A 71,579-nucleotide genomic window follows, 5' to 3' on the forward strand; every position below is an offset into this window, starting at 1 on the left:
GTTGCATGTTCGAAATCCGAATGGAGAAATTTCTTATGAATATTAAATTGTTGGGTGGTTTGACCTCCAACTTTTACTCAAAAAAAAAATAGTCATATTTTGTTTCAAAAATTTACTTCACATAAAAGAAAATAAAATTGGAGAAACAAAATGCAATAGTAATATATATTTTTCCAAGTAAAAAGACTCAATATGTTAAGCTAAACTTGCCGACATTTAATTTATGAAAAGTTGTATCTATTTTTGAAAAAAAACAAAAACTTTAAGTTATTTAATAATTATAATTCAAAAAGAATTCTCAAAATAGATACAACTTTTTATAAATTAAATGTCCTAGAAGGATCACAATATTTTCTAGATTACATAGAAGTGACTTTTGAACCGGGATCAATAACTCATAATCTAAGCATTTTTATTTTTTTCCAATAACACATACAGAAATATATTAATTTTTCTTACAGCCGCGAAAAATCCGACTTGAAAAATATTGATCCGGGTTATTTGTTACAGTTTTTCTAATAAATCAAATTATATTGTATTCCATCTATTTTCAAAGAAATATATCTAACATTTCTAATATTTCAATACAAAAAATAAAAAATAAAAACAAATTTCTGTTTTTAAAAAAAAAAAAAAAATTAAAATTCCAGCCCGTGGAAAATTTCCACGAGTGAGGTATTTTTAAAACTTTTGCTAAACTTTGGTTATTATTATTAAAATAATTTTTTAATGGGGTAAAAATAAAAATGTCGGCTAAACTTGGGTGCATCAGGCATGATGGAGAAATACATAACGAATTTTATGTTGGGACATATAATAATAGATAAATTTAATTATTTCTATATATAAAGAAAATGATCGAAGTTAATATCACAAAAGTTGAGATGGCCGAGTTGGTCTAAGGCGCCAGATTAAGGTTCTGGTCCGAAAGGGCGTGGGTTCAAATCCCACTCTCAACAAAATTCACTTTTGTTTTATTTTTTATTTTTCTGTGGCTAAATCTACTTTGATTTGGTTCATTGCAATTGCTTTTATTTCGTTTGTTTTTCCCTTTTGCTTGAGCATGACAGCTTAATACATCAGATGAGGAGGTCAAAACCGTTCAACTCATTTTTATTTTTAGCTTTAAAATTTGAACATATAACTTCCTGTATAGAGCATAATCATTATGCATCATACATAAGAGTTCTCCATTATTTTTCTTCTCTTTAAACAAACACTTAAACTGAAATAGGTTGACACTGTCAAAAAAATGTATTACCAATAGCAAAATTTAAACAAAATGAAAATTAACTTTTAATCTAGTGACAAAAGTAATATTCTTATATCATAAATATTCAGATATAATCAACCTACAGGCGTTTTACTAAAAAAAAAAAAAGGTAAATATTCTGTGTGAGAGGTTGCAAGTTTGAAATCCGGAGAGAGTAATATTTTGTTGTTATTAAATAGTTGAGTGGGTCGCAAGTTCTAATCTTTACTCAAAAAAAGTTTAAACAAAGTGCATTATTGTAGGTGAGTTAAATTCATAATTATTGTGAGAGATAAATAAATACTTAATTATGAAAGATAAAAAATCATTCTTAATATTAATATCTAATTCAGACCTTTTTTATATAAAGAAAATTTGTACCGCAATTCCTTTAATTAGGGAATGGTGTTTGGTTCCTCAAAAAAAAACTCGTCGAGAGAAAATTGTCCAGCAATCGATTAGCATACTACACGAATTTTGATGATTAATATCTATAATTCACAAGCATGAGAACTGATACGTAAAAAAAAAAAAAATGAATCGTGTATAAATTTGAATCTGTTCATAGCTAATCAGTCAATTAGTACATGGTTCCCGATTAATCTTGATCATGAAAAATTGTTAAGAATCACCAGCACATGTTTTGCTGTCGATGCATGAATTTCGACACGTCATAATTAAAGAGTAAATTTTACATGTTTTGCTGTCGATGCATGATTCATGCAGCATGAATTTCGATACGTCATAATTAAAGAGTAAATTCTATACAAATTCCGATGCATTAAAATTTGTGCTAGCAAATTATACAGTGCGCTGATATATCTCAAATATTACCAAAATGAAAATGTTTTAACACTCTTAAGTTAAATTCAGCCATCATAAGCACAAGAAGATAGAATAACTTAAAATTAACTTGGATGCATCATGTAAAGCATCACATCTTGCATGTTAATAAACACTTCTATTTTGCATGTTAATAATCACATCTTACATATATATTACTATTAACCTCCCACGTAAAATGAAATTACATGAAATTTATTCATCTAGCCTCTTTAATCTCAATTAATTTTCTGATTCTGTCCATTCCATGCAGCCAAGACAGATTTAAAAAAGAATTAAGGAGCAATAGTATGGAGAACTCTTTTAGGTTGTCATGCATAATGATTGAATAAAGTGCATCCAACATCCATATACTTTCTTTATATTTGTGATCCAGGGGGCCAGGCAGTAGTGCATGTCATTAATTGCTAGTGTCCTTCAAACGCAATTGAGCAAATAAAGTTGCATATCACTATACATCGAAAAAGAGAAAGAATATAGTATGCACAATTAATGATGCAAAAGAATGGACCTACATTGAACTACTTTGTGATGAAATTAGAAGACGATCTTCTTCATTTCATTATTAAATACGTTGGGTGTCTGATTCGTTAACGGTCACGATTAAAAGTTGAAATTTCAGATTTAATCTCAGCCTTTCAATTATAACAAGTTTATATATAATATTCTGGTAACGAGTTTTCTATATTTTCTTTTTTCACGGACTCATCTCATAATAATTTAACCGGATCTATTCTTGATGTTCTGTCTCAATTACCATTAACGTTGTAAGTTTGTAAACTCAAGCGACCTTCTTGTATTTTTAGTTTCTTAAAATTTCATGGCATGATCCAAGTTGTTTCTCATTAATTAATTAGAGATTTAACGGACAAACAACTCAATGGGTCAGGTCAATCCATCTGATCTCATCAAAAAGTCACAAGATGATTCACTTACCTACCTTAAGGTTTGTTCTAAATTTTAAGACTCAATAACCAACTTTTATTCTACATCTTTTGTTTGAAATAATTTCATTCATGAACATAGTAGCAGATGATACAAAACTTTGTTCTAACGTGACCTCATGCAATCTGTCCAAAAAGAAGAGCAACAATTCTAAAATAGACATTGCCATTATAATTTCAATTGTTGTGGTGGTGATCTTAGTAGCACGCAGTAGGCATTTTCAACATTTACAGACTTAAAAAGATGATCAGATACAACTAAAACATAATCAATCTCATCCTTATGATATAAGGTTATAGATATAATTGATTTTCTTAAAAAAAACCATCTTTTGAGCTGGTTTGTGTAAATATAATTGTAACATATTAGGAATCAGAGAGCTCTACTTTTCATATTTTGTTTGTTTATTTTTTAAAATATTGGACTGCATCGAAGAGGATCAACATTTGATCTATTTGTTGTAGATCAAATGATTTTATTTTTATTTCTTAGTGTAAATAGCAGTGTTCTAAATAGCGCCGCTATAGCGTTTTTGGAGACTAAACGCTAAGCTATGGCATCAAAACACGCTATCTGAGCTACAGGCGCTATAGCGGTAATAGCGGTCTGCTATAGCGCATAGCGTGTAGCGCAAATAGCGTGCGCTATGCAACATGAGTTATTTTTTTTTTCTTTTCAATTTATATGGGATTTAAATAAAGGCTCAGATTGGATTTTAACTGTGATTTTGTTTTGCAATTGACGTAGTAAGCTTTATATTAAACTATTAATTATTAAATGAGATATCCATCAAACGAAATCAAATAAAGAAACTACAGCGCGCTATGCAACATGAGCTGTTTTTTCTTTTCTTTTCTTTTCAATTTATATGGGCTTTAAATAAAGACTCATATTGAATATATTAAGATATTTCTTGAAGTAACAAAATGATACTTACTATATAGTAGTTTGAATAGATTAAGATAGTTAATTATGCCATGATGTCTAGGTTATTTTGAAATTTAAATAGAAAAAAAGATAGATTATGTCATGATGCTAAATATATTTTGAATAGAAAAAGATCGATAGTTTATAATATTAGTATTACTGTGGATATTTTGAGTCGCAATTTGGACTTTGTATTGGTTTAATATGAATATTATATTTTATTAATCAATTTGATGTTATTTATTGTTTATGAGACTTAGATAATGTTAATATTTAGTACAAATATATGATATAATTTTTATAAAAAAAAACACTATGTAGCATAGCTTTCGCTATAGCTTTTTTTTAGGCTTCCCGCTATGACGCGATAAATGCTATTTAGAACCTTGGTAAATAGTAAGGAAAATTACATTTCTGTGATATATTCAATTGAAGAAATAATAATATTTTTTTCGCCATCTGTGTTGAATGAAGAAGTAAAACAATTATTAGTTCATATTCAGCTTCAAATTTAATATATATTTTTCATTTGTGTTGTAAATAATTATGGTAAAAAAGTGTGTATTGACATGCAAGGAAGGTTGTTGAATTATAGAAGTCATTTGTTGTTGTTGTTGTTTCTTTTATTGTTATTTATTATTTGTTTCTTTGTTCAATATTAACGTTAAATCTTACAATATGTTCTCGTTACAACGCACGGGCAAGATACTAATATCTATTTATGAATGATTTAAATATTGTATTCCAATGTTGTTAAAGCCGAAGCTCGATTAATCAATCAATTAGTCATTAACGATAATCAAATCGTTACGAATCGTCCGTTTATGTTTATACGGCTAATTAACTAGTCAGTTTTATTTATTTTTTTAATTTATCTGTTATATGTATTATATTTTGCCTTGTCTTATTTTAATTTCCCTTAATGATAATTTCATAATTTTTTTATTAATTACCAATGAATTTAAATTTAAATAAGTTCATTTGATAAGTTTGATGAATTAAATTAATTATTTTTAATAATTACAAGTATATATACTTGTACATAACTTTATTGAAAACATAAAATTATATGTAAAATTCTGATTAATTAGCTGTATATTAATTAATCACTTAATGATATTTTATCTGTCCAATAAACATATACCTTTATTTACTTGTTGTATTCCCTCAACATCTCTCAAATTTCTCTCAAATATTGTATCCCCTCAACAGCCAACCGATGCTATATTGCTATATGACCGAGTTTAGATTTTCTAATCCAGATTGTCTAGAATTATTTAAACCTATTGAAAGTCGTCACTGACGAAAGATTCCAAAAGTTTCTATATTTTACTCAAGATTTTTTTTTCTTTTTGCTTCAATATTTTACTCAAGATCACTTTTGAGTGCTGGTGGGACCCGTACTAGTATCTTGGAATAAAATTTATTCTAAAAAATATATAACAGGTGATTTTGATTGATCTACTTGACCAAACATTAGACTTGCATTTAATTTCCAATGACAATTTTTTAGACAATATACTAACCAGTCTATCAGGTACAGTATCTATTTATAAACACTTTATATTAAGTAATTCTACTTCTTAAAATTAAAATAGATTTTATTGGTTTCTAATTCTAACAGTTTGGAACCGCACTCCAACTGTCATGCCAAAACAATTTGAGGGATGATTCATGAATCTCAGGTTCTCAACATTTTTTTTCTTTTGAGATATAGGCAACTAAAGCATATAGATAAATATAATTGTGCTAGCTGGAGGCAGATATATTGACATCAATATTAATTGATTCAGTAAATTAACTAATATATATATATATATATGAAATGTCAAAACCTTTAGTTTATTCTCTGACATCCTTAGGACTACATGTTACATTGCACTTTCCAGTTGCATTGAACTATAGTGAGAACTACAAATATCCTCTACGGTATCTGACGCTAGGGGTGAAAACGGATCGGATACGGATCGGATAGTGGTAAAATGTATCTACTTTTTTTTTTCCGGACACGAATTGGATATTAGACGGATATTCATACTTGGTTATATCTATGATTCGGATACGAATTGGATATCAGATATTCGTAGATATATCATACATATTTTTATAATATATATTGTGTATATCTACGATTCGAATACGGATAATTAAATTTTAAAACCATATTCGTACCACTATATGTACGGATATCCGTATCTAATTTTTGAATACGGATCTGAATTCGGTCGGATAATATCCGATCCGTTTTCATCCCTATCTAACACGGTTAGGTTAGTTAAAATCAAATTATTATTTTTTAATATATTTGAAATATAGGATGTTTGTTTTTAGAGGAGGGTTCAAATGTCTCTATCATACCTCCATTTTTAAAAACTTTAATAACTAAAAATTTGAAACTTAAAAGTCAAAATAAAACCATTAGATATTATCTATACACATGTAAAATATTACGACATTTCAATTTTGTTTTGGTTGTCATCAAGAGATTATAAAAAATGTACTAATATGGATAATTTCTAAACGTTGATTTTTCAACTTATTAATTCACATAAAAACAAAATTGAAATGCAATAATATTTTATGAGCATATAAGAGAAAATAACATAGATCACATCTAACGGTTTTATTTTGACATTTATAATTTAAATTTTGAGTTATTTAAGTTTTTATCAATAGAGGCATGATGAAGACACAAAAAATAGAGACATTTGAACCCTCCTCTTGTTTTTAATTCCTGCAAACTTTAACTTAGACAATTCAGATTTAACCTAACCTTATCAGATAACTCACCTAATCTAAATTCAAGATTTTTGGACATGAAAAATACCTTGATATATATATCCTCTCCAGTAATCACTAAATTGTTTAAACAAAAACAAAAAATTGAGAAAACAAACAACTAAAGTCAGGAACACCAAATCATATTCACATATAAAAATGGCAATCACTATAAAATGGAGGTGCGTAATTTGTATAAGAAATGGAGATGAACTGAAATTATTTTGTTCAAATTTGCAAATTTAATAAGGGTAAAGACATTTGATTATTGCTTTAATAACAAACACACATTTGTCTTGGAAAGAGAAGTGATTGTGAACGATGAATATAATATTGTTTTATTTCACTTTCTTATAGGAAATATTTAATTACACCTTTGATACTTTGTATTAATAAAACAATGACCTTATTTACGGGTTGCGGTTGGAGGTTTTACAGAGGTAGGGAGGTGGTGTCAACGGGTACGGTACGTATCGAGTGGAGGTATTTTCATATCTGTGATAATGAAAAAAAAAAATTTATTTTTATATGTTTTTTAGAATATGATACGGATCGGATAAATGGATAAAAAAATATCATAGACATCTTATTTTGTGCTTTTTGATAAAATATTTTGCAAAACAAGGAAAAAAGAAGAACAAATACAACTAATTTGTATTAAGAAAATTTAGTAAAATACAAAACTTTATTATATCATGTATTATATTCATACAAGAGGTGGGCTACGGTGAGTTGCGAAGTAAAATGCGTTTCTACTTCACGCCGTATTTTTATTTTGAAAGCCCAAACGACCGATCCGAACCGTTAGATGTTTAATCCATATTGAAATGTGCTTGGAGACCAAATTTTACATTTTTTTGAATTTTTTTACTATTTGTTAAGCATTTTTGAAAATTGCTGTTTCGCTGTGAACAGTAAAAAACAGTAAATTTTTCTGGACCATCAGATCAGCGACTTTCAAAATTGCTTAATAAATAGTAAAAAAATTCCAAAAAATGTAAAATTTGGTCTCCAAGCACATTTCAATATGGAGAACAAGATGAACGGTTCGGATCGACATTTTGAACTTAAAAATCGCAAAATATGAGCGTGAAGTAAAATAGTCGCTTTACTTCGCAACTCACCGTAGCCCACCTCTTCATACAAATATATATCTAAAATTATTATTAAAAATTATCTTATAAGATAACTGTTAAGATAACGAAAAAAAACCGTTATCCTTATCTATACCGAAAAGTTAACGGAAAAATAATCTTATTCATATCCGTTTTTTTGGATACGATACGGGTCAGTTAAATGAATAAAAGATTATCATTGACACCCAGGTAGTAGAGGGGTTTTTATTTTTATTTGACTGTCGGTTAAGAATGTCAATGTAATCCGTTTATCAAATTCGTCCATCTGTGCTATTATAATTAAGCAGATATAGATAAATATCATATATAATTTTTTAATTTACGAAGGGAATTAATAAAAAAAGAAAATTAATTATTAGATGATAAGGATATATTTTGCCTGATTTTATATAATTTTTCTTAATTAATAATCTATTTCAGTTTAAAAATGATGTGATCAATAAGTATATATTTTTGTTTTATATTTTAATATTTCAAATATTTACTTGTTGGTTTTTTTTTTGTTAGATTGTATGAGTTATTTATTATTTACTATTTTACTAATAAGGTTATGTCTGACTGATAAGATTAGAATACATAGGGTTAATTTTGATTGAATACGGGTATGAAAATGCCTTCATCTATGTCGTATCCATACCGTATTATATTCGTTGACGCATTATTTATTTTCAAGGTTTCTAAAAGAAAAAGAAACAAAGATAGAGCGATAGAGGAGGTTTGCAATTTATTTTCCATGTTTTGATATAGTGATATTAAAACATCAACTATTTTTAGAATTAGTTTTTGGTTTAATGACAAAAATGTTAGAAATTATGGATTCAAAATTGGATAGAATAAATTTTTTGTTATAATAGCAGAGATATGAAATTTGAAGACTTGATTCCCATAAACTATTTTATAAATTATATATAATCAGAACTGAAGCTAATTTTAACATTACACTGTATATCTAATTTTGACATTCTCATTGGAAATGAAAAACTCAAAAAATTGGAATTGAGATCTGCTGAAATCCTAACTGGATTTCAGGAACCAGAAATCCCCCTCTCTCTGTCTATCTCTCTCCTCTCTCTTCTTTCTCTCTCTTAAAACTTTTAAGAGAGAGAAAGAAGAGAGAGGATAGGATTTCAGCAGGTTTGGACTCAAAAAATTGTTGAATGAAAATAAAGTTATTCTTAACATTCCTCTATATACCCAATTAATTACCTAATTTTGACATTCCCATTGAAACTAGAAACTTAAAAGAAACCGAAATAAGAGAGCAAATCTGATTGGTCATACTTCAATGCGTGTCACACAATTTAATTTGTTTTTCTAACTCACAAACTAAACTTCTATAAACAAAATTGGTTAACTTCATGAGCATCCTAGTCTCATCTAACTGAATAAATAAATATTGATAAAAAAAATAATCCATATAGATAAATTTGTATAGCAAGCCAAATTTTTTTAATGAAAGAAGTTGAAGATTAAATCACTTAATTATTTAATGTCTAAATGAAAATATTATATTTTATTACTAGATCAAAACTAATTCTAGCTCCTCTACTAAGTTATTTAATTATTATGATTTGTTTTCTTGAATTAAAACCTTTAACATCTATAAAAATTTTCTCATATAATATTTACCCTAAAACCAATTAAAAGTTGCAAGTTGCAAGTTACAATTTTTTTTACACACTGAAAACAAACACTGCCGACAGCCACCTTCCTCTACTCATGGCCATAAACCAAACTATTATATTTTCCATTTTTGAAGGGTGCATGTGCATATGTGACCAGTCAACATGAATCCATTTGGCTTGGAAGGCTTGACCTTTGCACCTTGAACAAAGATAGCAGCTGTCTTGTGCATGGAACGGGAACCTTTCCCACTGAGACCGTATTGGTTTCCATGTCTCCTCAATATTAAACATAAATTGAGAATCCAGTACTCAAGTTACAGAACAGTGTATAAGTTCATGAAATTTAATATAATTTACCTTACATTGTAGTATAAAACGAAATAAAAAAAGAAGAAGCATATTCACATAAACGGTTGTAAAGAGTTTGGTAAGACAATAAATGGAGATCTCCATTTCAAAAAGAATGGAGAAAATAGCGTCTTGAAATAGTATTGATATGTACTCCAAAACATATAGAATGGATGTTTGATACAGCTGTATAGCACCTTTTACATGATAAGTTTCTCTCTCCTGTGAAGCAGAAGTGCAGAACTGCAGAAGTTTGACGCACTAGAGAGAGAAAGAGGACAAAAATCTTCAAACCTTAAATTCGCAAAGCCCCGCCCCCCAAATAGTGGTTTGACAATACCCGAGAAGACAGCCCGTGCCCGGTTCGTCCGTGCCTGCTGCCCGGGGTACCCGTGTCCTAGCCCGGGTATAGCCGGGTAAACGGGTATGGCGGGTACAGGTATTAAACGAGCAGTGCACGACTTTTCAGGAAAAAAACCCGATCATACCCGGACTGAAATGTATCCGTGCCCTCCATACTCGTGTCCTTAGTGCCCGTGCCCGTGAGGTCGTGATACCTTTTTTTTTTTTTTTTTTTTTTAAAAATTCAAAATTTAAACCAAATTTCCCCCCAATTCTCCATATATAATTTTTTTTTTAATAAATATGTTCAATATGTAAACAAATAAACATATATTATATGTATATGTATATGTTTATACATATATTATATATTATACATGTATTATATTATATATACATATACAATTTTTTTCTTTTTATTGCATTCATTAGAAAAAAAAAGGCACGGGCTTATATGTATATATAATTCAAAATGCAATTATAATATCACGGGTGTGCATATATAATTCAAAATGCAATTTTTCTTGTGACTGCACATGTGTATATATATGTATATGAGTATATCCAAGGAAATCTTCATGTATGATTACAAATAAATATTTTCCTTCAAATCTTAAGCTAAACTTCAAGCTTTAAAGTAATTGATTTAAGTAATTGATTTAAGCAACATTGTTTTAAAATAATTAGTCATTTTTATTTATAAAATATATTATCAATTTAAAATGAACGTTTAGAAAATATATTATCAATTTAAAATGTAAACTAAAAATTTTGAGATATAAATAAATTATGAAACTATATAATTAGAATGAGAATTTGAAATTAAAATAAAATGACTCGTGTAAAGAAATAAATAAATACATTTGTACTTAGCCGAATAAACATACAAATTTTCGCAAGAATAATTTTTATATATAAGTTACAAATTTTATTTATTTAGGAATTATAAAGATGTGACTTGATAATTTTATGTATATATATACACTATTTGATATTGAACTATTCAGATTTTAAAAGTCGAATTATAAACACGTAATAATATTTATACGACAGTGTTTAAAAAAAACAGAAAAAAAAACCGGACCGGACTGCCCTGCCCCTCAAGGGTACAACGGGCACGGGTATAGGACGGACAGGGCACAATTTTTGAAAAAAAAAACCCGGAATGCCCAGCCCAAGATACCCGTCTACCCGTGATACCCGTGCCCGTGCCCGGATTTGCCCTGCCCGCCCGGCCCGTACCGGACAGCACAACTCTACCGCCCCCCAATCAATTTTCTTTTGTAATTAACTAGATGAACTGCCAAGCTGCATATCGTAATCAAACTTTCCTTTAAAAGAAGGAAAGGAATTATCTTAGGAATTTTGCATTTGAACCCTGAGAAATGAAAATTTTGACAGCCCCTGTCAAGAATTAAAAAAATAACTCTGAAGAAATAGCAATTAGCTATTGTATTGTTAAGTCAATAACTATTACGAACATTGTAGAGAAATAAGTTTATATAAATTGAACCTTATTATTGTATGATAGATTGATATCCATTAAACTAAAAAAAAAAAACTAAGTGTTTTGCTGTTCAATGCATAATTAATTTTCACCCACTGCTCATTTTTTTTTTCTTTTTATTATACCTTGTAAAAGACTTTTTACTATTTCCGAAGCAATGTGAATAGGTGATCTTTAGTATCACTTTTAAAAATATAACTTCTTTATAGAATATACAAAATCAATATAACTTAATGAAGTTTTGTATGGACCAACTAATCAAATTTCATAGTTCAAAATACACCTTGATTTCTTAGAGTTTCATTTATTTATCTGATATGAAAAATGAATATATTACGTGCAATAACAATAGCAAACTGCCATCATTTTTATATATACCGGCTAATATAGAGTAAAACTATCTATTAATTAGCTGGTATAGTTATCCGTATGACATTATTAAAATCATTTGAGAAAAAAAATATTAAAACTATAATAACAAAACATTACAAAATTAAATTGAATCAATAAAAATATATTACATGCACACTACAAATGTGTGTTACCTTATTATAGTTCTTTATTTATAAAGCAAAAATGTTATAGGATTTTAGAAGGTATTTATGTAAAAGTGAGTAAAAAATGATTAGCCAGCTGTTTTTGTTGGAAGAAGTACCCACCAAAAGAGAGAAAGGTAGCCGTTAATTCCATATATTTTAAAATTTTAGTATTTTACAGTCTTGTAGGAACAAGTCAACTTAGCTGTCTCTCCTCCGATAACAACTTTTCATCTCTCTACAAAACATTCTCTCTCTCTCAATCCCCCCCTTATCTGTCTCTCTCCTTTTTGTTCTCTCATACTTCAATTCTTCATCGAATCTCAGAACCAAGTTCAAACATGCTCGTGTAACGTCAGGTCGTCAGTCAACTTGTAGAGAGAGAAAGAGAGACCCACGACAGAGTATCCTATCGCCTTTACAACCTATCTCTCTCTCTCTCTCTCTACATTTGTTTAATTTTATTATTCCATCATGGCGCTTATTTACATTTCATTCTCTCTGTTTCCTCTCTTTCTCTCTCCATTCAAGATGGTTTCTTTTCCATTGATGCCTCTAATCAGTGAAGGTACTTTCTTTCCTCACTCAATTTTGAACTGAGTTTGCTCTAGTGTGTATTGGTGTGCTGTATGCAACACACTGTGCATAGGAGCCGTGTCGCTTTCCTTTTGGAGAAATTGTCGGCACTTCACCAATGATTGGCACAAATTGACCCGAATCATAAGTTTAGAGAGAGAGAGAGTCCCTCGAAAGTTGCTTTTCATCTCCATAATTGTTGACAGCCTCTGCCAATTTAAAGAGAGAGATAAGAGAAGGGAAAAGACACAATTATAGAATATAGTGTGTTAAGTCATATATATATATAGTGTGTGTGTGTTAAGTCATATATATATATATATATATATATTTATAGAGAGAGTAGTTCAAATTACATTTTATATGATGGTTACAGCTCAACAGGAAGAGCTTTAGGTGTAGTTCCTTCCCCCCACCTCCTCTGTTTCTCTCTCTAGCATTTAGCAAAGGAGCTCGATCAATTTGGGTTCGACAACTGCGTTTCCTTGAGGTTTATTTTGAGGATATTTGGCACAGAAAAATCGGAATTGAGAGAGAGGAGAATGAAGAACGAATGAAGAGTTGTCATAGTCTTAATTTGGAAAATTTCAAGGTATGAAAAATTAATTTTAATTTGTTTAAAGAGATTGGATTTGTAAAATTTTTAGTTTGCATTTAATAAGGTGCACTAAGCTTTTTTTTTTTTTTTCCCTCTTTTTGACAAATGGAGAATCCTTATATTAGTAAGGTACATTTAATTAGTCAACTTAAAATAGTCGTGCCTTCACTATTGAAAGAGATGTAGTGGATTGCATTTATTTCTTTCTTGTTTGGTGATACAAACCGTAGCTATTATAGGTTGTTCATTTTGTTTTTCTAATCTGTCAATGGAGCATTAATTAATTGCAACGCTTCAATTGCCTTAAAGAAAGAAATGTTACCGCGTTGTATGAGAATATAATTAGCATAAGAACAGCATTTTGTATACAATTTTTGTAATAACTGTTTGTTTTCAGTTTGTCTTAGCTCTTTTGATTTAGCTTTTCAAATGTAGCAACTGTATGTATTCGATACTTTAATTATCAACAATGATTTCATGCTCGAGATAGTAGTCTATATTAATCCATCTTTCAACTATAGTTCGCCTTTGCAAATCAGTACAGTTGGGTTTAATAACATCCTTGACATAGTTTTAATCTACTCCAGTTCAACTAGATTCTTCTTCTTTCTCAGGATAAATCCAGAAGAGAGAGGTGGGCCAGGCAATGGACCGTTGACGTGGCAGGGGGTGCGGGAGATAAATGTCAACAACTCTTGCGGCAGCTATTGCTGGTGCCGCAGGTGTTGTTCTTCTATTAATTGTTCTTTTTGTTGCCTTGTGGTTTTTCGCGTTGCGCCGCCGAGGGAGGCGAAGCAATTCTCCTAGCTCTGAGACAGTTTCTTCTGACCCCTCCGTACAAGGTGATTGTTAAACATACCCAAAACTGTACCAAGAGGCGGAAATTTGGTACCATATCAGTATCTGGTATAACAGTCATTGGTTGCAGTTCTATTTCAATCTTCTTTCTGTTTTATTAATTTTGTTAATTCTTTAGCTGGGAGAGGAGTAGAGTTGGTTCTGACAGGAGGCTCGTCAGAGTTGAGTGGGCCCCGAAGGGTTAGTATCGAAGAGTTAAATGCGGCCACAAAAAACTTCAGTAGTATAAATCTCATAGGACATGGTGCATTTGGAGAAGTGTATAAAGGTCTACTACATGATGGAACTGTTGTTGCCATAAAGAGACGGCCATCAGCCCCGAACGAAGCTTTTGTTCAAGAGGTATTTACTCATTTTTTTTTTTTTTCTGTACAGCAAGAGTGGCATGTCAATCACAACTATTAATTCTTTTTCTTTTGCTTACTTAATATCCAATATTTCTGTTTCATCATTTTTTATAGCTGGTTGTGGTATGTGCCTTGTTGGGGGCTCTAGTACGAATTACCAGACAACTACATGCCTCGCAGATACCAGTCATAGGTTGTTTGTTTTTACTGGGTTTTTAGGTCACTATTGGTGGTGTTTACATGCTTATAGAGTCCATACCAGACTGGTACATGGGTTGGTAACTTGCCTTGGTACAATACCAGGCATGATACTGAGAACTTAATTGAGATTACATCTTGATTAGGTGTATGGGGGCAGGGTATGCTGTCCCCACATTTCCAACATTTTTCAGTTGTTTGTCTTGAAACTGCTGGCATTTATTTGATTTATCTGTATTTGTTTTAATTTAGGTACATCATCTATCTTTGATTCGGCATCGGAACCTTGTGTCCTTATTGGGGTATTGCCAAGAAGACAACTTACAAATGCTTGTTTACGAGTATGTACCAAATGGAAGCGTCTCCACTCATTTATATGGTACCTTTGTATTTTGGTCCTCTATTGGTCTAAAATTTTCATAATAGAAAGAAGTTAAATGATTTTCTCTTGTTTCTTTTTTATTTAGTTTTTTGTTACTCTAATTTGTAGGTGCGGGTCAGGTTTCAAGTAGAAAATTGGAATTCAAGCACCGGCTTAGTATTGCATATGGAACTGCGAAAGGTTGGAATGAGATGCCATTATTTCAATAGTGTCCCTGGAAATTACCAAATAAAAAATCCTTATATTGTCAAAATCTGCAACGTTTACCTTCATTTCTCCATTGAGTTGACATAAAATTGCACCTATTCCTGCAAGAGAACTCATATATATTCTCTTTTCCAAGTTGAATGATGCAAAAATACATTTTTGGTACTTAAGCCAGTACATCTTCTAGTAGAATTTTAAATTAGTTTATATATATATATTTTTTTAAAGGTTTGAGTCACCTACATTCGTTAAACCCACCACTGGTTCATATGAATTTTAAGACATCAAATGTGCTAGTGGACGAAGATTTCATACCAAAAGTAGCAGATGCAGGTCTGAGAATCTTATTGGATCGGATTGGTGGATCTAGTGAGACCAGTAGTTCATACAAAGAAGCTGTATCCGACAACCCTTTCCTTGATCCAGAGTAAATTACCTCGGTCCACTTCCTTCTAAAGCTTCTAAAAAACTTTTGAGTTCCAAATTTTTTTGCACTAAATGAGATGGCTGCTGATATTCTTTTCTTAAATAGGGTTAAAGAGTCAGCGATATACACTATACAGAGTGATGTCTATTCATTTGGTGTATTTCTAATCGAATTGGCAAGTGGAAGAGAAGCAAGAGCAGATCAAAGCATTATTCAATTGGTAATACAATCTTTTTCAATACCTCCTTTGTATATATAATCAAAGAATCATTCAACAGGTGATTTATTTGTACAAGTACAAATGACATTCCTATTTCCAGATGCAAAGGCATCCTGAATCAGGTGATATAGCAACAATAGTTGATCCACGAATGAGTGGAAACTTCACTATGGAAGGAATGGGGGAATTTATGCGGCTCATTTCTTGGTGCGTGAATCAAAGCAGCGAGAGACGACCACCAATGCACTATGTAGAAATGGAGATAGAGAGGATTCGCGAAAAGGAGATGAGCCTCACGACCATAATGGGTGAAGGTGCAACTGTTACCCTTGGAAGCCAACTATTCACATCCTCAAAAGTAAAATGAAAGAAGAAGATACAAGCATGACCTTGCTAAACTACAATATATTATTCAAGCTATGTCCCTATGAAACATAAAAAGATTGCACTGAAACTACCCTTCTAAATGAGGAGAGGTTGAGTTGCTGTTGATTGTGGGAGTAATTTCTGGGATACATTTATTAAGCGGTAAAAAAATTTCAAACAAAATGACCAGTAAAAAATTGCTGGTTTTTTTTTTCCACTTACCAAATAGGCTTCAAATAAGCCCTCTGGTAATGGTACTTGGTGATAAAGGAGACATGATGAAGGACCTAGTAATTTTGTGCAAATTGTAAATGCCCTTCCTTTTTTTTTTCTTCTTCTTTTTCTTTTATAGTTTGCTATGCTTGTATGAAACATTAAATTTTAGAGTCAGCTTCAACTTAAAATGTACAAATGGAACGGCTGTAACTTAAGTGTACAAAAGGAACAGCTGTACCATTTTTTTTGGTTTTGTAGTTTTAAAATCTCAGGGCTTGTAGAGGCATGTGTAAAGAAAAATGGTTTTGATAATTTCTTTTAATTTTGTTTCAATATTGAGTTAGCGTGATTTTTGTCTGAAGTACTATTGTTTTGAATTCAGTTAATGCCTTCACAGTTCACACTCATCCTGGGGAAATCATAATCAGTTAATACCCAACTTGCTAGTTTAAATTAATATTGTTATTTTCAATAAATATTGACCAAAATGACACTAAATCTGTAAAAAAAAATTCTTTTTCATTTAGAGATCAATGGGATTTAAAAAAAAAAAAACTTTAAGCAGTGAATGAACAATTTCTTTATTATTTGCTTTTTCCAGTTTTATTCTATGTGATGTAGTTTTATTATTTGACAAGAAATACAATACTTCTAAAACAAACTAAATATTACATATGAGAAAAGAAAACCAAAAAACTTTGGCATAACTGATTTTATTTAAAAATACCGAGTAGAGATCAAAACATAAAAATATTTTACTTTTCTGAGATTAGAACATAAAAAGAGTGAGTCTATGGTACTATGCATATTACGATTTGTTACCGTGCTACGGCTCTATATTCGAGTTTTCAAATTCTAACGGTCGATCCGAACCGTTCATCTTGTTCTCCATATTAATATGTATTTAGAGACCAAATTTTACATTTTTTGAAATTTTTTTACTATTTTTTTAGATTTATTGAAAATCACTGTTTTTGGATGGTCCAGAATTTTCAGATCAAGTGATTTTCTAAATATCTAAAAAAATAGTAAAACATTTTCAAAAAATGTAAAATTTGGTCTCCAAACACATATTAATATGGAGAACAAGATGAACGGTTCGGATCGACCGTTAGGATTTGAAAACTAAAATATAGAGCCGTAGCACGGTAACAACCCGTGATATGCATAGTACCATAGACTCACTCACATAAAAATATATGAACTAACTTCATATGAAACACAAGACGTGAAAAATCAAGGATATTGTTGTGTGGATTAAAGTGGCAGGTTATTATTGTCCTGTGAAAAGTTTTCGTTTTGATTAGACTAATGCAAGGATATTACTGTGCTGTGACATTTGCCAAAATCTTAACAGGAATACTTTGAACTAATGCAATATAATATGTTTTACAACATGCAAGATGACCTAGTACTACTTTTTTGTTGGATTATAATATTCCAACAAATATGGAGGTATCTATCCCAGAAACCTCCAAAATTTTATTTTCTCAAATACTCGAAAATTAGAAATACTTATATTTGAGGGATCAACTGGCAAAAAATCACATAGATGAGAATTTTTGAAAGTATTTGAGAAAATGGAGATAATCAAGATCATTAACCGATTCGATTTCTTTAGGCATATCCTGGATCTCTTCCTCTATGATCTCGGCATTATTATTCTGCACGCTTTCAGTGAAGCAGTATTCCGGCGCTTGCCACTCCGAATCATCAAGTACAGCACCAACCTCAAATGTCATGACATGCATTGTCATCCCTGAAAGTTATCAATTAACCACGGATAAGAATGTTGATATCTCTACTTTTAACTTTTAGATTTACTTGACAAGTTTCAAGTTCAGAACTGGTAGAAGGATTGGGTAAGGTAGTATCTATGCCAAACTGATCACCTCATCCGATAGCCACTATCAGTATTTCAAAAAAAAATAAAAAAATAAAAAGAAAAGAAAAGAGATCACCTCTTATCAAAGTAAACATTAAATCCAAAGACTATATCAAAATTGCATAAATAATTTTAACCATATACTTAGCCACTTAAATACAGTCTACCAAGTACTGAGCTTATTACGCCTGTGTATTGCAAACATATTGTACGCACAAGTACCAAATTCACAGGCCTTAAAACCTGCAACAAGGCCTGATCTAATATTCTAATTTATATGAATTCTTACGAGTTAAATTGGAGTCATCTAATTGTTTTAATATTAAGAAAAAAAATTATGTGATTTTTCACATAATATTATCTTTGTCACTAGACTATAAACTAATTCTTAAAATTCTTACATTTTAATATCTACCCGCTATATTAATCTTAAATTTGGATATATTGTTTTCCAACATTCCCCAAACCTTACCTTTACCAAAATGCAGACTCATACATTTTTTTTAACTTCCAAAATTAACCAAATTTATTTTACTTCACCAAATCTTTTGCCTTTTCGCTCCTGCCTTGGCAAGTTTTATAATGCAAACGAATTGGATATGGTTCCAGTCTCACGTACCATTAAAGAAATCCCAGCGAACGGGTCGACCCGTCGCGACTTCCTCGTAGTACCAGACAAACTCGACCTTGGTCCAGAGATGGCACTCGAACCCGCCGGTCCAGGCGCGGCCCAGGTAGGTGGCCCCGTCGAGCCAGTCGGGTCGCAAAATCCCGACCGGGAATGTCAATACTCGACACGTGGCGTTCTCTCCTTTCGTGAAAAGGAACGAGGTCTTGTTGTTCCACTCCACATCGTACAGTCGATCGCCGAGTTGCGACTGAAGGAGGTTCAGATTCCTGCCACGTGGCCAGTCGTACCAGAGATCGTCTATCTGGAGCTTTCCTGTGTTTGTCAGGTTGACGTAGAGCTGCGAGTGGAATTGAAGCGGCCAGGGGGTTGGTGACGTGGGTTCATCTGAGCCGTCCGATGTCGTGGTCGGATTTGCGAAGTTGACGGCCAGGATTGAGAGGAGAACAGTAAGGATGGCACTTGAAATTGATGCCATTTCTATTAGCTCTCGGTTGAGAGAATGCTCAAATGGAGCAATGAATAGAGAGAGGTGTCTTATCTCCTGTCGTCTGTCACTTACAATTGGGCCCACCTGTCAGTATCAAAGATGGAACCGACGAATAGGAGCCACACTTTGAATGAGGCGGTGGATAGCGGTGCAAGTAAAAAACTTGGCTGGATCAGTACGCCTCAGAAAATTTACTGTCTGGAGTAATTCTCACAGTTATCCATCCAAAATTGGGACCACAATAAGGGTTCCTCTTTAATAAGTGTTTATGTTTGAAAATAGCAATGCTTAATTTCTTTTGTCAATTTCCTTTTTTTTTTCTTTTTTTTTAACTCTCAGTTTATTTAACATCAGATAATTTTTAGAATACTTAATATAATATTTCAACTCTCCAGCATGAAATTTGACAACTGTCACTAGGCGCTTCAATGAAGCAAAAATATTGTTTCCATGAAAGGGGAAAGGGGAAAAAGAGAAGGAAATATGTCAGATGAGAAATAGTACCAGTGAAGTACCAGCATACTGGCCGGCCAGTACCGACCTCTTCGTAATAGATAATAAAATCGACCTTGGTGTAAACATGGCACTCGAATCCATCAGCCCATGTGCGGCCCAGGTAGGTAGCACCATCCAGCCATTCCGGCCGCAGTACCCCGACTGGGAACAGACGTGTGGTGCACGTACCAGTGGGACCACTTGTGAAGTAGTACGACGTACCGTTGTTCCATTCAACATCATGCAAATAATCCCCGAGCTGGTACTGGATGCGGTTCATGGTACGGCGGTTCGGCCAGTCGTACCAGAGGTCGTTCATTTGGAGTTTCGGCTTTCCGGTTAGGGTATGGTTTGTGAATAACAATGCGTTGAATTGTTCGGGCCATGGGGTCGGGGTTGGGATTGATTTGGCTGAACTAGAGGGATTAGATCTAAATCCAATGGTTAGGATTGAGAACAGAAATGCAAATCGCCATGAATTAGCATAGAGAGATGTGCTCATAAGCATTTCTCCTCGGTTTAGTTTTTTTAGTTTTCTCTTCTGAGTTGTCTGCTCTTTAGATCTTGATAGCTTGGTTTTTGTACAGCGGAGTGATTTTTGTTGTTAATTTTTCCAAGATGAGCGGAATTAGGTTTCTGCTCACTGATTGACGGGCCCCATGTGTAGATAACACTTGTACAGTGGCAGTGACAATGACATTAGCGGCTCATATGCACGTTCAATATATTCATATTAGCGGTTCAGATTCTTACTATTTTTTGCAGGAGTGGGATACAGAGTCTTCAATTCTCATACCTCATTGTGTTTTCATCTTTAGAAATTTAATTTCGCGAGATTTATATGTCAAATATCAAATAATAATGATCAGACATGACCTACATATCTCTATCTTTATGTTCAAAATACAAAATTGACTTTTATTTTGATATGAATCGAGTATACCAATGAGCTGGGGTTAGGGGTGTAAACGGATACGGATAATCCGCTCCTTATTCGCTCCATATCCGGATTAAACGGATATGGATACGAATAATTTTTGCATATGGTGAAAAAATGGTGAATATGGATACGGATAATTTCATGAAGGTGAATATCCGTATCCGTAATTATTCGGATCCGAAATTACTCCCAACTAGCTTTAATTTTACTGCTCCGGATAGAAGTTGTTATATATTATCCCATATTTATTTCAGTCTTGGTTGTGGTATAAACAATCTTGGATGTAAACAAACTAAAGAGGAAGGTGTAGTGATAAAAATTGATTTAGAAAAGGCTTATGATAAGGTGAATTGGCAATTTATGAAAGAAGTCTTAGTTACAAGAGGATTTGACCCTCACTGGATCTCTTGGATTATTAGGTTACTGCATAGTAGCTCTACTTGCATTAATATTAATGGGGAATTATCTCCCTACTTCTCGTGTCAGCGAGGGGTCCATCAAGGGGACCCCTTGTCACCCTTTTTGTTCTTGTTAGTTGGAGATGTTTTGTGTAGAATGTTTAATAAAGGTAGATCAGCTAACCTTCTTCAAGGTCTTGGACCTAGTTTGAATAATGGTCAACGTATAACTAATTGTCACTATGTGGACGATACCATCTTATTTTTGAAGGCATTTCCTCATAATTTAGAATATGTCCGTTGGACCATGCTTGGTTTTGAAGCTTTATCAGGTATCAAACTTAATTTTTCAAAAACTGAACTCATTCCTTTAAATATTTCTCCTACTGATGGGCTTGTCCTTGCAGATCTTTTTGGGTGTAAAATTTCCAAGTTACCTTTGAAATATTTAGGATTTCCTTTAAGTGATAAGAAACTGACCACTGCTGAGTGGAGTTGCATTGTTGACAAAGTCACTAAAAAGTTGCAGGGATGGGTTGGTAATCTACTTTTTATCGGGGGTCGCCTCACATTGGTAAATTCTGTCTTGACTGCAGTTCCTTTATACATGTTATCTCTTTATAAAATGCCTGTTAAAATTAGAAAACATATTGATAGAGTTCGGCGACGATTTCTATGGCAAGGTAATGCGGGTCCACGTAAGAAGTATTCATTAATAAATTGGGACCTAGTTTGCTATCCCAAGGAGTACGGAGGATTAGGGGTTACAGATTTACACCTCATGAATGTATCTTTCTTAATGAAATGGTGGTGGAAGTGGTCCAATCCTCACTACTTAGGCCTCTGGAAGCAAATCTTGCTTGTAAAATACAATTCAAATACACCCCTTTATGCCATGTCTCATTTTTGGAGAGAAGTGACTGAGTTGCAATATATAGGGCAATTGAGTTGTACATTTCAGATTGGTTATGATCATACTATTCAATTCTGGAAAGATTCTTAGCACTTAGATTGTCCACTGTCAATTACCTACCCCCATCTCTATGATTTATGTTCTAATCCTTTAGTTTGTGAAAAGAGGTTATAGATTTTAGAGGATCCATCCTTCAATTTCGAAGGAACCTACATGGTATCCTTCTCTGTGAATGGCAAGAGATTGTTAGCATTATTCTTTTATGTTCTCTCTCTCCAGTTGCAGATTTCCCTCAATGGAGATGGGGCCCCCAATTACAATTTACTACGTCCTCCTTATATAATTTTCTCTGTTTTAGAGGTATTCATGTTCAATTTGCTAATCTGTGGTGGCAAGTACCGATGCCTTTGAAAATCAAAATTTTTATATGGTTGTTATTTCAAAACAAAATACTTACCAAAGATATGTTAACTAAAAAACGATGGCAAGGAGACTCACACTGCCACTTTTGCAACTGTGACATGGAAACAACATTGCATCTTTTTCTTAAATGTCCTTATATAGCTCAGATTTGGTTATGGATGGGAAAATTCAGAAATTTTTATGGCGATTGGACTTCTTTAGAAAATATACAGCAATTAGCTCAATCTATGTCTCTCAAAAAAAGGGAGGCCATGTTAATGGTTGGTGCTATTTGCTGGTGTATATGGAAAACAAGAAACTCTATTTGTTTTGAAAATGCCCCTGTTCCTGCCATACGAAATATGATTTTACTAATTTGTTCCTTGTTGGATTATTGCACAGGTACAAAAAAGAGGATGACCGTGCAGTTTACTAAGTACTGGACCCCCGAGGACTTGAACATGATCCCCATTCAATCACTCTCCCCTTTCCCTGCTATTGAGATGCCCCTTGGTACCACTTCCCAAGTGTTGGTACCGACACTCATGGTCACCTGATGAGTTCACATTTCATTTGCCTTGTTGGCTGTTATGTTTTCAAGGGCTGTTTTCCTAAACCCTTTACTGGCACACTATGTCAGGTACTATTGCCAACTCAACCATAAAAAAAATCCGTTATGTTCGAAAACTGAACTAGTTGATTGACAAGATATACTAGGTACTAGAAATTAAATGAATGCAAGTATATAATTTAAGTGAGGGTTCAAATGTTATTTTTTTTTAAAATACAATCATTTCTCATTTATTGTGTGCACATTCCAATCAATAAATAGAGAAGGATTAATTATTTTTCATTTTTATTCTAATCAACAAAGTTCAATTGAAAATCATCTCTATTTAATTCTATTGAATTGAAATCAATTGAACTCCATTAACTGTACTGTTCAGATCCAAGCAGCTCAATATATAACCTACTATTGGACCACAAAATAATTTCTACTGAACATCAACTTATGAAAATCAATTAAACAATAATTTCACAGTGCATTTCATGTACTAGCTCAACGATTCAATTTATGAAATTAAAAATTTAATTAAGTTCATAAATTGCTTCATGAAAAATGCATTCAAATGAATAAAAAATTAGATTCGTGAGTGTCTTAGCTGCACAAATTAAATTTGTCACATGCCAACACACACATGAATTAAGTCATGAAATTAAGTATGCACAAATTTCATGATCATATCATGCCAAATAAATTTAATTCCTAATATTCAAGTTGATCGGACTAGGTATGCATGAGAAAAAGATTAACAAGAAAAAGAGAAAATGAAAAGAAATAAAGAAATTCGGACTGGGAGACACCTTGGGGTGCATAGAAGTGGGAAAGTATAGCAGCACTGATAAATGGGGCCAAGAATCAGTCGAGAAGTGCGGGCCCTCCTTAGCTTCGCGATTTGACAAGCGGGCCCCCCTGCACAGTCAAAGATACTAAAAAAGGTATGGTGGGCCGACAAAACAAAGGAAGCAACTCGGACCGGGATAAAAAAGATGAACCGAGGTTCAAAGCGACTCGAACCAGGATAAACAAAGGAAACAATAGGGCCAGATTGAAAGCAAGGGAGAAACGGAAAATGAACCGAGGCCGTCAGAAGGAAAAGAATTCGGGTCGGACTGGGCCAAAATCATTTGGGCCGAAAGAAAAAAGAAAAGAGGAAGGTGTTGAAATTAAAATGTGGAACTGGACATCTCCGATTGAAACAAAAATGAAGAAAGGAAAAGAAGAGGTAAAGATCAACAAGACCACATGATGACATGAACCGGTCCTTCATTTAACCTAAAATGTGGGATCTCCTTTCAGCTTCTACTGCTGACATGTGGGATCCCCTTTCTAGCACGACACTGCGGGAACATCTACCACGTGCATCTCACGTGACTATATTTTGGGACTTAAATTACCGAATTTTTAAAAAATACCCATTTTATAAAGAGGAGGGTTCAAATGCCTCAATTTTTTGTGCCTCCACCATGCCTTCATTTTTTAAAACTTTAATAACTCAAAATTTAAAACTTAAATGTCAAAATAAAACCGTTGGATGTGATCTATGTTATTTTCTCTATGTGCTCATAAAAAATTATCACATTTCAATTTTGTTTTTATGTGAATCAATAAGTTCAAAAATCAACGTCTAGAAATCATCCACATTAGTATGTTTTTTATAAGCTCTTGATGACAATCAAAATAAAATTGAAATGTCATAATTTTTTACACGTGCATAAATAAAATGATGTAGATCATATCCAACGGTTTTATTTTGACATTTAAGTTTTAAATTTTAAATTATTAAAGTTTTTAAAAATGGAGGCATGATGGAGGCACAAAAAATAGAGGCATTTGAACCCTCATCTTTTATAAAATAATTTAATAAAAATAACCAGGTTTCAGGTGAAATTTTAAAAATACCTAAACCGCTCAAAAAATTTGCGGCTCGGAATTTTAATTACCACCCGTGGAAAATATTTGCAGCCCGGATCTAAAAATAGGCATGGGTAGTGGTTTCTCTCTCTCTCTCCTCCCATCCGAATTTTCTCCTCTCTTCTTCCAATTTGTAATTAGTGATAATTAAGGTACCAAAGTTAGTTTTAATTTTATTTTGAATTTTGTAGTCCAAAATTTTACGTAATTAGCGTATTTTAGCCAATTTGCAACGCCTCGTAAACTAAGAAATAAATATAGGTACGACTCAATCTGAATTTCAGTTTGTCAATAAATATAACATCACATAATTTAAATACTAAATTATGGTACGAGATTGTAACATTTTGTCACGTCAATTTTTTTTAACATTATTGACATAAAATAATCTAAGAAATTAAGAAGATAATGCAACGCTATATAAAATTTATATAAGTATGACTTATTTTTCAGTAGTTTAATTGATTAGTAACCACGACACAGTTAATTAATTTGAAATCCAAATTAATCGGTAATGTTAGAAATTATTTATTTCTCTTATTATATTTGGTGATCAAAAGAGGAAGTATCTTTTATCATGATTAATAAAATTAATTAATTTCTTTACATGATTGATAGAATAAAGTCTAATTATGTGTATACCTTAATTATAAAGTTTTCCTAAATTAAATTGCATCACCCCTGTGAAATCGTCTCCTTCTAAATTAAAAACCCACCTCCATTTTCAAATCTTTTTGTATGTAACCCCTCCTGATGACGCCTCCCTAATCAAATTTGAGTTTAAACATCTTCTCAAAACCTACCACATCTTTTTACCTATTCCTTATAGTTTTAGTTTAGTTTAGCTATATTATGTTTTATTATGTTTGAGTTTAGTTTTATAGTTTTTGTTTTAATGCAGTTTAGTTTCATTATGTTTTATTATGCTTTGGATTGAGCTATGTTATATATTTTTATTATTTTATAGTAGTATTTATACAACTAAATTATACAACTAAATTATATAACAAAATTATACAACAAAAAAAAAACACTTGTTAAGTTCGCAAAGTTAAACAACAGAATAAAATTAAGAATAACAATACGACATGCTTTAAAAATAACAAAAATAAAAATTAAATCGAATAAAAAAAACTAAATGCATTGCAATTAATATGGTTCAAAAATAACAAAAATAAATGCTTCATCCCTATGTTTCGGCCCCTATTTTGCCCTGGAACAAGATGTTTCAGCTCTGGCCAAACCATACTGTCACACCCCGCGGCCACGGGTCGTAACAGTCTCCCGCCGTAAGCATACGACGCCGTGTATACTTACAAGGCTATTCAAATCTTACTCAACAATTCAACAGATAATAATATAAACTAAGTTTATAGATACACAAATCAGAGTACACAGTCTGGTCAGAATATAATACAACATAAGTATCTCATCCGGATACCAACCATAAGGCCTACCCTAAATCTATACAACAAAACATATCTAGGGTTATCAAGTGGTAAGCTACTAAGGCCTACTACTCTCGTGCCTCTCCGGAATCAGTCGCACCAGTACCTGTAAAATAACCGGGAGGGTGGGGGTGAGAATAAATTCTCAGTGCGAATTTTGCCACAGTTTAGACTATTGGACTTGCAATCAAACTCTATATTCAACAATGAAACCCAAACAATAACAGTTCAAACAGATATATATAATCATAAATAACAGAATGCCAATGCTCGACAACAGTTTAATCAACCTGAAACACAATTTACGGAATTTCCAAGATGAATTTCAAACACAACATATATTTTGGCTTAACTCAATTCAATAACTCAATTCAATAGGGCTTGTAGCAATTACAGATGTTCTTTCGAGCTGAACCATTATCAAACCCACATCTGTAGGGTTACTGACACCTACAGATGGCCAACCGCTGGACCCTTTATCTGATACCCATCTGCAATCGCTTGGCTTAAAAGTTTATTACGGTCTGGTTTCAAATCACATAAAGAAAATCCTCTTTGGAATCATTCCAATAGTCGTAATATTCAATTGACCTTCCAAATGCATTAACACGTAAGAGAATGCCACCGAGCCACAGACGTTACACAAGTCACCCACGATTTGCAATCACATCTCATAACATAATCACCCTCCCTCGTCCCAACCGGTACTGGGAATATCGAGGGCCGTTCACCTAAGGCCATTAGGATCCTGGGAATCCAAGTCAGCATACAGCCCGACTTGGCAAATTCATTGGATCCAAGTGCTTAACTTCGTAAATCCATTCACATACATATCAAATCAAATCAAATCGTGGTGACTTTCAATCAAATCAGATCATAATAGATCGACACAACCTACAACCATACCAGCATGCAAATCACTCAAGTCACATCAATTCGAGTTTAATTTGATTGGGCTATGCAAATGCTCTACACAATTCAATGATGCAATCAATGATATTCAACATGACAAAACAAATACACAGTTTAATTCCTGAAAATAAAGTATCAAACAAGTCCAAGAATCCCGCACCTTAGTATGACGAGCGTACCGCTTAATTTAAGGATCGGGCGTCTCGAATTGTCTCGCGATATCTTGCTTGACCGAGCCTATACCTATATTATACGTTTACTTGGTTTAATTCGGGTTCAGTGGTCTATACGTTTACTTAGGGTTTGTACAGTCCCAAATCAATTCTTTTCGGTTCCTTCTTTCTTATTAAAAATCTCATATAGCGGTGCACAAATGCATCTAGGCCCTCTAGCCATATACCATTTCACTTTGGTAACAATCAATCACCGTTTCACTACTTTGGTTCTCGGATCAATTCAATTTACCGATTGGTTAAACCCTAATTTGGTCAAAACCTCAAATTAACCGTTAAACGTTCTAAAAATTCAAGATCAAAAGGTAACCTTACCGATTATAAGTCTAATCAGTTGGATTAAACTAGTCAATTCACGATTATACTCAATTTGGGTTTTGGCACGAAACCTTAGAAATCAGAATTCACAAATCGGAGGAAATCGGGAAAAAAATTGACAAATAAACAAGCAAGGAGTGTAGAGGAACTAGTCCTCGAGCAATTCGAACACAAATCTCGAGTTTAAAACGAAAACCAGAGAAATCGAGAAATCATAGATTTTAGAGAGAAACAAAAAGAGAAAAGAATACCGAATAGGAGAGTTAGAAGAGATCCACGGGCGTTTACTCGGTTCCGGTTTCGATTTCTCGCAACAATCGGGGGTTTGAGAGGAACAGGAAACTCTCTCGCTCTTTTTCTTCTCTCTTGGCAGAAATTTCACTTAAAATGGTAAATGAATGAAGTGGGAGAGAGAGAGAGCAGGAATTATGCAAATAAGCCATTGGAATCACCCAGTGCGGATCACTCACCCGCACTGGATCTGAGTGCGGACGCACTCGGCAGTTTGTAGGTCCTTCCAGCACTTTCCAGTGCAAAAATCGGTGTCGGTGCGGGTCCTCCACCCGCAGTGCGGGTCACTTCACCCGCACTCAGCACTTAGTCAGTTTTCAGCATGAATTTTAACACAGAAATCACCCGCAGTGTGGGTGGCTTCACCCGCAGTCAGAACTTAGTAGATTTTTGGAATGAATTTTAACACAGAAATCACCCGCAGTGCGGGTGGCTTCACCCGCAGTCAGGACTTAGTAGATTTTTGGAATGAATTTTAACACAGAAATCACCCGCAGTGCGGGTGGCTTCACCCGCACTCAGAACTTAGTAGATTTTTGGCAGAATTTCAGAAAAAGTCCGAGCGTAATGCGGACGCACTGACCCGCAGTGCGGGTGGCCTCACCCGCACTCAGTACTTAGCCAATTTCAGTTCAACACAGAAAATCATGAGTGCGGCCGCACCCACCCGCACTCACAGAAATTTCAAAGGCAATTTAAGGAAAACAGAAGTCAGTGCGGGTCAGTCACCCGCAGTCACCTACCAGTGCGGACGCAGTGAGCCTGTAAAGTCTCAAATTCTCGAAATTTCGACGCGGTTTCGATTCACACTTAACTTACTTAATTAGTGGAACCTAAATTAAGGTTTTAACTTCCATTTTGTTAGCACAATTAACTTGATTCTTGCTTTTAATTTATTTGAATTTAATTGTAAAAATTTCGTAACGTAACACATACCATTTTCTGCACTATCCAGGAACAGAACCTCCATTAGCAGTTCGGGCAATTTTTGAGAACCGATATCTCACGATCTATTTGAAGATTTTGTATAAAACTCCACAGTCTTGTTATACAATGTCAAGACTGAATGTCGGTCAATTTTCATAATTTTTGGAGATGTTTTACTATGTTAACCAGAAGTGCAAAGTTGGGCCCAGAGAACCTCCTTTAGTAGTTCAGACAAATTTTGAGAGCTGATATCTCACAATCTGTTTGGAGATTTTTTATGAAACTTTACAGTCTTGTTATACAATGTCAATACTGAATGTCGGTCAATTTTCATGATTTTTGGAGATGGTTTTCTATGTTAACCAGAGGTGCAAAGTTGTGCTCAGAGAACCTCATTTAGCAGTTCGGGTAATTTTTGAGAGCTGATATCTCATGATCCGTTTGGAGATTTTTTATGAAACTTCACAGTCTTGTTATATGTTGTCAAGACTGTATGTTGGTCAATTTTCATGATTTTTGGAGATGTTTTGCTATGTTAACCAGAGGTGCAAATTTGGATTCAGAGTGCACTCCTTTAGCAGTTCGGACAATTTTTGAGAGCTGATATCTCACGATCTGTTCAGAGATTTTTTATGAAATTTCACAGTCTTGTTATACGATGTCATGACTACATGTCGGTCAATTTTACGATTTTTGAAGATGCTTTGTTATGTTAACCAGAGGTGCAAAGTTAGACTTAGAGTGCAAATTTTTAGATTCGGGCCGCAAATTTTTTCCGCGGGTGGGAATTAAAAGTCTGGGCAACAAATTTTTTCCACGGATGGGAATTAAAATTCCGGGCCGCAAATTTTTTCAGCAGTTTGAGTATTTTTAAAATTTCACCTAGAACCTTATTATTTTTATTAAATTATTTTATAAAATGGGTATTTTTAAAAAACTCGGCTTCAATTACTTTTCTATAGAAGATTATAGATTGGCACGCATAACTGGATACATGTTCATTTAATTTTTCTATTAAGATTAAAGTTATGACTAAGTAACAAATGACAAGCACAAGCGACAAGATCTAGCTCGGATTCTTACTTTGCCGCCACTTAAATTCAAACACCCAAATCAGACTCAATTGATCTGAATCTGATATACACCAGAGACCCAGAGAGCGTACATCTCAAATCAACGGACTAGATTAGCAGAATCTATGTTTACAAACTTGTCGGAGAATTCAACCCAAACCAGGTCGCCAAGCGAGTTCGGAAACCCTGAAGTAACTCAAATGTTCAATTGAGGAACGACTGTCCGATCCCAGATGGAATATACAATTTCTCTTTAATGTTCTTGCCAAAGAAGATCGGACGGTGTAAACTGAATCATAAAATTTGAGTTACTTTAGGTCATAAGAATTCGAGTAGCTCTCAGGTCGCACCTGTGGGTCCAGTTCGTGACGCACCATTTCTCCATCCAAGTAACCAGTACATACGCCCGTTCCATCAATTCCGGACCCATCGAAGCCCTTGTGGGACCCAAAGTCAGTGACTTCCAAACTGTCTTTCCTCTTTCTCTCTGATGCTCGTAGACGCGGTTCAACGTGCGTCTTCTGTTTATGGGTAAATATGTTAACAGACCATGTTTAGCTTCATGCAGCGCACGAACCATAGAATGGGAACAGCGTAACATACGAACTGGTGCGCTGAATGAAGCCAAAATAGCTCTGTTAATATATTTACTCCTGTTTATCTCTCCCTCCTCTCGTCGTTTGCCTTGCCTCTTTTATAGATCTATCCATCTCCTGTTAGACCTCTCTCTCTCTCTCTTTTGCGATTGCGATTGCGACGCATCTCCCTTTTTCGTGGGATCTAGATCCGATCGAAGGAGAGATTGCTGTGATTAGATCTACGAAATGGAGGCGATCGAGGAGCTGTCGCAACTGGCAGATTCCATGCTCCAGGCTTCGGCGTTGCTAGCCGATGAAGATACCGATAGGCCCAATCCCAAGAGGAAATCTACTTTTCTCAATGTCGTCGCACTTGGCAATGTGGTATGTTGATTATATCTATGTAACAGTTCTGATTAGATCCATAGATAGTAATTATAGAAAAGTCAATCTTTTCAACATTTTAATTATACTGTTTTACGGAATCCTTATATCTGATTTTACCAGTATATCCTGAACATTACAGCTTATCTCTATCAGTTACTGAAAAGCTGACAGTAATTATGGTTTGTTGTTCTGATTCTACCAGTATGTAGTCCTGATTAGATCCATAGATAGTAATTATAGATAAGTCAATGCCTGATATCTGATGTCGAAGTATATCCCGAACATTACAGCTTATCTTCATCAGTTAGTGAAAAGCTGCTGGTTAAAGATTAATGTTACCAGATTGTATGTACTCTTATGTTTCTTTAATGAAACAGGCCTAAAGCCTTTTCCAAAAAATAAAATAAAATTAATGTTACCAGGCCAATTGTTACTATTAGCATAGTTACCATTGTATATTATGTGATTGAATTTAAAATTTTGTTGGTTGGTTTATGATCATTTGTTTGTTTTTAATTAATATGGGTTTTAGATCTTAATTGGGCCTCAGCAAAATCATACCAATTTGTTCTGGTCTTGATCAAAATCATACCAATTTGTTGCTTTACAGGGTGCAGGGAAATCAGCGGTATTGAACAGCCTGATTGGGCATCCAGTATTGGTATGCTCTCTTTTGTTGATATTAAATTTTTTCTAGTTTATTTATATATTTGGAAAGGTTTGATTTTTTATGAAGAATTTTGGTATGTTTGAAACAGCCTACCGGAGAAAATGGTGCGACCCGGGCTCCGATTTGTGTAGATCTACAATTGGATACCTCCCTCACTACAAAATCAATTGTACTGCAAGTTGATAGCAAGTCTCAACAAGTGACAGCAAGTGAGTTCCTCCCTTCATTTTTTTTATTCCCTTAGTTCTTGTTTGGAATTATGCTGGAATAGTTCAATTGGATGTAGTAGTGCCAAATATGGAATGTATGTGTTCATATTGGAAGGAAAATATAGATTTGAGAAAGAAAAGTATACATGATATCATACTCTTCCTTGTTGGTTTAGTACCGGTAGGGTTACTTAATTTCAGAATACTTCCCTTGATGACTTTACAAGATAAGAGGATCCAAACAAACATAATTTCTGATTTGACAATACATATCATTTAAATTCATTTCTTGGGTAGGTTTAGTATTTTTTTTTTTTCCAGACATGTATAGTTACAACTCTCTCTCTCTCTTGTTCGTAGGTGCCCTCAGGCATTCATTACAAGACAGACTAAGCAAGGGGTCTGGTTCAGGAAGGAGCCGTGCTGATGAAATTTATCTGAAATTACGTACCAGTACTGGTATGCCTGCCCTCCCCCTCTCTCTTTCTTACAATTTTGTTAAGGGAACTCACGACTTAAGTAGATACCAGTACATGGGATGTACAAATGTTGTATTATAATTTGCATAATTTGGATGGGTTTTTTTGTCTCTTACTTGTGTAGTTGTATATGTATATTTGATAGCCAAGCTAATTCAGAATTGTATTTCTATTTTCAGCGCCTCCGCTGAAATTAATTGATTTACCTGGACTCGATCAGCGTGTCATGGATGAAGCATCAGTATGTATACTGTACTTTATCTTCTCCTTGAAATTGACAAATGTTATTTGCATTGATAGGGAGAAAAAGAGATACCACATTCAAGAAGTCTTTTACATTTGTTCTGTCAGTTATCTTATCTTCATTCATGATTGTTTCAGTTAGGTCAATATGGGGCAAATAATGATGCGATATTACTAGTTGTCATACCAGCTTCTCAAGCCCCTGAGATTTCTTCCTCCCGTGCCTTGAGGCTTGCTAAACAATTTGACTCTGAAGGTACGTGTTTTAATTATTGGTATATAGTATTTTTGTATAGTTTAACTACCAGGAACTCGCTATTGCTTATGCAATTGTCCAGTTTGACTTCCAGTATCTCAGTTTTTTTTTTTGTTCTTATTGACTTTTCCATGCTTAGTTGCACATAAATTATTTCAAGAAAAGGTAGACTGAAGCTTTAACCTAGAACTATTACTTAATTGCAAATTTGGTGAAGATTGCACTCAATAATAAGCCATACTGCATTTAATTTCTGATACTGTGTCTGCTGGATTAAGCACTTGAGATTCTAGTTTTAAATAGTTGAAAAATCAAATAAATGAGGAGAGAACAGAGATCATGGTGGTTGCATATGTTTTCTCTAGAATTATAACACTACACGTACATTCTGTCAACCAATTATCCTGGAGTTACCCAAACAAATTCATGAATTATAAACAGTTTCCTCTTAATTAACCGATTAATTGTACAGGGACCAGAACAGTAGGTGTTATAAGCAAGATCGACCAGGTGGCAGGAGAGCCGAAGTCTCTGGCTGCAGTGCAGGCCTTGCTTGCGGGCCAGGGCCCACACAGCACAGCTGACATCCCTTGGGTTGCACTCATCGGGCAGTCTGTTTCGATCGCTTCAGCACAATCAGGCGGCTCAGTTGGGGCTGAAAATTCTCTAGAAACTGCCTGGCGGGCTGAGAGCGAGAGTCTGAAATCAATTTTGAGCGGGGCCCCACCAAGCAAGCTAGGGAGAGTGGCATTGGTAGATGTGTTGGGGAAGCAGATAAGGAACCGGATGAAAGTCAGGCTTCCAAATGTGCTCACTGGGTATGTTTCTTTATTAGTAAATGCAAGTTGAAAATAATAAGAAATTTGCTTGACACTAGTTAGTTTGTCTGATTTCCCTTCTTGTTAGGAATAGGTATGTTCATTGGGTCAGTTCTGCTAAAACTGAACTAAAATATTCAAACCAAAATTTTATTCGGTTTTAGAAAAAAATTTAACCGAACCAACCAAATTAAAATTGTCAACCAAATAACAACCAAACCAAAGACCCAAGTAAATTTTGGTTTGTTTGGTTGAAGCAAAATAAGAGAGATTAAATTTCAAAAGGTCAAAACTCAAGACATACATAGAGAAAAAGAGCAAAGGTTATATGTTTATTTTGGGTTGGTGTAGGCTCCAGGGAAGGTCTCAGATGGTGCAAGAAGAATTGGTGAAGTTAGGTGAGCAAATGGTGACAAGTTCTGAGGGAACTCGAGCTGTTGCTTTGGAGCTCTGCCGTGAATTTGAGGAACGATTTCTAATGCATATTGCTGGTGGTGAGGTTAGTTCCATCTCTTTCTCTCTCATTCCACAAGTGAAAAGCACAAGTGAAATATGCAATTGGAACAGAAGGAATTTAGAGGCATTCAAGGACATAAAATAAATTTGGTAAATCTATACTGCAGCTAATGGTAAATTATGCAAGTTGGTCTTATACTTACTTCCATAATTGTAATCTAATTAGCGATAAATTTTTTATTATGCAGGGTGCTGGTTATAAAATTGTTGCGAGCTTTGAGGGGAATTTCCCGAGCAGAATCAAGCAGCTTCCTCTGGACCGCCACTTTGAGCTCAACAATGTCAAAAGGGTACAAATGTTTTCTTTATATTTTTAAGATAGCTTTAAATTTAGCTTTTTAAATCTTCTATTTAATCCATGTGCCTTCTGATTTTTTTTGTGGACCTTACAGATTGTGTTGGAGGCAGATGGGTACCAACCTTATCTTATATCTCCTGAGAAAGGTTTGAGATCTTTAATTAAACAAGTACTTGAAATGGCCAAGGAACCATCTCGCCTTTGTGTGGATGAGGTAAGATTTTGTGTGCATCTCCTTTTAGAACATAACCTTTATATTTATGCCCTCAAATAGTTGAAGGAAAGCGAAATTTCAAGACAATATATTCAGAAAATTATTTCCAGTTATGTTTGCTATCTTTATTCATTGTAACTTATTGTTTGTTATGATGTATGTATGACATTAGGTGCACCGTGTATTAATTGATATAGTAAATGCTGCTGCCAATGCTACTGCTGGACTTGGAAGATATCCCCCATTCAAGCGTCAGGTGCTATATTGTATTCTTAAGTTGATTTAATTTCTCTTTATTAACAATTGAATGTAACTGTTATTGTTATTGGTAAAAGGTTATTGAAATCGCGACAACAGCTTTGGAATCATTCAAAACTGAGTCAAAAAATATGGTGGTTGCACTTGTTGATATGGAGCGTGCCTTTGTGCCCCCTCAGCATTTTATTCGCCTTGTCCAGCGAAGGTTTCTCCCTCTCTGAATTCACTTTATTGTTGTTATTATTATTATTATTATTATCATGTTATTATTATCATTATTATTAACATCTTTTGTTGTCATTATAGAATGGAGAGACAGAGGAGAGAAGATGAGGTAAAATACCGTTCATCGAAGAAGGGTCAAGAAGCTGAGCAGTCCCTCTTAAACAGGGTTGGTTTTGTGTTTAATTTATTTCTTCAGGCACAATTTAGTTTCACTCAGCGCACAGTCATCTATCACACAAGGGAAATAAAAAAGACGTCTATTTCATTATTTTTAATGATGTATATACTATCAAATAGCAAATTGGAGGCACCAACAGGCTAAGTTTTAGTCTATAATTTACACTTAAGTTTTGTTCCCATGGAATACAAACAAAAAGTGACAGTATTTATAACATATCCAAATGATCAAAGGTAAAAGGAAAAAAAATAATGCACCCGTTAAATACATGTTATTCTTTTCTACCCTTTAAAGGATAACAACTTCTTGAGTCGTTTACAAAAAATGTTGTAAAAGACATTTGTATTAATATCTGGTAGGCATCAAGCCCGCAAGATCAATCAAGTGGAAAATCGATGAAGGATGACAAGTCTAGCAAACAAGACAAAGACAAAGACAAGGACAAAAAAGAAGGTAGCTCTAGCCTACAAGTTGCTGGTGCTGAAGGAGAGATTACTGCTGGTAAGAAATAATATTGACCTCTATTATTTCATAACTCCTCATTTATGCACCAAAAGTTCCACTGTTCATTTTTGTTCACACCTCTATTGCTCAATGCTCATAAATAGGGGTTAAAATGCCCCATTGTTTTCGTGCCTCAATCATGCCTCAATTCCTTATCTCTGTTTTCAATGTCCAAACAATTGATCCGAACCACTGAACATGATCTCCATACTAAAATGTTCTTGGAGACCAAATTATATTTTTTTTGGAAGTTTTTTACAATTTTGTTAGATAGGGTACAAAAGCAATGTCTTTCAGAAGATTCTTGACAAACAGTGATTTTTTACTCATTGCTCATTTATGGTTAAATACCCAATTTCCCATTGCAAAAGGAGTCTCTTCTCTGAATCCTTTTATGTTTTCCTCTTTGCAAGGTTATCTCTTAAAGAAGAGTGCAAAAGCAAATGACTGGAGCAGGCGGTGGTTTGTGTTTAATGAAAAAACCGGAAAGGTATTATTGTGCTATTTTTTTTTTCCTGTGTGTTATTTTACTCTTAGGATGCAGCTAGAGAGTCCTGTTAATGAGTAATTCCAGTTATTTATGTTTGTAAAGTTGTTTTTATTCCTTCATTTCTGTTCCAGCTTGGATACACCAAGAAACAAGAGGAAAGGCAATTTAGAGGCATTGTCAATTTGGAGGTAATCTTAATTTCATCACAACATGTACTGCTATTTTACTTGTTTAAGTTAAATTAAAAAGTTATTTACATGTCATTATTTTAGGATTGCATTCTAGAGGAAATTGATGAGGAAGATTTGGGCAAGAGCTTAAAGGATTCAAAGAAGTCTAATGGAGTTGAAAAAGGAGGACCTAGTCTCATGTTTAAGCTAACCCACAAGGTTGCCTATAAAACTGTGCTTAAAGGTAAACTATCTATTTAAAATGTACTTTTTGATAAGGTTATGGGATTCTATCTTATTTAGATCTGTTAACTTCTTGTCCAAACAACATCTACTGTTTCACTGTACTTGTAAATAAGATCATATGATTCTCTTGTTTGGAATTATGCTGGTAACATGTTTGGATCAAGCTGAACTGATGCAAATTTGGTTCACTGTACTTATATACAAGTTATTTTCCTTGCATGTAAAACTTAAACAAATTACATTATATAAATCTTATATTTGAATTTTTAATATGGCTGTTTGACTGTATGGCTGTATGGCTGTCTCCAAATTGTATCTTAGTATCTGTGCAGCATAGCCCCCACTGTTGTTAACAGCTTGTTAGAAAAGAAAATTCTGTTCAAATGTAGAAATTGTTGGTTACCATAATTAGCAAATAATTTTGAAACATCTGGGTTTAATTTGGAAGTAATCTTTATCCTTAGGTTATCATAATGTTGTTTTTGTAAAAAATATTGTAGCTCATAGTGCACTGGTGCTGAAAGCTGAGAGCATGGCAGACAAAGTTGAGTGGATTAGAAAACTTCAGGCCATTATTAATCCAAAGGGTGTGGGTCCCGCTACTTTCGATGGACCCTCTGGACCTATTCGACAAAGCCGTTCTGAAGGTTCTTTGGTAAGTTAAAAAAAATGGCAATAATACTAAATAAAACTCAGTAAGATGAATTTCAATCAACGTTTCATCCCAAGTATATTTTCACTTTTTTTCTCAAATATTTGTTTAATATGAAAATATTAAAAAAAGGAACACATGAGAAAGCCGGCAGATCCAGAAGAGGAGCTCCGATGGATGTCCCAAGAAGTCCGTGGTTACGTCGAGGCTGTTTTGAACAGTCTAGCTGCTAATGTCCCAAAGGTTACATTTTTTTTAATTTTTTTGTACTACTATTTTTAACTCGTATATATTTATATATATGTCTTTGTTTATTTTTCTTTTCATTTCAGGCTGTGGTTCTCTGCCAAGTTGAAAAGGCTAAAGAAGACATGCTTAATCAGCTATACACCTCTGTCAGGTTCACTTATCTTTTTTTCTTTTTTTGTTTTCCTAGAACCTGATTCTATGATTGACAATGTTACAAATTAAAAGTATTTGCAAAAACTTGGAAAGCATTCTTTAATATTGTATAAATGTGGGTGAGAAGAGGCTTTATTTTCTTCATGTTATTTATGATTTTAGAAGCAGAATACATGTGAAAGGATTCCTTTTATGTGAAACTACTATTTACCTTTTTTCTTTGGTTTATATTTTTAATTTTTTTTATGATACAGTTCAACAAGCACAGCCAGGATAGAAGAGTTAATACAGGAGGACCAAAATGTGAAAGGAAGAAGAGAGAGAATCCAGAAGCAATCTGCCCTCCTCTCAAAGCTCACTCGCCAACTCAGCGTCCATGACAACCGTGCCGCTGCTGCAAGCTGGTCTGATGGCACTTCAGAATCAGGTAAATTTTATTTAACAAAAGGCTATATATGCAAAAATCCAATCTGCTCACATGCTGTTTTCTTAATCAGAGAGTAGTGCAGCTGAGAGCAAAGCAGAGGGAGATGAGTGGAGATCTGCATTTGGAAACGGGTATAGCGAATCTAGATCCAATAGTAGTTCTCAGAGAGGTCGTCGGGTCAGTGACTCATCAGAGAATGGGGATGCAGGTACCAGATCCGGATCCGCGAGCCGTCGTACTCCCAACAGGCTTCCTCCGGCCCCACCCAAGTAGTAGAGCGAAAAATTGATAATTTTTTTGTGGTACTTCTATTTTGGTGCTCTCCATTTGTATCTTTTTTATGTACTTAGAAGCAATTAATTCATTGAAGTTAGTTTTGGGGTTTCAATTTGGCAGAGGGAAGCAAATTAAATACTACAAAAGAGGGTTGTTAATAGAAGAAGTATATATATATAAATAGTGGGTGAGAGATACCATGTGTTGATTCTTTCTTTGTCGAATGATGCATGTCATTCTATTTTAGTACGGCTATGTCTGATACTCATCAGGCTGCTCCTTAGGGTTTTATTTAGTTGTTTGTTTCTTCTCATTGACTGGTTTTGTTAAATTTTATTTTCCTTTTTATTAATTGGATACGCATTCAATTTTTTCTTTTACTGTTATTGTGCACTCTAAATAGGTGAATGTATCGCCTTAGAAATTTATCTGTGCCCTGAATTATTAAAATCAAATAAATTTATTCAATATTAGATCACATGGCATGTAATTTTGACTGCTTGGTTCGTGTTTGGACTGAATTAAATATTTATTTAATAATGGAGCATTATTGAACTGAAATATATATTGGTTGCCTTTGTGTGGAGTCGACCTAAATGAAGAATGAGTGGTGATGCAAGGTGTGGGTTTTTAGTATTGACTCTTGTGTAATAGTTCAACCATAATCTGGAATGCTTATTTAGATTGGTTGTGAACTTTCAAGTAGTGTTAATGGGAGGCTAATGATGTAGGTATATTTTCTGTAAAATTCTAGTAGTATGTAAGGTGTTATGTACTAAGAGGGACAGGTACAAGTGGTTTGGTACCTGTTTCCGAAAGCAGTGTTTGGTTTTGTTTAATGAAATCGGTGGGGGTGTACTTATTATAAAAAATATATAAAAAGAATAATAGTTCAAAATGAATTGTATTGATTTCTTTGTTCTCTTGGGTCTATATTGGCGTTACATTTTTTATTCGGGTTCCTAAACTATTCTATAATTCCTATCTTACCAAAAAAATCCTATAGTTCGATATAATGTATAAACATACATAAATCTCAACACTTCCCCTTAAGATGGTCAAAAGATATCCATCAAACTCATTTTGTCACATAACTTAATTATATCTATTGAGCTAAGTTCTTTGGTGAGGCAGCTACTTGATCTCCAGTAGCTACATGACTCAGCTCTAATAGCCCACTTTTCAGCTTTTCCTTTATGAAGAACCTATCGATTTCCATATGCTTGGTTCTGTCATGCTGCACAGGATTGTTGGCAATGCTGATCGCTGACTTGTTATTGCACCACAACTTCATTTTAGCTTAGTGATTCACCTTGAGATCTTCCAGTAACATCTTCAGCCACAGCATCTCGGCAACTCCTAATGCCATAGTCCTGTACTCAGCTTTAGCCGTCAATCTCGCAACAACCGGCTGCTTCTTGCTCTTCCAGGAGACTAAGTTGCCCCCCCTACAAACATGCAGTAGCCAGATGTGGACCTCCTATCATCTTAGCAACTAGCCTAGTCAGAGTCACAATAGCCCTCAATGTTCATGTGCCCATTCTTCCTGAAAATCAGGCCCTTCCCTAGTGCACTCTTCAGGTACCTCAGAATGTGATACACTGTGTCCATATGACCCTTCCTAAGGTCATGCATGTAGCGGCTCACCACGCTCACTGCAAATGAGATATTAGGACGAGTGTGACCCAAATAGATCAATCTGCCTACCAGTCTCTGGTACCTCTCACGATCAACCTGTTCTCCTGCCTCTGCACTCATCTTGGCCTTCACATCAATTGGAGAAACTGCAGGCTTGCACCCCAACATGCCTGTCTCAGTGAGCAAGTCTAGGACATACTTCCTTTGGGATAGAACAATCCCCTCTGCTCCACGAGCCACCTAAATCTCAAGAAAGTACCTAAGCTGCCACAGATCCTTCACCTCGAATTCCTTCCCCAATCTTTCTTGCCTTCAACTGTGCAATCTCCCACTTATCATTCCGAGTAATGATCATATCATCGACATACATAGCCAGCATGGTAATGTGACCACCATGTTGTCAAGAAAATACTGTGTGGTCAGCATTGATTTGCTGATAGCCCATGCCTACCATAGTCTTCCTGAATCTATCAAACCAGGCCCAAGGGGACTGCTTTAACCCATAGAGCGACTTCTTGAGCCTACACACCTTACCCACTGTCTGGTTTGTGCCAAACTCTGATGGAACCTCCATGTACACCTCCAACAAATCACTATGAAGAAAGACATTATTCACATCAAGTTGGTGTAACTGTCATCCACCATTCACTACCATGGAAACCAGTGTCCTTACTGTGCTAATCTTCGCCACGGGTGCAAATGTCTCATCATAGTCAATGCCATAGGTCTGACTGTACCCCTTAGCTACCAACCGAGCCTTGTAGTGCTCAACCAGACCCTCTGGATTTTGCTTTAATGTGAAGACTCACTTGCATACAACAGCCTTCTTGCCTGGTGGTAGTGACACAAGTTCCCAAGTTTTGTTCTTGCGGATGGCACTAAGCTCTTTCTAGCATGGCTGCTTTCCACTTCGGATCTCCTCTAGCAACCTGCCAACACTTAGGGATAGAGACAGGGTCTAATGATGCAATGAATGCTCCATGCACATGTGATATGTGTGAGTAAGAGACAAATTTGCAATGTCATGTGGGAAACCATATCGGTCAGGAGGAATGCCTGCATTCTAGCGAGGAGTCATCCTTACTGATAGGGGAGTGGGAGGAGTAGGGAGAGAAATCATATCACCTGTGTATTCCTCATTTGAGGTGGATGGTGTAGGTGTCTCGAGAGTCAGAGTAGGCAGGGACAAGAGACTTGGCACATGTGGCACGATAGGCATGGCTCCCTCATTCTGCTTTTTCCTCCTTACATACACTTCACCATATCTCGACTCCCCCCTGAGCCTGAGTTCTACCACCTTCGGGCTCAATATCTTGACTTCCCCCTGAGCCTGAGTTCTACCACCTTCGGGCTCAATCCTCTCAACTTTTGGCTTCCCCCGAGCTTGAGTTCTACCACCTTCGGGCTCAATCCACTCAACTTCTGGCTCAACCCTAGCAAAATCTAGCTCAAGTAGGCGAGAACTACCACCCACACTCATCGTCACTGTCCTCCTCTCACCATCACTACTATTCTCCCCCTCTTGCCTCATACCTCCTGTATCGAGCGAGTCTTCAAATGGTGATGTTGCTTCTGAGGAGTAGTATGGTTCGAGCTCGTAAAAAGTAACATCCATATTCACAAACCTTCTCCTCTCAACCGGGCTCCAGTACACATATCCCTTTTGAGTAGCCGAGTACCCCACAAAGATACACCTCACAGCCCTTGGATCAAGTTTTCCCACATTGGCCGTTGTCATGTACAAAGCACACACATCCAAAGGTTTTGAGAAGAAGAATATCTCCATTCTTACCTGTCAGCATCTCAATTGGAGACCTCCAATCCAATACCTGTTAGGGCATCATGTTGATTAAATAGGCTTTTGTCAAAACTGCTTGCCCCCACAAGTACTTTGGGACTTTCATCGAAATCATCATACTCCGAGTTACCTCAAGGAGATGCCTATTCTTCCGTTCTGCTACCCCATCCTGCTCTGGTGTGTACGAATATGTGGTTTGATGCTGTATCCCCTGAGATGACAAATATTCGCTAAACGCCTTACTTGTGTACTCTGTCCCATTGTCAGACCTCAATACATTTACAACTGCACCGTATTGAGTCTGAACCATTTTGTGGAAATCTTTAAAGCAAGCAAGCACATCACTCTTGTTTTTCATCAGGTAAAACCAAGTCAAACGAGAAAAACAATCAATAAAAGACACAAAATATCTAAATCCATTCAAAGCAGTTGTAGGACAAGGTTCGCATACATCCGAGTGAATCAAATAAAAACTACAAGCCCTCCTATTACCAGAGCTAACATAAGAGCTGCTGGTATGCTCTCCTAACTCACACGCATCACACACCAACTTTTCCTTATTAGCTCTTTCAAACAAAGGCTGATACAACTTACTCAAAACAGGAAATGAAGAGTGACCCAAGCGCTTATGATGGAGCAGCAGTAAGTCCTCCACACTTCTCTTAGCTCCTCCAGCTTTCTCTACGATGGATGAGAGGGCCGAGCCCATACCCTCCTTATCCATGTACCACAGGACTCTATGTAGTGTGTCAGTCCCAAGTACCTGGCCCGTCCCCTTCTCTCGGAAGATCACCTTGAGATTATCAAACAAAACAACACAATTTAGTTGTGAGATAATGACACATATAGATAAGAGATTCATGGAAAAAGAAGGAGCATGCAAAACATTAGACAGAGTCAGAGTATTGGTACATTTCACGGTACCCTTACCAACCACCGACTGGGTCGTACCATCAGCTGTCCAGATGCTCTCTGGAACCCTTACCAACTGCGTCAGTTGTAACACCTGCAAGTCTCCCCCTTGGCACCTGTCATACCTGAGCTCGAGGCGGCCAAAACTGATTGTGCACCTAGAGGTCCACTCGGCTCAACATGTATCATCGTGCGACTCTCCTCCTGCATCATCGCAGTAATGGCCTCATCCAATAAAGGAATCTTCAGATGGGCTAGGAGAACTGATCTCCTCTGATCAAAGGCTTCAGATGAGACAAAAATTGCATAGTCCTCATCTGTGCATTTAGCTCTCGACTTGCAGCTTGGATCACTACAGCTCGACACCTGTGAGAAGTGATCGAGCTCTGCCCACAACTTTTCCAGATCTAAGGAGTAGTCCTGAATCGATTTATCTCCCTGCACCATAGCCTCTATCTCTTGCTGAATCTAGAACACCCTTATGTGGTTCTCAGTCCCACCATAAGTCCTCTTCAGCTTTGCCCAGATGTCCTTCACAAGTTGAATGCCATATACTGAAGAGGCGATCGATTGTTTCATCGAGTTGAGCAATCAGGTGTAAATCAAGGCATGTGTGATCCTCCAATCATCGGCCTGAGTAGTACCACTCACTGGCTCATCCTCTGTCAGATACCCCTTGAGCTTCCTCCCTTCTAGGGCAGTCTCGATCCGACGCGACCAACTCAGATATGAGGCCGGTCCATCAAGCTTAAGCTCCATAGCTTGAAGATCTAACTTCACCTGCGGTGGATCATGTGCCAAGGTATTGGTTGAGGCACTGGCTCCCTGTATGAGCCCAACCAACACCTTTAGAACCTCTGGATCAACACCCATCAGTAGTTCTAGAGCCCCTTTACCTTCCGAACTCCCACTTGACATCTTTTTTCAAAAGATCCAAGTCTCGATCACACAGATCACACTCGACTTCCTTCCCTTTCTTGATTCGATCTTTTGTAAAGACCCGATCTTACACCTCAAGACGGATCTAAACAATCTCCCTCTTTCTTCTTCTCTTTGTTGACCCGATCTTGATTTATTGCATCAAGAGTCGAGCCCAAACCCAATCGAAAACCCGATCTAAACCTGCTTCTCGAGTATCATGGGGTAAAGGCCCCCCCCGTCGGCCAAACAACAACAAAAAACTACCTTTTAGAGGTTGGCCGGCCTAGAAAAGAAGAAAACCGGCCAAAGAGAAGAGAAAGAAGAGAGAGAAGTTGGTTGTTGGCCAAGAGGAGAAGAAAAAAAACCAGCCAATGGCGGAGCTACAGTGCTCGGCCAAGAGAGGGAAAGGCAGGGCGGAGAGAGGGAAGGCGGACCGGAACAGCTAGGTTGTGGAGTGGGCCGGCTAGGATGTCGACTGCCGGATCTGAACGGATCTAGGTCAGATCAGACCTAAGGCATTCCAGCGGCGGCCGGTCCGATCAGATTTGATCAGAGGCGGCGGCTGCACTGCCTAGGTAGAGGCGATGGGAGGCGGCGGTGATGTGATCTGCCTTGGTGCTACTGTAGCGATACAATATTGTTTTAGAAAAAAATAGCGAAAATAGAAAGAAAAAAAAAGTGGCTAGGTTTTTTTTTTTTGAGCTTTGATACCAAAAAGAATAATAGTTCAAGATAAATTGTATTGATTCATTTGTTCTCTTGGGTCTATATAGGCGTTACATTTTTCATTCGGGTCCCTAAACTATTCTATAATTCCTATCTTACCAAAAAGACCCTATAATTCGATATAATGCATAAACATACATAAATCTCAATAATATTTATCGGTTGCCTTCTAGGCCGAAAAGGTATTTCTTTTTATTTTCTCTTGCCACCAACACCATGTTTGGATGGAGAGTAGAGGAAGGAATAGGAGGTTAAGAATAGAAGGGAATGGAATGGAATAGAAAGGAAGATTAACATATTTAACATCTTCGTGTTTGGATGATTAATGAGAGAAAATAAATGTAACTTTCCTTTCCGTCTTATTTTTTGTTTGGTTGACTAAAATTTAGGAGGTTAATGAGAAATTCAATGACTGTTGTAGGTTTGAGGAAAAAAATCTTGTATGAGAATTATATATGTAAAATATAGGGTTAGACATTTGTGTTATTTTTTCTAAAAATATTTGTAACAAAATTTCTTTCCATCCGTTACACCCCAATTTGGAAGGGAAACCGATTCTATTAATTATAATGATACAAGGTTAAACCTTTCACCTCCTATACCCTTCACTTCCGACATAATTTTAACAACCAAACACGATTCAACGGAAAGTTTTTGTTTCTTTCCATTCCCTCCCTTCCTCCACTCTCCATCCAAACAAGGTGCAAGCAGCATTTCTATTTTGGGAGTAGCTGTTAAAGGGAGGTTTGACTTAGTCAATGGCGCGACTGAGTCAGGAAAACAAGAAGAGAGATTAGGCGTTGGGCCTCAAGGCCCAGTATTGAAAAAAAAAAAGAGAGCTGTGCTAATTGGGCCGGAGATGAAGATAAGGCAGCAAGAAGTGAAGGAAAGGATGCCTAATGCCAAATGCAGGGAATATTATAATCAGTATCAACCAATGACGAATATTTCTTTTAATTTCTTATTAGGAATATTTCATGTCAGCTAGGCTCGACATTTTTAAAAATACCCAAAAGAAAAACAAATTATTAATAATAATCAGATTTTTGGAAAAATTTTAAAAATGCCCAAACCGCCTCAAAATTCGGCGGTCCGGAATTTTTATTCCAAACCGCCTATTTTCTGGGCGGTCCGAGATTTTTTTTTTTGTTGCTCAGAACCGCCTAATTTTGAGGCGGTCCGAGAATTTTTTTTTTTTTTTTTTTTGCTTTTTTTGCTTTTTTTGCTTTTTTTGCTAATCAAATTTGTATATTTGGTTAACATAGCAAAACACCTTCAAAAATTGTGAAAATTGACCGACATGTAGTCTTGACATCGTAGAACAGGACTGTGAAGTTTCATAGAAAATCTACGAATAGATCATGAGATATCAGCTCTCAAAAATTGCCCGAACTGCTGAATATTTTATTCTGAGCCCAACTTTGCACATCTGCCTAACATAGCAAAACACCTTCAAATATCGTGAAAATTGACCGACATGTAGTCTTGACATCGTAGAACAGGACTGTAAAGTTTCATACAAAATCTCCTAATAGATCGTGAGATATCGGCTCTCAAAAATAAATTGTATTGATTCTTTTGTTCTCTTAGGTCTATATAGGCGTTACATTTTTCATTCGGGTCCCTAAACTATTCTATAATTCCTATCTTACCAAAAAAGACCCTATAATTCGATATAATGCATAAACATACATAAATCTCAATAATATATATCGGTTGCCTTCTAGGCCGAAAAGGTATTTCTTTTTATTTTCTCTTGCCACCAAGTAGCATTTCTATTTTGGGAGTAGCTGTTAAAGGGAGGTTTGACTTAGTCAATGGCGCGACTGAGTCAGGAAAACAAGAAGAGAGATTAGGTGTTGGGCCTCAAGGCCCAGTATTGAAAAAAAAAGAGAGCTGTGCTAATTGGGCCGGAGATGAAGATAAGGCATCAAGAAGTGAAGGAAAGGATGCCTAATGTCAAATGCAGGGAATATTATAATCAGTATCAACCAATGAGGAATATTTCTTTTAATTTCTTATTAGGAATATTTCATGTCAGCTAGGCTAAGTAATATAAGTATCTTACTTTCCCTTTTTTTATTTTAAAATTTCAATTATCACCGTAATTTTTGTCCATGTATATATTCTGATTCATCCAGAAATGGAATGAAAAACGACTATGCCAGAGATATATGAAACAAAGAGTTCCTACTAAGCTGTATAGATCAAAGAGTTGTTACATCACCTATGTAACTACAAGTTCAAATATATGAAACAATAATTCCACATACAAATTGTCTACAAAACAAACACAAAATTTCCTAAATGAGAAATATTAATAAATCAATTAATGCTCTGATGAGATCTTGTTAATATTCTAATTTGACACCTTGAAAAAGCAGAAATATCAAATTTGCGAGAAACAAGCGAAAAACAAGATTTGTTTGTGCCAGCACCATCATCTCAATCTAGAAACCTTATGTTTCATATTCAGGCAAAAATAGAGGAGTCAAGTGATCTCCATATAAATAATTCATTAGTCATTATCATTACTACAATAACAAACCTAAAATTCTGCCTTAAAATAGATTATAAAGTTGTGATAAAAGAAGAACACATAATTATTTTTGTGACTACCAATTCAAACCCTAACACTGTGATAATAATAGAGAAAAGTTAAATCACATGATGACTTGATTACAAATCTCTTACTATACTTGAAATAATATTCAACAACAAAAATATTATAAAGAGTTTTTTTTAAAAAGAAGAAGAAGAAGAACTAAGCATTCTTTTTTTACACTAATATATCTTAGCACTAGTACTCATTTTAAAATCTAGATGCATCTATATAATATTGTACATAATCTGATAGCCAAATCAGGAACAAAAAATATACAAGGATTAAGTATAAAGATCAACACCTGCACGTATAGAAAACAAAAAAAAACAAATTATGATGGAAATTAGCTAGGTATAAAGATCAACACCAGCAGTATTAAACTCAAAAAGCAAATTATAATGGAACATGCACGTACTTGTGGTTTACTTTCTATGTGTACAAAAACAAAAAAGAACAATATACATGCACGCTGCACCATATATATTAATTACTAATAATACACATTTTTCCCAAGAAAAAAGGGTAATGAATAAGGAAGTGGTCACTAACTCACTGTGGTAGATACCACTTGACCAAATCAAGAGATCTTTCAGCTGTCAAGTGTTGTAGCTCAGGAGGCAGGTGCACCTCAACTATATGTCATCTGCATCGAAGTACATAAGCTTTGGCATGACCCCCCGAAATTTTTATTAATAGGAAATATAATAAAAAAATATCCAGATTAGAGAACACTTTTGATTTTTTTTGAGATATAGGGAAAACGTTTTGATTTATCACGGCCTCTGGCCGTTATGACTTATCACGGCCAAAATTAGCACTAATTACCGCACTTAAAAAAAAAAAAAATAAAAAAAAATATATATATATATATATATATATATATATATATATATTTCATGCTCGTGATTGATAATCACGGCCAGCATATATGCCATATTAAAATGGACAAACTCAGATCTCATTCTACACGGACAAACTCAGATCTCATTCTACACGGTAAGATATTGCACTGGATTTGAATTCTAGCCGTGATTATCAATCACGGCCAGGAACTCTTTTTTTTTTTTTTTTTTAATAAGTGCGGTAATTAGTGTTAATCCTGACCGTGATAAGCCATAACGGCCAGAGGCCGTGATAAATCAAAACGTTTTCCCTATATCTCGAAAAAAATCAAAAGTGTTCTCTAATCTGGATATTTTTTTATTATATTTCCTATTAATAAAAATTTCGGGCATGACCCCGGCCCTGTGCCACTGTCAATTCCATCATGATGTTTTTTTTTTCACATCCAAGTATTGTAGCACAGGAAATCCTTCTGGTTCAATAATCCAAATTTGTACCTGTTAATTTGTTCATCCGGTCAAAGCAGATCTCTCAGGTGAATGTGTCATTACTAACATTTTTTTTTGAAGTTTTACTAATTTGAAATATCTATATTAACTTATTTTTGAGGAAATAATATTATTTTTTGATTTAGAAAAATATTTTACTCTCATTTTCAAAACATTAAATAAAATATAATGATAATATTCTAACCAAAATATGTCACTTTTTGACAAATTTAAGATACGGATTCACACAGTTTGATTAAAAATCATTAATAATTCATCTCATCAATGAACCAGGTGCAAATGATAATTATTTATAGCAAATGAGAGACAACAAGTAACACTTTAAAGTGATAAATAACACAGCTACTAGCTGTGGAGAAAAAAAATAGATAGAAAATGGTAAATGAAAAAGGAGACTCTAAGGGATGAGGGGTTTTGACTTAAGAATTTAATCTAATTAGGAGCTTTAATTTCATATAAAAAAATTACATTTGGCTAGATAAAGAATGACTTAGACCTAAATTAAGATGCGCCTAAAAAATAGCACGAAACATTTACATGGAGTTTGGCCTAGGAAGAAATTTGGGGCCAAACAAGTAGAGGGAGATTTTGTTGGAAGCTATGTTGGTCAATAACGGTGGTTTCAACAAATGAGAAACAAAAAAAAAGACTGAGGCTTTGTTGGAACAAGATAATTAGGAACTTGATTTCTTATTATTTCCTTAATATTATCTATTAAATCACAAAAGAACACATCTATTTGATATCCTTAAAGCATGAGATAAAACTCTAGAAATTTGTAATTAAAGAAAACAAATAAAAAAGTGAAAAACAACAATAGATTACCTACACTTGCTTCACTTAAACAACCATAACATTATGTTAAAAACTCTAATGGACATGAAACTTTCACCATCTTAAAATAGACTTCATGGGAACTTTAAATCCATACTTTATTTGCACCAATTGGGCCATGTTTGGCATTTCAAATCCTATCATCAATCTGCTTCAGTTTTTTGCTACAGAATTTTACGAGTCAAATTTAATTCCATCATTATTTTCAACACTTCGTGTAAACTTGACTTCTTCCCAAGTTCAATAGCCTCTCTAATATGCTGAAACCTTTCAGTTTTGTGGGGTTCTTGTTGGACCGTTAATTCTTGAAATTTGGTGAAGAAGCATCTAGGATAATAAGTTTCTTGAAAATGTTGAAAAAAAATTGTTATTTTCATGAAATAAATTTTATAACAAATTAAATTATATATATCAATCCATGAAAATTGGTGAAAGGAACAAGTCGAAATAAAAAGGCAGCTCTAGGAACAAAATTTAAAGATGAATGGAGACAACACTGGGGGATCTACAACAAAGAGAGTCGGCTTAATTTTTTTTTGAAAACAAGAGAGTCGGCTTAATTAAAAGGGAAAATTTCCTGTGTGCCCATTCAAAATTTGGAAATAGCCAATATCTCCATGAATACATCATAATACCCAATATCCCCATACAAAATTGACTTTCTTTCTCCTATCCCCTTTCAACCATTTTATCTTTTATTTAATTAATTTAAAAATTGTATTGACTAATATATCCTTTTATTACAATGGAGTCGTCCATTAAATTTCTCACCATGATTAAATAAGAACTAAAACAGGAAATGCTTGTCTTCCTTCTTTCCTATGCCACAGACTCTTTAGCTACTCTGCCGATCGTGTCTATTTTGATTTTTAACAATAAAGGATCAATAATTCATTTCTTAATCTTTCAAATTCAAAATTAAATATTAGTGCATACGGCTCAAAGCTACAGCACAAATATGTAACAGAAAGGCAAATTGAAGGCATCAGCCTCGAAAAGTACTGCTCAACTTTCTGATCAATTGTTAACTGTCTCGAACCTGCTCTACCATTTGCAAAGATTGACAAATTGCTTAGTATGATTTGAGGTTGGCCGAATTCTATCATGGGAATAAACGATGGAGGACTATTGAAGTTAGGGGCTGCCTTGCATGATTTCGCTCAAAGTGGATATGGTTACCAACTCATCTAATCCGTTGGAATACAACACAAAATCCAAATTGTCTGTATCTGTATCTTCACCACCCACCATGCTACTCTTCACGAGCTCGGTTATGAACAGTCATGCAAAGCTTCGAGCTCCTTAGACAAATCAGTCATGCCATTACATTCTTCAATGCCTCTTGAACCAAAATTGTGCTAGCACTACTATCGAACTCAGTTGAAGAACTAAAGGTGCTACTTGAGGTAGCCTCATTGTTGCCGCAGTTAGAGGATGTGTAAGATTAATCTGGAATCATAGATGGGTCAGCCGCATTAGAAAGAAGAAAGATGAACAATTTTCTGTTTTTGCTCTTATTTAATTATTGTGAGCAATTTAATGGACACCTCCATTTTAATGAAAGGGTATATTGGTCAATATAATTTTTAAATTAATTAAATAAAAAATAAAATGGTTAAAAGGAGATAGAAAAAAGAAAATTAAGTTTGTATGAGATATTGGATATTATGATGTATTCATGGGGATATTGGCTATTTCCAAATTTTGAATGGGCACATAGGAAATTTTCCCTAATTAAAAATAATAATAATGAAAGAGGATTTGGACAAGGCTCAAAGCAAAAGAATAAAAGGAGAATTTCATGTATACCTCTCAAAAACTTAGAAATTACATATTTTCCCCTCTAAAATTCATAATATCATATTTACCCTTCTAAACTTAAAAAACTCACGAATTTACCCATTTTAATATCTTTTCTATTAAAACTCATTTAAAAAATTTCAAGTACCCATTTTACCCTTATCCTTGTACCAATTTTTTATTTGGCAGTCTGAAGAAGAAAACAAAAGAAACCTCTTCTCCTTTCTCCATCGTCCTTTCTTCTCTAACACTAATTTATTTTGTTACGTACTACTAGGCTAGAGTTAGTGCAACGATCAGGGTCAATCTTGACTCGGTCAGTGAGAAGAGAACTGGGTCTTGTAATGTCAGTAATTCATTATAGAAGAGGAGCGCTGGGAACAACCTAGAGAGCACTGAAGGCAATCTGTTAATTGAAGGCCTGTTACACCAACTCAGCCAATTAAACTGACTAGACGCTGATTTGTAATAACAAGAGTAGTTAGAAGAAATTAGTAAACCAATTTATGTAAATTTTGTTTCTCTACGATTCCCTATAAAAGGCTTAGAAGTGTCTCATTTCATGCAATTGAATAAGAATTTTCTGGTTTCTATCTCTTGTTTCTATTTACTGTTCTTTTGTATCCAAGATCTGATTTCGTTAAATTGAATCAAATTGTTCAATATATTGTGACATTGCTATGATTCTGAGCTTTGCTACATCAGAGGCGTTGCAGTTAGGTACTGGTATTTTATTTTGAGAATGCCATTTTCAGTTTTATTCATTAATTACAGGAGTAAATTGATATTCTCTGATAAAAAAACAAGAAGATTTAACAGATTTTGCCGGTGGCAGTCCTTTCTCTGTCAAGTATTAGACATGTTTTCTTGATAAACTAATGTCTTCTTCTAAAAAAAGGGAATGTATGATATTTATAAGATCTTGGCTGTAAATTTCACACACTCATTTTTCAGACCTTCTCTGAGGAATTCAATTTATAGCAAAACTTGTTTTAATGCATAACAACGCGATGAGAGTATTCGATTTTCATTTGCAAATGAACATGAGCTCCTGTCCCTTCTAACAAACTGTGATCTTTATTTTTGAACCCATCCCATGAGAGATGTCTCTAATCTTCATGCTTTGTCTTCATCTGATTTGATTGCATCATTCGAGAAAGTTTTAGATAGACATTGGGAGTGTGAAAAAGAGATTGAAGCTTTGGTAAATCCATTGATTGAACACCAAAAAAGAGATTGAGATTTCTCTTGTCTTCTTCAGACTTCAAAATTTAAAATTGGCATAAGGGTATAATGGGTACTTCAAAAATTTTAAATGAGTTTTAATAGAAAAGATATTAAAATGGGTAAATTTGTGAGTTTTTTAAGTTTAGAAGGGTAAATATGATATTATGAATTTTAGAGGGGAAATACGTAATTTCCAAGTTTTTGAGGGGCATACATGAAATTCCCCCAAAAAAAAAAATATTCACGAATAACAATTACAAGAAAATTTTGAATGCAAATAACCAATCAGCAGGAAACCATTTTATAGATGAAAGAAAATACTTTTGATAAAATAAAAATAATGCAATTTACAAAGATGAACTCTGAGACCTCCTTCCCCTTTCTTTGAACAGTTCCTCTGTTGTGGCGCCTATTTTCTCATTTGCCTCGTGTAAAGGAAGGCAAGTCATCCTGTCCATCGCATCCTTTCAAAGGAAAAAAAAAAAAAAAAAAAAATCAAGAGAAGTTAAAAGCATGTGATGAAATATCTTCTTTCAACCAATTATCAAAATTGTAAAGCTTCAAATTTGGTTCAATGTTTTCTCAAGGATGAAAATAAGGTCAGTATTTTGAATTTCCTTTTGTAGATTTCTTAGAATTAATTATTTTGCTATAAGAACTAATAGAGAGCTGGGCAATAATGCCAAGGAAAAGTGAAAAACTTACTCTTGTGACAATTCCAAGTTTATCTAGCTTTTGGATAGCATCTTCCTCATCAAAATTGCATTGCAGCCCAAACATATCTTTTAGAAGTTCTTCACACCTGTCATCAAGTTCCTGCAACAACATCACCAGTTCTTATATTATATACCATTTTTGTTTGATTTTCTGGAGTAGTAATAACAGGAAAAAGAAGTTGAAGAGTATTTTCTATGTACAACAGCCAAAGAAACTACATATTTTTCAAATTAAACCCCTCGAAACTTACTATTTGATAATTTGAAACAACTGAACTGGCTAAAAATTTTCCAACCACAAACTCATACTGCATCTGTACCAGTGTGTACCAACACCTAATGGAAGTGGATATGCTTGAAACCCAAATTTTTTTCTTGCATTACTGGTATAATATGTACTCTACCAGATCAAAGCTCAATCCTAAAATATGAAACAGTGTAAGAAGAAAATTACGAAAATAAATCTGCTGTAATTCTTTGGGAATTACAGGACCCTGTAATCCCAATCCGAACCGTTGGTCTTTCTTGAGATTTGTGCATGAAAACTTACTTTTTTTCGAGATCTGTGCAGAAAATATTTGAACGGTTGATATTGGAATTTCAGGGCCCTGTAATCCCGGAAGGGATTACAGCAGATTCGGATTCGAAAATTACCGATATTGTTGCTTTTCCTTGCTTCAACAGGACAAAATACGAGACTATCACCTCTTTAACCTATATGGAAATACCAAGTCTTTAGTTAAAATTCATTAATTTAAGACAAACTATATAAAATCAAGAGAAAGAAATAATGTAGAACTTACTTCCTGTTGGATCACATCATCACACAAGTGCAACAGTGTGCCCTTCCCGCTATCTAGCTGTTTGTCGTACATCGATTGTGTGATCAGGTTTTGGTACGTCTCCAAGTTCTGTTGGAACCTGAATTATGAAAAAAAAGTCGGTAAAAATTTAACTTCAAACTTAAAAAATTGGAATGGAAAATAATCTGTTCATCTCAAAGGGAGCTAAAATGTAAAGATAAAGATATTAAGAAAATTATAATAATTTTCTGAGGCCACATGAGTGATAGCAAAAGAAAAGATAAAGATATTAAGAAAATTATAATAATTTTCTGAGGCCACATGAGTGATAGCAAAAGATGATGAATGTAATCATACTCTCAAAATGAAAACAGAAAACAAAGTTTAGAGCAATGATGGATGAAAATAAAAACATACGAGAAATAAATTTTAGCACAGTAACCGACTAAAGCCGAAATAATCGCTATAGCCACCCATAAACCATTGCTTGATGTCTCCAGTGAAGTAACTAAAGCCACCTATTGAATTTGAAACGAAAATGTAACATATATATAAGTACAAAAAATACGGCAAGAACTAGCTTTTAGTATAGTGGCAAAAGCACATGTCCTCTGATGTGGGAGGTCATGGGTTCGAAACCCTGATAGGGGGTCCTTATGGACAATTAAATGAAAGTTAGTAGGCCAGATCTCTACCTTCCTATATAAAAAAAATAAGTACAAAAATAGGGCATATACTGATATACATCTTATAAAAAAAATTGAGGTGGCTAGACAAGCAAAATTTCTTTTGGCATTTTGCAAATTTGTACATAAATTGTGTGCAAGAAGACTTACCAGTCCAACAACCACTGAAACAAAGAATTGAACCCAATCCATTGGAGTCAGACTTGGGTTTTTCTTCTCAGGCTGTCAGAAAAACAGAATTAACTTGTAAATTTTGGAAAATTGTCGTTTAACCCTGCAAATTATCAAAATAATTGACCGAAACCTCAAATTCACTATGGTCCTGTTAAGCACCCAAATTGGCACTGAGATTAAATTTAAGGTTCTAATATGAAATTTGGACCTTAGGCACATTGCTTATGTATATGCATTTCTATGGTACATCCATTTGGTATATTTGACAACAGTGTTCTTCCAAATCAAAAATGTGTTCCTCGTTATGTAGATGGATGTGCATCTAATTTAAACCAAATTAGAAATTGGTATATATAGCAAACAAACTTCAAATAGGACTAAAAATGATCTATACCATAGACGCACATGATGGAGGACGCATTTACAATTTTAGTTTCTTATTTGGAAAACTTTTTATAATGTGTGCCAGAAATATCAAATAGATATGCTACAAAAATGAACATGCACTAGAATTTTGCTAAACACATGTAGATATTAAAAAAATTCTAGTGATAAAAAGTTAAACTAACCAAAACCAACTCCATGTCAGCCATTGGTATATTCTTATAGTGCTTTATGTAAATACCCCTGTCTTTCTCGCTATTTGTGCTAGCTTTTCTGCATTCATATAAATTGGTTTTATAAATTTATTTTGTACTGCTTCCATTTCCCATTAGTTTCAATCCAGGTCAAATTTGCAGCAACATTTTGTATAATAAATAGGCATACCGGTACACCACAATCATTCGATCAAATGTAGGCTCTTGAATTTCAACCTTGCCTAACAGATTTCGCCAGCTGAAATTTCCAATAAACAATAAAATAAGAAATTATCAAAGACTTTGAGTTTGGCAGAAACATACTTGAATGACCTGCTGGCAGATCAGCACATACTAAATTGTGCAATTATTGTTGAGTACCAGTAATTTGATGAAAAGTATTTGTGTTGATTACACATTAACAGTTTAGAATCTTAATCATGCAATTGAACATGACAACCAGTTCAGAGTAAGAAACAAGAAAAATGCAGGGCCATTTAAAAGTTATAAGCTGTTCTCAGTCAATATGTGGTATACTGAGCCAAAATGGAATCTATAGTTCATTTTGGAACACAAAAAAAAATATTTCCAACAAGTAATAATACATAATATCGTCATTGAAGTCTCAACCTACTATATCCTTGATTTGCCCAAAAAAATAGAAGGAATGTACCTTATATCAATGCTTTCTAGCCTGATACGCTCCACTGTCAGGTATTCTTCATCTGTTTCTTCAGTTTTCTTCAAATCGCTTGGTGATCTTGCCGGTGATTTTCGAGAGTGAAATAGCCTGGTTATTCCTTCCAACCTGAATTTTTTTTATTTTGATTTTTCTCATGATTAATAATAGAAATATAAAATAGCACAAAAAATAGGCGAATTCTCAGAAATTGTACGCACTTGATCTTTCTGATGAACCACGACCACGAACGAGATATGATTATATCCAATTTTGCCATGTAGAAGAAATCAGTTGTAGTATCAATCCCAGTCGCTCTTCGAAATATCAGATACTAAAATTAAGTTCATTAGCAAAGTGTTACATACAAGGCTTGTATGCACATATTCTGTTACTTGCTAACTATATGTATACATGACCAAGATTAATTATCTTATAACAGTACATTACATGCAGTGATGAATGAGTGTGTGTGGCAGTGTGGGCACGTGTGTGCATGCCTCTTATGTTACCCATTACTATTTATTTGTATTCCAGAAGAAAGCATTGAGTAGAATTGCACAATATCAAGAAAAAGAGTTCAAACCTTATCTGAGAATGCAGGCAGATTTTTCAAAGGATTTTTCTCGAAATACTTCGACAAGAGCGCATGATCGACCTATTATACAACAGAGCAAAATTACGATAATAATCATTATACAACTTAAGGAAACTTTTTGAAAGGCTTTTGCATCTCACTCGAAAGATGTGAAGAAATAAAAACTATTTGTTCAAAAAAAAAAAAAACCTTTGATTCATCAACAACAATGGGGAGATTGAGAAGATAATTCCCTGATTGTGCAACCGCAAGTTCTTCATCTGTTACTATCGGGAAGTTGCTCTGCCTCATCACCTACTCAAACTCGTCAACAAAAAAAACGGATTAAATTTAGGTGCCCAATTGGATTACAATGTAAAAATATTTTCACCAATGGTGTAATGGTACATGCCAATTAGAACATCTGTTTCAGCTGACCTCTCTTTCCATTGTTTGTATTTTTTATTATTTATATTATTATTATGATTGAGGCTACAGTAATATGCATATCACGGATCGATCCGTTCCATGGATCCATATCTCTACTTTCAAAATTCAAACAATCAATTCAGACCGTTAAACACAATCTCCATATGAAAATGTACTTGGAGACCAAATTTTACAAAAAAAAATTTAAATAGGTAGAATATCACTTTTAGATGGTCCATAATTTTTAGATCAATTGATTCCAGTTATCTAAAAAAATAGTACAAAAGTTTCTTAAAACCTATATGTATAATTTGAATCAGTCAAATTAATAATACTAAATTAAATTTTAAGTATATTTTAACTATATTATGTCATTTATATTTTAATAAGTCTGATTTTGTCTTTCTAATCATTTATTTTGAACAGACGGCCACATTTCTCTCTCTTTATTTAAAAAAAGATATATGTATGAAGTATATAACATTATTATGATTATATGATTATGATTATGATGATGATTATCATTATCATTATTATTATCATTATGATTATATAGTCCTTTTTTTCTCCTCGTTTGATTTTATTATTTATCCTAATTGGATTTCCTCCATTTGGATTTTTTTTTCTAAATATTAACATAACCACCCTATGAAGAAAAAAAACGGATAGAACATATTGACCTTTTTTGTGAAGAAAAATCCATTACAAAAAAAAATATTAAATTCAGACCTCAAAAAAATATGAGAGAAATTCCTGCTCTCTTTCATCGACTTGTTCAGGAGAAAGATTCATTTCCTTGATTTTTGAAGCACCATGAACCGGATCAAACAAAGAATATAGCTCCTGCAATCACGGGTCATCAATTCTTAATCACAGTGAACATATCTAACAGCATCAATTATTTTATTTTACAAACAAATATGCAAGTCATCATATTATGACCTAGCTATCTATGACTTTGAAATGCCCCACTAATTTAACATTTTTTTTGCGCTATCATGCACTTGAATTTCGGTAAGATATACAAGACATAATTTGGGTGCTGTGCATTTGCAAAAAAAAAAAGAATTTCATAAGCTAATAGAACATAATTTGTGGGCAGGGGCTGGGGGTGCTATAAATTTGCAAAAAGAAAAGATATCATCTTACCATCATGTTTTCAAAGTGGATGAGATAAGAAGCACGGATGATATATTCAACCCTCTTGCACAGCTTTAAAAACTCAGAACGGTCGGCTTCATTTTCTTTAGAAAATAGCACAATAAATTTGAAAAACAAAACAAAGCATTAGAATCTTGCTTAAAATAAACAAAAGAAAGGCAAATTTTTTTCTTAGAAAAAGTCCACATATTTTATCATTCTATTTAACTTCTGAGACTTTCCCTTGATCCTTATTTTTACTCAAAAAAAAAAAAATCTGAGACTTTCCCTGTAATATCCCTAATTTTCTAAAGAATAAGCAGGGTATAACTATAATTAATTGTTTAGGAACACTAACATGACCACAACAACACCATCTTGAGGCCACATGCAAATAAAGAATGTAGTCATTTTTCTAAAAATTATATAAGTGGGTACAACTACAATTAATTGTTTAGAAGAACCGCGGGCTTAGCGCAGTGGCACAAATCCCGTCTCTTAATTTACGGAGTGGTCGCAGGTTGAATTCTCGAGAATAACATTCAAATGATGTTGGGGTGTACCGGCACTTTAATAAAAAAAAAATTAATTGTTTAGGAACACTAACAATATTGCCATGACAACACTAACAACACCATCATGAGGCTACATGCCAATCAAGAATTAGGAATATTTGAACAGGCATATTTGCCATTTTGCCATACATTCTAGCTTACCGAACAGGGATATATATATATATATATATATATATATATATATATATATATGAACAGGCATTATCTGCTATTAATAGTTTTTAGTTAATTGGGACCAAATCAGTATATTAGAATAAACAAATTAATAAATTAGTTGGTTTCTTGCCTCTCTACCAAATTGCAAAGTTCAGGCTTCTTTTCTAATATTAACCAATTAATGTCAGTCTGTCAATTTAATTTCGTTTGAACTTTGAACTGATTTAAGTCATATGCTTCTTAGCAATACTCAAGTGAAAATGAATGATATGAATTATGAAAGTACATTTCTAAATCTTAGATTACCATGAGGTTTTGCCTAAACTTGTGGAATTGGGGATATTTATTTAGATATATTTAACTAATTTAACAATGAGCAAGACGCATCAAGGCCACTAAAATTGATCTAATTTCCTAAATGCAAGTTCAATAGCAAGGATCAACTGGAATAGTACCTAGGCAAATAACAAGCTTATTATTGATGTAGCTCAATTTCAAGGGAAATTTTGAGGAAATATTTTTTTTTTCAAAGTCATTTTTTTTTTTTAAGAAGAAGAATTCCCGAATGAAAACATAATGCATTTAAATATATGATTATACCGATCAGACCATGAAGCTCTTGTACTATTCTACTTTTGGAAACTGGAATAACCGAGTCCTTCACAATCTGTACCGCCTCCCGTATCAGCGTATCTCTTCCGATCAGACCCTCAAATTGTTCTACTTTTCTTTTTCTGAGAAGATCAAATTCTTCTACTTTTCTTTTTTTTAGAAGATCAAATTCTTCTACTATTCTTCTCTTGGCAATTGATTCCTTCACAATCCGTATCGCCTTCCGTGTCGGCGGAAGGATCATGTCATTCACGTCCATTGGATTATTACAAATAAATGAAATAGTGAAAGAAAGAAAGAAGGTGTGTTACAATGCACAGAAATCTCAATGTAGAGATGTGGAGAAGTAGAAGATGCGGCCATTTTTATTAATGCCCTAAAAAAAAAAATTAATTTTAAAGTAGGGGGAATTTCACGTATACCCCTCAAAAACTTCAAAATTACGTATTTCTCCCTCTAAATTTGGATATTACGTATTTCTCCTCTAAAGTTCAAAAACTCACATATTTACCCATTTCATTGTCTTTTATATTAAAACTCATTCTAAATATATAAAATACCTATTTTACCCTTCATTAAAAGTATAAAATGCCCCATCGAACTCAGTGTTTGTTCGCTTCAAGATTCGTGCTGATCTAGCACGCACGGATCTCAAAGCAATTCAGACGGTAGAGGAACCTTTAGATTCAAATTTGAGTCAGATGAGTGTTTTATGCTTTTTAATAAAAGGGTAAAATAGGTATTTTATAAATTTAGAATGTGTTTTAATAGAAAAGACAATAAAATGGGTAAATATGTGAGTGTTTGAAGTTTAGAGGGGGAAATATGTAATTTCAAATTTTAGAGGGGGAAATACATAATTTTGAAGTTTTTGAGGGGTATACATGAAATTCCCCCTTAAAAATAATTTTACATTGGTTTTTTTTTTTAAAAATGCCTCAACCGCCAGGCCCATCTTCTATAACTTAAGAATTCCATCAAAACCGTCTCCTATAACTTAACAATTTCATCGAAACCGTCTCTTGTAACTTAACAATTCCATCAAAACTGTCTCCTATAACTTAACAATTCCATCGAAGTCTTCTATAACTTAATAAATATGCTTCACAAAATAACAAAAATAAGAAAAATAAATATAATAACAAAAATAAATGCATTATAATTAATATGGTTCAAAAATATCAAAAATAAATGTTTCATGCCTCTGTTTTGGCCAGGAACAGCCTGTTTTGGCTCTGGCCGAACCATTGTCTTTTATGCACATTGGTTTCAGCCACTGTTTTGGGCAGAAACGGTGGTAAAAATTCAAAACTCTTAAATAAAAAACTAAATACTATTCAAAATATAAAATATAAAAAAGGAACAAAATTAAATAAGAAACTAAATAAAATGAGAAACTCAGAACTCTTAAATAATTCAAATTGTACAACATAATTTCCAAATACAACATACTCCTTCTTACAATGAGCAACATATTAAAATACTACAACTTAAATAGTTATCAACACATACTAATAAAATAGTTCTCAACACATACAAATACAATAGTTCTCAATACATACAAATAAAATAGTTCTCAACACATTAAAATAGCTCGTCATTTAATTTCTACGACGCAGACTAAAATGCAATCCGAAGAAGGATGGACTAGATGTACTTGTTCTTGCTTGTTGCTTTGTCGTTGCTTGCACCTATTTTGCTACCTCCTCTACATTACAAGTAGAACATGTATTAAATTGTGAATTTAATTAAAATAAGCATTTATAATTGGTTGATCAATTATACCTGCTGCATTCCAATCAATTGTCTCACAATGAGGCTGATGTCCGAGTCTCCGACCATGCATTTTGTCCATTTCCATCGGTATGCGGTCGTGCCGTCTCCTTCCTTTTTTGATCAATCTCGTCTCAGGTTTAATTTTTGGGTTGTTGTATACAGGCCATTCACATTGGTTACCTTTCAGTTCCCAGTGTCCATTCCATGTTTGTACCATTATTGACATATGGTACAAGGGGTTGACGTATAAATTTACATCATATCTCATTTCGCGGACAATCGTCATGAAATGAAAACATGGTATGCCGGTTAATTGAGGCTTCTGACATTCACATTTAACCTTGTTGTTGTCCATAACAACTACCCTATACCCGAAATCCCTACGAGTATACTAAAGTCTTAGCTGATTATGTTTTGCTGGAATTTTTTTCACCCTTAACTAGGACCTCAAAAAGCCTACGATAAGGAATCACAGTCATGTCCCTTCCTTTTTTGATACGCTTTTGCAATAACTTAGTTACCATGTCGAACCACACTTGACCATGCTGACATCCCATTTGAGCTTTGTTCCATCGTTCAAAAAATAATTTATTCAACTTATAGAACGTGTCCTCCATGACCACTGTAACCGGTAATCGTCGACTAATTTTGAACATGGCGTTCAATGACTCTAATCCATTTGTTGTCATTATCCCCCATCGGTGACCTCCGTCCAATGCTTGATACAACTTCTATGGACATGGAAGCTCGTCTTCATCATTAGGGTTCTTCTTACCCACTTTGTTAAGGTAGTCGATAGCCTTTGGATAACCAATTTCAAAGTCTAGTAACATCTCCTGCAACCTCCTAAGTTTGCATTTGTTCACTTCAGCTATGAACCAGTCGCTAACCTCTCTCTTTCAGCCCACGTGCTTGAAAAGGTTTTCGGCAACATGATGAGAACAATACTGATGCACACATTGATCGTAGACTCATCCCATCCGAGATTCGGATCCTGGGACATGGCTTTAATCTCCAAATGTCTATCCGATATGACAAAAGAATCGATTATCTCCAATTACTTCCAACCTCAACCATCTCATAAAAAAAACTCCAGTTGTCAGCGCTTTCTTTCTCCACAATTGCAAAAGCCACTGGAAGCAATTGGTTTTCAGCATTGTACATACATGCATTAGCAACCTACCTTGGTACCGTCCCGACGTGAAACATGCATCGATACTAATCACTGGTCTGCGAACGGTATCGCTGCAATACACTCTCCAAATACCCATGCCGCTCTGTGGAAATACCTATCAGTTTCTTTTGTTAGTTTGTAATAATCTAGAAGTCAATAATACGATAATTTATCATAAAGTTTTGTTCATGAATTGAATGTTTATTTATATATCATTTTGTTGCCTTGAGTATTATTGAATTTATGGATCATTTCGAGTTCATGACTGAAATTGTGAAACTCCATAATATAGATGATATATACTCTTAAAAAGTCACTGACCAAGGTAATTAACAGGAACACTAATTACCGCGATAAGGTTAGTATGTGGATTAAAAGATGGTTAAGTTTTACAAACCACCTAACACGAGATGTCATTTTAATCACATAGATACATGTTCTAGGAACATGGTATTTGACAGACCCCGAATGAAATATTAAATAGAATTGTGTGCGTGTCATTAATGTTTTCATTCAGTGTTAAGTTCTAAAGTATGAGGTATTCATATTTCCTACTAAGAAATGTATATGTGTGATTGTTATCAAACGCTGTCGGTAAAATGCAGTTATAACGGTAGCTCTTCGGTATACATGGCTTAGCTGAGGTAGTGATGGTTTACCAAAAGTACTATTGTCCCTCGTATCTCTATACGGGTTATAGCATCACTGGGCCCCTTGATAGAGTAAGATTATCTGCTAGCAGTATAATTACAAGAGTAATTATATTTGATAATCTGCTCAAGATCAAGAAAAGATTAAGTTTGCAAGGATGACACACATCTATCTTGAAACTGATCTGATAGCTATGTGACAAAAGAACTGACACAAGTAAATTGTTTACTGGATCGTGATATTGTACTGTACAGCATCATCTGTGTAATTGGATGGTCATGATGCGTTTTGCCAGATGCCTCTCATGATTATAGAAGTTAAAACGGTTTTAACTCTATTTACCAACATAACACAGATCCTATTAGGTCACACCATATAGGAGCTAATCGGAGAATCTTATTGTGATTAATTATAAATTGATTATGATTAATAATAAGATGGTTATAATTAATTATACGTGATATAATTAAATTATAAATGTAATATAAGATGACAAGCAAAACAACGGTTAATTTATAAACGTGTGTGACACGTTGTATAAAAGTTAACTGGTTAATTTATAAATGTGCAGGACATGTTGTATAAATTACCGAAATCAACAACCACAACAGATGTAATTGTTCAGAATAATTATACGAATATTATTTGTATTCGGGCCAAGGGCATTCGGGTCTTTTCAGATTCGTCCTTATCCGCATGACACGTCATCGATCCTATCCAGATGACACGTCATCAATCCTATCCACATAACACCTCACCCCCTAGGTGGCATGCCTTGTCATAAGGGTATTTTGGTCTTTTCACACCATTTTAGAGGCTATAAATAGAGGGGTGCATGAAGAGAATAAAATACTAATTCACTCGCATCGTTTCGTGTCGAATCGAATCGATATTTTCTCTCTTTCTCGGTTTCTCTCCCAAATAGTGTTTCGGTTGAGAAAAGAAAGTTATACGTAGTTGACGTATAATCTTGCGGGTTGTTGATTAGTAAATTTACGGGATCGGTGAATAGTGTTTTTCCAAATTTTACGGTATTTCAGTTTTGCTTATTTGTAAAACTGAGTAACTGAAAATTCGTGTTTACGGGTTTTCGTCTTTTCCCCGTGAATAGTGTTTTTGCAGAAAATCGCAGTTTATAGTATTCCTGGCAAAAAAAATAAACCGCTCTCTGGTTAGTCCTGGTGGATAACCTATAGAGGCACCATACGTTTGGTGCTCCGTGGAAAATCATTCCCCTGGTGTAGCTCTTCTCGCTCGGTCTGCATTCCAACTGTGATTTGGAAACAAGGTATAAATTGTTATATTAATCTATTTAATTGGTAAATAGATTAAAACTTTAGAAAATCAATTATGGAGTAGATCTGTAAATAGGATTAAACGGATCTTCTTGATTCATTTAATCCGTAGCTTAAGTTATATGTAAAAATTTTTGTTTTACTCTTTCTGCAGCTTAAGCTAAATTAAGGGGTTTGAACTGTCAAAACCCCATCATCTTTGGCAATCGGGGTCGAGGTCACACAATGCTTAGTTCCTGGATTATTTCTTTTGATGACTTTCAATAGTGGAATAAGCAAGTTGTACGAGTTCTCCCAACTCCCTAACAGATTTTTGTAATAGCAAGCTCATGGTCTCTCCATAATTTTTTTTACTTGGGGGTTACCTTATCATATTTCTGCATGACGATATCTCAAATATGATTTATATGAGAGCACACATCCCTTCTAATGGTCTTATCAATCGCAAGGGCAACCATCTCTGTGTTAGTGTTATGATCTAGAAGCCAATTATTTATAGTTGTATTATATGTTTTGTTCATGAAATTAAAGAATCATTTGTTCCTTGAGTGTTTAATTACATTATGGATTGTTCAAGTTGAGGACCTGAACTGTGGGACTCTATAATAATTAAGTAACAAATACTCTAAATGTCCCTAATCTTGGTAATTAGAAAGGAACACTATTTACCAGTACAAGATTAGTATGTGGGTTAAATGATGATCATGTTCTGTGGATCATGTGGTAATGAGTTACCAATTTAATCACATAAATACTTGATGGAGATCAAGGGATTGGACATGACCCGAAAATAAAACATAATATGGATTGTATTAGTGTCATTAATGTTTCATTTGTGTCTTGAATTCTTTGGTATGAGATAATTATTTTTCCTACATAAGATTCATGTATCTGTAGGTGTTATCCAACACTAATTGTAACTGGCAGCTATACAAATAATATTTCAATATATGTTTCTTGTGCTGAGGAAAAGATATTTATCAAAAATACCAGTGTCCCTCATATTTTATATATGAGTGATGATATTTGTGGGCCCTTTGATGAAGTAATAAAGTATGCATGCAATTATGATCAAGAAGTTGATAATTATTTACTGATTACTTGGAATCAAGAAAAAGAATAAACTTGCAAGGATGACACTCTCCTATCTTGAATTTATTCATGATATCATGTGACACGTGAATTGACACAGGCAAGCAAATATTGCTTTAGGATCATGGTATTGTAGTGGACATATCATATGTGTCATTTGGGTAATCATAATGTATATTACTAGATACCACTTATGATTTATGGAATTAAAAATAGTTTTAATTCTATTGCCAACGTGATATAGATCCTACTGGGTCGTACCAAAAGGGATTTAATTGGAGAAATTTATTTTAGTATCATTTGATGATTATAAAATAAAGTCATGGAGATGACAACCTTAAATCTATATATATAAATTTATGTGCATGTGAGACATAGCATGTGAATTTATATCTTAGCATAACATGAGGAAATTAAATTGATTGGCTCAATTATAATTCATTGGATGTTTTATTTGTGAACAATTAATAAATAAATATAAGAGAGTAAATAGGCCAATGTTTGGACCATTTGACATATGAGTTAATTCCATAAGTTTGTCTATTGGCCAATTAGCCCAAAATACCACTCATAAATTTAACCCTAACTTTTGAGTATAAAAACCACCCCATCTAAGGGATTGGGGCAGCCATCATCTCTCTCTTCCATCCTCTCATGTGTTGAGAAAAAACTCTACCAATCTCATCTAATAGTTAGCTTGAAGAAGAAGTAGAACTATAGATTTAAGAGTGTAAATTTAAGTAGTACCTCTAGCAAGGGAAACTTGGATTCTCTTCTCGAATCCTTGGTGGATACTAGTGGAGGCTTTCTTATTTGGAGGCAACAACCCTACATCTCATGTCCCTACTTCTTGATTTAGAGATCAAGATTTGAGTTATAAAGTTTAAACAAGTTAAAATGCTAAATGAGGTTCATCGTTAGTCAAATAAGTAGATCTATATATGTTTCTTTGAGTTAAAATTTTAAATTTACTCTTGCATGAAACCAATAGTTCCTTCACTCTGCTGTAAGCTAACAATGATCAGTACGTGTTGCCGATACTGTGCACGTATGAGAAATTGCTTGTTTGGTAATAATTCAAGATTCTGAAAGACCGTCTTGCTACGCGCATAACTTAAATTTACAAAAGTTATCTATGCACACCACCTCGTAACGTCTAGGTTCGCTTCTAAGAACCTTGCACTCACAATTCTTATCGAGATGGAACTCATTGATTGCTATCTTTAGAGCCGTTTTCGACTCATAAACTACACCCTTAGCCAATGGATTATCGAATGCTTTTTTTGAGCTGCCAAAAAAATCGACATCCGCAGGCCGAAAATCGGATATGTCATTGAAACTATCAACCAGATGTGTCATATTTTCCCGACCAGTTATCGGGTACTATGCTTGACTAGATTGTGTTCGATGGGACTGTGATTGTGACTAGCTGGGCAATCCAATATCATCGTCGGAACTCGATGACTCATCTGAGAGCATTTCATATCCACTCTCCAAACTGTCAGAATCAATTGCATCCACAGGTACATGCGAATAATCACGTACCTGTTTACGGACCCGACTGGTACTAGGTCAGGGTCTAACTGGTAGATCAACAGAGTTCCGACTAGTACTGGGTCGGGGTCTAACTGGTAGATCCACGGAGTTCCGACTAGTACTGGGTCGGGGTCTAACTGGTAGATCCACGGAGTTCCGACTAGTACTGGGTCGGGATATAACTGGTATTGGATCAGGATACACAGGGTTCCGACTGGTATTGGATCGGGATCGAGGTTGAGAAATCTGACTGGGCACAGGTGTCTGACTATTAAGATTCAATTGGAAATTAAAATCGGTATATTTCGGTTCCAGTTCTGCATATAGTTTTACAGAGATTAATATATAAAAATGCTGAGTAAATCACATCAATTGAAAACTTATGCTGCATAGTTTGCACTTTGCACGTTACAAAAATTTAACCGAATTCCATTAAAAAATTATGATTTTAATTGCTACAAGAATATAAGAAAACGTTAAAAAATTGTACGGAATCCAAACCCTCTCATTATAATAAGAGTTAATAATGACCCACCATGTGAATAGTAGAAATTTATTTGTGGATTTTCTGTGACAGTTTCTATTGCAATAAAATATTATAACTGTTTTTCCTATTTACAATCATAGTGACAAGATTCACGTTTAATTTGCAAATAATTCATTTTTTTGATATTACTGAACCGAACAGTGTATTAAACGTTGATCAAACATTTAACCGAATAAAACGCGAATTTGACGAATCATTTGCGTTTTTTCCATAAAAATTTGTCTGAAAAAATATGTTTGAAATGTGAATTTGAACAAAAGCCTGCCAGGCCACGTAATCTCTCTATTCCCTATCCTCAATTCTCAAAAAGCATGTGACCATTTGAGTAGATATTATGATCTTTTGTGGCTAGGAAGTACATAAATTTTGTATAACAATTTAAATTTGGATGGGGTTTTTTTGCTTCTAGTTATACACTTGTACCGAATCATTTTTAAATTATACTCGAATCACAAATTTGTGATCTCGCCGAACCAAACCCGAACTATTCATTTATTACTATGTTTACAATTATATTATGATTCATTGTATGAAAAGCTGTATAGTTTAATGATGTTGATATTTTAATCTCAAAAATTAAGCTACCAAAAATGTGAAAGGAGAACGTTGAGACATGTATTGTCGAGACTCGAGACCACTTTTTATAAAATAAAAGTCAATGGTCAACAAAACTTGATAAACTTGCTCGTCTTTTTAACAAGACTCGAGATCTATTTCATAGAGGAAGAGGTCAAAGTTCAAAATGTTGTTGTTGGTTTATCTCAGGGCGATCGTTTCTGTTGAAATTTTTTTTTTTTTTTTTAAATCTACTCATTTTGCACATGAATTTAGGACAAGGCATCGCAACATAGATCAAATTCATCTTTTCATGGTCACCTTCTTCAAAAACATATGCATATTACCATGAATTCACATTCCCCGGTACCTGAGGGTACAATTATTAAATTTGAACCGTTTTTTTAATCTGACATGAATTTTTCAAAACAGATCCCTATAAAGACTGGATTGAATTTGGGCTGACTGGGATTCTTTTAGACCGTCCTTTAGATATTGTATCCCTCCCATAACTGAAGGGAGACGGCCAGCCGGGTCCTATTACCAAAGCCTCTCTAAACGAAATTTGTTTGCCAGAAAAAGCATTTCGTCAGCATAATATCTCTCCTCTATATTATGCACCTTAAATTGAGGGAAAATAAATCTGCTACAATTCCTCCGATTCCAAATCCCTCCCTCCATTTGTTTAGAGATTTGTACTTATAAGTTAACTCTTCCTTGAGATTTGTGCATTTTAAAATGTGAAAGGAGGAATTTGGAATCGCAGCAGATTTATTTTCAAATTGAGGCGCTACAACACTATGCATAGCACACAATTGTCCGTACTATTGCTCCATATATATGTTTTCAGATTTCAAACGGTCGATCGAATCTGCTCAACATGATCTCCATATGAAAATGTACCTAGTGATTAAATTTTATTTTAGAATTTTTATACTTCTATTTTTAGATAGGTAGAAAATCACTAAATTTTAATGGTCAAGAATCTTGAGTCCGAATCCTTTGAGGTAACAGAATATTTGAGTTTTAATATGGATTGTCCGATCAGAATGCGGGTCAATCCGGCTTGAGGTGGAATGCACGTGCCCTTTTAATATTCATGCCAAAAGGATTGTCCGATCAGAATGCGGGTCAATCCGGCTTGAGGTGGAATGCACGTGCCCTTTTAATATTCATGCCAAAGCAGATCGGACGGTCTGAATCTAAATTCAAAATTTCTATTACCTCAGGGATATGAGTTTGAAAATCTTTAGATCAAGTGATTTCCTAGCTATCTAAGAAAATAGTAAAAAAAAATCTGAAAAATGTAAAATTTGGTCTTCAAGTTCATTTTCATATAGAGGTCATGTTGAGCGGTTCAGATCGACTGTTTGGACTTTGAAAACGGAGATAGTACGGACTTTGTCGTGATTGTATTGACAAATCCATGCGTTTAGGATATGCAATATTATTTAGCAAAGTGTATATCCTATAAGGATAAAATGATCAACGTGAAGACATACAAGTTTACTCTGGTAGTGACTGGTACAAATGCAATACCAAGCTGGTATATACCCAAATACAAACAAAATATGTAAATAATAAATCATCCTTTTTTGGTACTGGCATGTGGTACCTTAATTATTTTTTTCTTGGTACTCAGGGGATGAGTTTCTTTGTTTTGAGTTGTAAGCTGGTAAAATGACTATATCACTACTAATTTATAATCTCTTTTTACCAAAAAAAAAAAAAATGTGTTTCGGGTATGCAATATTATTTAGCAAAGGGTATATTAAGGGTAAAATGATCAATGTGAAGACATATAAGTATACTCTGGTTCAAATACAAACTGTTATATACACGAATAGAAAAAAAAATATGAAAATTATAAATCAGCCACGTTAAACTTAGTCTGATAAACTTAGATCTCTGAGCGGTATGTTTTTACTTTATGTGTGTCAATTTGCAAGTTATTTTCAATATTTTTCAAGGAGAACACTTACCATTTTTTATGGTCTATACGATTATGTGTGTCCATTTTACAATTATTTTAAAAACAAATTAAGGAGAACACTTAGGATTTTAGGTTAAAGAACATAACTGAGTACGAAGGTGGTATTGCCAACCTCATAAAGCACTTTGAGCTAAGCTACAGGTTCCTCTTTCTCAATACACATTTCATTTTATTTTTTATCTTCTCTTTTTTATTCTTTTATATGTATTCATAACTTGGGGATGTTATTTTATATAGGAGAAAACCAGATCACGTGATCATTTTCAGGTACGTTGCCAATTAAAAAAAATGGCCTATTAGTTGTTCATTTCTTATAAGCTGTAATGGATTTTGGTTTGATGTTTAAACTGTATTGTTTTTCTAATATGCAGCATTCAACCGTATTAAAGCAATTGGAGACAAGACAAGAATTGAAGAGCAACTCTTAAAAGCACTATATATAATAAATGATATTATTCGAAAAAATTATTAGATTGAAAAGAAAATTGTGTTTTCAAATTGAAATTCTTAAATGATTTCTTAATACAGGCAAAAGCCTCTCAGTCACTTCCATCCATTTCTCTTTGGGTATGATTTGCATTTTTTGTTCTGATGTTAGATTGTGCATATATTAGGATTTCAAAGTAGTTACTAAAAAATCATTTTATTCATTCATGATGTTCTACAAAAAATATTTTATTCATTCTTAGTTCTTAAAAATTCATGTTGTTTATTCTATGTTGCTTCTCAAAAATTATTTTATTCATTTCATATCCCGTTGCTGTACTTAAAAGGAAAGGGTGCTCAACCCCATGGTTTTTTTTTTTTTGGGCATCTTTAACGGATATTTTTCTTGTTTTGTTTATTCATGTGATTTGTGATACAGATGTAAATCAATATTTGGAGTGGAATGAGAAAAGAAAGAAATTGGTGACTTAGCAAAGGCAATGGCATGTTGTCCACTGCAAACTAACGCAACAACATTTAGAGAGGCTATCTCGAAGATGTTGAGAACAAAGATATTAGTGTGTTGCTACTACATGGACAACAAATTTTGGAATTATGAGGGGTTTACATACCTGCT

General features: G+C 34.3%; 5 protein-coding genes and 1 non-coding gene across 9 annotated transcripts; 3 read left to right on the forward strand and 3 right to left on the reverse strand.

Moving 5' to 3' along the window:
• The first annotated feature begins 878 nt into the window (after positions 1–878).
• On the forward strand, positions 879–959 carry TRNAL-AAG (transfer RNA leucine (anticodon AAG)). The gene has a single exon. It is a non-coding gene; the product is annotated as a tRNA-Leu (tRNA).
• A 12,145-nt stretch (positions 960–13,104) lies between these two features.
• Positions 13,105–16,983, forward strand: LOC144561703 (putative serine/threonine-protein kinase PBL21). 2 transcript variants are annotated; one of them, XM_078310766.1, is made up of 9 exons: positions 13,105–13,119; positions 13,153–13,407; positions 14,028–14,255; positions 14,390–14,613; positions 15,069–15,195; positions 15,307–15,378; positions 15,634–15,832; positions 15,938–16,052; positions 16,153–16,983. In XM_078310766.1, the coding sequence occupies exons 3-9, from the start codon at positions 14,096–14,098 to the stop codon at positions 16,417–16,419; spliced, it is 1,164 nt and encodes a 387-aa protein (XP_078166892.1). In that variant the 5' UTR covers positions 13,105–13,119; positions 13,153–13,407; positions 14,028–14,095; the 3' UTR covers positions 16,420–16,983. The 2 variants fall into 2 exon arrangements, with proteins under 2 accessions (XP_078166892.1, XP_078166891.1); XM_078310765.1 differs by lacking the exon at positions 13,105–13,119 and having other exon boundaries at positions 13,131–13,407.
• Positions 16,984–17,972: 989 nt separating this feature from the next.
• On the reverse strand, positions 17,973–20,640 carry LOC144561704 (uncharacterized protein At4g14100-like). Of its 2 annotated transcripts, none has more exons than XM_078310768.1 (2): positions 20,142–20,640; positions 17,973–18,393 (listed from the first exon to the last, which is right to left on the reverse strand). In XM_078310768.1, the coding sequence occupies exons 1-2, from the start codon at positions 20,638–20,640 to the stop codon at positions 18,179–18,181; spliced, it is 714 nt and encodes a 237-aa protein (XP_078166894.1). In that variant the 3' UTR covers positions 17,973–18,178. The 2 variants fall into 2 exon arrangements, with proteins under 2 accessions (XP_078166894.1, XP_078166895.1); XM_078310769.1 differs by lacking the exon at positions 20,142–20,640 and adding an exon at positions 19,139–19,881.
• A 10,513-nt stretch (positions 20,641–31,153) lies between these two features.
• LOC144561476 (dynamin-2B-like) lies at positions 31,154–39,327 on the forward strand. Its single transcript, XM_078310438.1, has 22 exons — positions 31,154–31,425; positions 32,039–32,089; positions 32,187–32,307; positions 32,668–32,766; positions 32,966–33,027; positions 33,168–33,285; positions 33,758–34,103; positions 34,455–34,602; positions 34,808–34,909; positions 35,012–35,131; positions 35,304–35,387; positions 35,467–35,594; positions 35,696–35,780; positions 36,152–36,293; positions 36,710–36,786; positions 36,918–36,974; positions 37,059–37,200; positions 37,703–37,857; positions 37,987–38,097; positions 38,187–38,254; positions 38,511–38,683; positions 38,754–39,327. Exons 1-22 carry the CDS (start codon positions 31,288–31,290, stop codon positions 38,954–38,956), a joined length of 2,730 nt encoding a protein of 909 aa, XP_078166564.1. The 5' UTR covers positions 31,154–31,287; the 3' UTR covers positions 38,957–39,327.
• A 2,185-nt stretch (positions 39,328–41,512) lies between these two features.
• LOC144562006 (uncharacterized) lies at positions 41,513–43,352 on the reverse strand. Of its 2 annotated transcripts, XM_078311129.1 has the most exons (3): positions 42,022–43,352; positions 41,916–41,946; positions 41,513–41,867 (listed from the first exon to the last, which is right to left on the reverse strand). In XM_078311129.1, exons 1-3 carry the CDS (start codon positions 42,381–42,383, stop codon positions 41,661–41,663), a joined length of 600 nt encoding a protein of 199 aa, XP_078167255.1. In that variant the 5' UTR covers positions 42,384–43,352; the 3' UTR covers positions 41,513–41,660. The 2 variants fall into 2 exon arrangements, with proteins under 2 accessions (XP_078167255.1, XP_078167254.1); XM_078311128.1 differs by having other exon boundaries at positions 41,916–43,352.
• A 9,483-nt stretch (positions 43,353–52,835) lies between these two features.
• LOC144562108 (uncharacterized) lies at positions 52,836–60,216 on the reverse strand. The gene is made up of 15 exons (XM_078311269.1): positions 59,886–60,216; positions 58,564–58,658; positions 58,144–58,257; positions 57,196–57,300; positions 56,995–57,066; positions 56,630–56,742; positions 56,403–56,537; positions 55,920–55,988; positions 55,721–55,808; positions 55,128–55,199; positions 54,709–54,809; positions 54,292–54,409; positions 54,143–54,202; positions 53,478–53,588; positions 52,836–53,236 (listed from the first exon to the last, which is right to left on the reverse strand). The coding sequence occupies exons 1-15, from the start codon at positions 60,154–60,156 to the stop codon at positions 53,120–53,122; spliced, it is 1,641 nt and encodes a 546-aa protein (XP_078167395.1). The 5' UTR covers positions 60,157–60,216; the 3' UTR covers positions 52,836–53,119.
• Positions 60,217–71,579: the final 11,363 nt, after the last annotated feature.

Source organism: Carex rostrata, chromosome 11 (genome assembly GCF_964058835.1).
Source record: "Carex rostrata chromosome 11, lpCarRost1.2, whole genome shotgun sequence".
NCBI classification, from domain to species: domain Eukaryota; kingdom Viridiplantae; phylum Streptophyta; class Magnoliopsida; order Poales; family Cyperaceae; genus Carex; species Carex rostrata.

What these genes read in the sequence shown, in the direction of transcription:
- LOC144562108 (XM_078311269.1), bottom strand. Translation starts at nt 60,156, where the DNA reads ATGGACGTGAATGACATGATCCTTCCGCCGACACGGAAGGCGATACGG. An exon ending in CTAGAAAGCATTGATATAAG is followed by an intron (nt 55,989 to 56,402) that starts GTACATTCCTTC and finishes TGGAAATTTCAG; the next exon opens with CTGGCGAAATCTGTTAGGCA. An exon ending in TTTCAGTGGTTGTTGGACTG is followed by an intron (nt 54,810 to 55,127) that starts GTAAGTCTTCTT and finishes CAAATTCAATAG; the next exon opens with GTGGCTTTAGTTACTTCACT.
- LOC144561476 (XM_078310438.1), top strand. Translation starts at nt 31,288, where the DNA reads ATGGAGGCGATCGAGGAGCTGTCGCAACTGGCAGATTCCATGCTCCAG. An exon ending in TGATTGGGCATCCAGTATTG is followed by an intron (nt 32,090 to 32,186) that starts GTATGCTCTCTT and finishes TGTTTGAAACAG; the next exon opens with CCTACCGGAGAAAATGGTGC. An exon ending in TGATGGCACTTCAGAATCAG is followed by an intron (nt 38,684 to 38,753) that starts GTAAATTTTATT and finishes TTTCTTAATCAG; the next exon opens with AGAGTAGTGCAGCTGAGAGC.
- LOC144561703 (XM_078310766.1), top strand. Translation starts at nt 14,096, where the DNA reads ATGTCAACAACTCTTGCGGCAGCTATTGCTGGTGCCGCAGGTGTTGTT. An exon ending in TGCATATGGAACTGCGAAAG is followed by an intron (nt 15,379 to 15,633) that starts GTTGGAATGAGA and finishes ATTTTTTTAAAG; the next exon opens with GTTTGAGTCACCTACATTCG. An exon ending in AACCCTTTCCTTGATCCAGA is followed by an intron (nt 15,833 to 15,937) that starts GTAAATTACCTC and finishes TTTCTTAAATAG; the next exon opens with GGTTAAAGAGTCAGCGATAT.
- LOC144561704 (XM_078310768.1), bottom strand. Translation starts at nt 20,640, where the DNA reads ATGCTTATGAGCACATCTCTCTATGCTAATTCATGGCGATTTGCATTT. An exon ending in AGTATGCTGGTACTTCACTG is followed by an intron (nt 18,394 to 20,141) that starts GTACTATTTCTC and finishes GATAACTTTCAG; the next exon opens with GGATGACAATGCATGTCATG.
- LOC144562006 (XM_078311128.1), bottom strand. Translation starts at nt 42,383, where the DNA reads ATGGAGATATTCTTCTTCTCAAAACCTTTGGATGTGTGTGCTTTGTAC. An exon ending in GAACTCAGGCTCAGGGGGAA is followed by an intron (nt 41,868 to 41,915) that starts GTCAAGATATTG and finishes CTCAGGGGGGAG; the next exon opens with TCGAGATATGGTGAAGTGTA.